The sequence below is a fragment of the Coffea eugenioides genome, chromosome 9, assembly GCF_003713205.1.
Source record: "Coffea eugenioides isolate CCC68of chromosome 9, Ceug_1.0, whole genome shotgun sequence".
Taxonomy (NCBI): domain Eukaryota; kingdom Viridiplantae; phylum Streptophyta; class Magnoliopsida; order Gentianales; family Rubiaceae; genus Coffea; species Coffea eugenioides.
Window position 1 is genome coordinate 19710792 of NC_040043.1, and position 72089 is coordinate 19782880.

General features: G+C 38.8%; 1 protein-coding gene across 1 annotated transcript; it reads left to right on the forward strand.

Moving 5' to 3' along the window:
* The first annotated feature begins 1224 nt into the window (after window positions 1-1224).
* LOC113782885 (nucleolin-like) lies at window positions 1225-5977 on the forward strand. The gene is made up of 11 exons (XM_027328830.1): window positions 1225-1593; window positions 1962-2938; window positions 3065-3154; window positions 3230-3694; window positions 4035-4149; window positions 4222-4386; window positions 4530-4759; window positions 4856-4949; window positions 5040-5092; window positions 5179-5263; window positions 5347-5977. The coding sequence occupies exons 1-10, from the start codon at window positions 1341-1343 to the stop codon at window positions 5245-5247; spliced, it is 2511 nt and encodes an 836-aa protein (XP_027184631.1). The 5' UTR covers window positions 1225-1340; the 3' UTR covers window positions 5248-5263; window positions 5347-5977.
* Window positions 5978-72089: the final 66112 nt, after the last annotated feature.

Genomic DNA, 72089 nt, shown 5'->3' on the forward strand with positions numbered 1-72089 from the left:
ACATACCTCCCCTAGAACATAGGTTTGGGTTTCACCTTGATGATGTAAAATTAAAAAAGTATATAAATGCCCAAAATTGCCCTCATTTAAAGTTCCTTAGTATGAATAATCATAAAAAAATTTTAAAAGGCAAAACATCAACAAAAGTGCAAGTTTGGGATAATAATTTTAGTACAATCTATCAAATTATACTTTCCTGTAATCCAATAACTTTTTTATATTCAATAATATGAACAATTGGGTTGTTGACAGTGATGATTGCTTCCATCATGATCAAATAGCAATAGCGTATTTGAGTGATAGAAGGAAGGAGACAACTACCTTGATTAGCATATTTAAGTGATAGAATGTTACAATTTAATGATTATAACTGAAATTGTTTGGTCACAATATATGGGCCGGTCAAGAAGAATGGTTTTTCCATTTTTCTGTTATCTTTTCCCTTTTTTATCAATGACTTGTCTTTTGAAAAATTATAAAGGTTATTATAGTTATTGTCTATCATCAAGGGAGGTAAATTATCCCTAATTATTTTGAATGGAAGATAGATTTGGATTGGATGATAAAACAAGAGAAAATATAAATAAGAGGTTTTGAGTTCACAACCCCACTAGTAAAAAAAGTTATTTACTATTATCGTTTTTGCCAAATATATATATATATAAATATATATATGTGTGTGTGTGTGTGTGAAGCAACTTCATTTTGGAAAGCCAATTCAATATTTTAACCTATTTTGTTTTTACAATCTTCTTTAGGAAAAAAAATTTGGAAAAAAGGAAATAAGAAGAATTGAAATTCATAATGTAATTTTGGGATATTTGTGACTAGGATATGGGTTACTATAATGGATTACAAAAAAGAAAATAAATTTATTGTTGGATGAATAAAACTACCCTCGCAATAATATGCATTTCGGTTAATTATAGTGTGCATCTTAATAAATAAAAATGTGAACTTTTTAATTTCATAAATTTATTTGCAAGATGAATACTTTTATTATTTATGAATAATAACCCATATCCCCTCCGGCCTCCACAGATTTACCAAAAATTACACCTTAATTATGCATTTCAGTTGTTACCACTTTACCATTTCCTTTCTGAAAATTTTCCCAAAAAAGGAAATAAAAAAAATGAAAACCTTTACGGTGTTTATGGAATACGTCGTATCGTGTCCGACTTCAGCTTCTGTCGGTTACCAGTATAAATGACCAAAGCGATACGATTAGATTATCGAAGCTGCCTTCCCCGCTCTCCAAGTCTCTCTTAACTGTATAGGGTTTTTGACAATCCTCCCCCGGTATAAACCGATTGTAACTGTTACAATTCAATCAAATTATGAGAACTCGAAATACAGGCGCAACACCGAAGAAGACGCCGCCGGCGAAGAAAACATCCTTAAAATCACAATCCACGCCCAGCTCCGCCGAGTCCGCAGCATTGGCTGAAGCTCCGGCGACGTCGACCTTACCACCCAAGTCCTCCGAAGCGAGACCTAGCCCCGCCCTCAAAGGACAGCAAACTAAGCCCGTCGAGACCATAAGCGCTCCCGTAACCACCGCCCTGCCTACGCAGGAACCAGCATCAGCAGGTGATATTTGGATTATTCTGATTCTGATACAGTTTCATCCATATTGATAATAAGTTTAACTTATTTCTTAATAAAATTTAGGTTTATCTACTTAGATGAATTGTAAGTTTTGAGGTTGTCTGCTTCAAGTAGGTATATAGGCTCTTGTGATTGTCAAGAAAAGCAATTTTGCATTGCGCATAAAGATTTCCTTGACATCTAGTTGTTTCTCTGATTATTTTGAGTTACAAATTTCGGGAATTAGGGACTTTTTGTTGCCAGTAAATTCATTTTAGCTTCTAATATTCGGACATATATATATATATATATTTGTTTGCACATTCACTGCAATTAAGTGTGAGTTTCTAACTTATTTATTTATTGTGCAGTTGAAGGAGCAAAAGCAACGAATGATGGTGCTGTTCAGGTGACAGGGGAAAGTAAACCTGCTTCGGGGACGAAAACTACTAAAAGAGTTGTAAAGAGGATCATAAGAAGAACTGTTGCTAGACCAGCTTCTCGACTGAAGAAAAGGTCTGGGGAAGCTGAAAATGCAATAGCTGATGAATCCAAGAAGGAGAATGATGTCTTAGATGCTGCAAATAGAGGACCAGTGGCAAAGGGTGCTGAGACTGCTAAAAATGATGGAATTAGCCTTGGAAATATTGACAGACCAGTAATAAGCGAAGGACCAAACGTTGACAAAGTTGAGGGAGTTGATGAGGAGAAAATTTTTTTGCATGTTGAAGAGTCATTGAAGAACAAGGCAGAAGAATCAGTCACGGAAAGTGCACCATTTGATCAGAAAGAACAGGGATCGACTTCTGTAGATTCTGAACATTTTGAGGACGATGTACCTACTAAACCAAATGAGAAAGAGAATATGATAGACCAACAAGAGGAGCAGGAGAAACTTATTGAGGATAAAGTGGAGAACATGACTGAGGAAGATAAAATGGAGGAAGACCCCAAAGAAGAGATGACTGACTTTGATGGTCTTTTAGCAGAAGCAGATGATGACAGATCAGAGGCTGATCAAGAGATTCATGATGAACTTGGCCAAGAAGAGTTTGCTGAAGATGACATGATAGGGCAAGGTGAAGAAGCTTTGGAAGAGGAGCGTGCGGAACTAAATGCTGCTGCAAAGGAGCGTAAGTTGAGGAAAGAGCTTGAGATTTTTGTTGGTGGGTTGGATCGTGATGTTACCGAAGAAGATCTTAAGAGGGTGTTTAAATATGCTGGAGAGGTGGTTGATGTCCGCCTACACAAGGATCCCTCCACCAACAAGAATAAGGGTTATGCATTTGTCAGGTTTTCAACTAAGGAAGAAGCAAACCGGGCTTTGTCGGAAATGAAAAACCCTGTTGTAAGATGCATCTTTAGATGGTGTGCTTTGACTCACACACTGAAAAATTCATTCTCTGTTGCAGACTTATGCACTTTCATATACCTGAAAATTGTATAAATACTCAATTATTGGTTTGTAATGCAGATACGTGGGAAGCGATGTGGGACTGCTCCAAGTGAGGACAATGATACGTTGTTTGTTGGCAATATTTGCAATACATGGACAAAAGAAGCTGTAAGATTAATATTTATCTTTGGATGGTGCACTTTTAGAAATTTTTTTTTCTAATTCTATCATAACCGATGGCAGATAAAAGACAAGCTGAAGGAGTATGGCATAGAAAGTGTTGAAAGCATCACTCTTGTGGCAGATCCCAAACACGAAGGGCTGAGTCGCGGTTTTGCATTTCTTGAGTTTTCTTGTCATGCAGAAGCTATGCTGGCATACAAGAGACTTCAAAAGCCTGATGCTATTTTTGGCCATGCTGAGAGAACTGCTAAGGTGGCTTTTGCTGAACCTCTGCGTGAGCCAGACCCAGCAGTGATGGCCCAGGTTAAATCAGTATTTGTTGATGGGCTTCCTCCTTATTGGGATGAAGATCGAGTTAGAGAGACATTTAGACGTTTTGGGGAGATTGCACGTGTAATGCTAGCTCGTAATATGTCTACAGCCAAGAGGAAGGATTTCGGGTTTGTTGATTTCACTACACATGAAGCTGCTGTTTCATGCGTTGAGGAAGTAAACAACATGGAACTGGGTGATGGAAACTCAAAGGTATGCTTCAATTTTTTGCGATCTTAAAGGGCATCTGCAGCTAGTGAGTCTTGCAATTAACAGTGATGGTTTTGTTTGATTGTATGTGAGTAGTTCTACCAGCATATATTAACATAGTACTGCACAACCCCATAAATATGTCCATTTCTAATCTCCATCCATCCAAATCGCATCTTAGAACTATTTCAGTGACCTATGTTAATATCATGCTTTCAGAACTTTGACACGCATTTCTTGAGATGACCCAGAGGATGAGTCATGATAATTTTGTCCTGTTTCTTACGTAATTTCTACTAGATGCAACCTCTTCAGCTTATGACATTTTCTTCTCTGTAATTAGGCAAAAGTAAGAGCAAGACTTTCAAATCCGTTGCCTAAAACTCAGGCAGTAAAAGGCAGTATGTCTGGAGGTTTTAGAATAGCTCGAAGCAGTGGCGGGACTTTCCCCAGATTTGGTATGGAAATTTTGTCGACTTCTTTTATATTCAAATACTCAATTGCAGTATGACGTGGTCTTGTGCTTTCAGGAAGGGGTTTTGGTCGAGGTGGTCATGCCTTCGATCGACCAAGCTTCCAGCATGGCAGGGGTTTTTATCCACGTGGACCTGGACGTGGTGGTAGAATTGGTTCTCTAAATGATCGTGAACTTGATAATGAATATCCCTTGCATGGAAGGCAAAGCTTTGCGCATGGTTAGATATACAATTTCACACCCTTTGCATGGAGGAGGAGAATTTTTATGATAGTTGTTAGCTTATTTATACAAGATCAAGAACCAATTTTTTCCTATTTCCCTGCTGGAGCAAGTTTATGATGGACTCTGTTGCATAAACAGGAGGAAGGTGGGGTTTCAGGCCTCAACAAGGATATAGTGGAGGTCCGCTGCCACGTCGGCCTGACATGGATAGAAGTAGACATGGTGGCCATGGTGTTCATGATCCACTGAGGAGGCAGCCTTTCCCTCCAGAGGAAGGATTCAATGAGCCATATTTTCGAAGACACTTTGATGACCCCTATTATTATGATGACCCTGCCCATGGAATTAAACGACCGTATTTTATGACAGTAAGCTAGAACAGAAACCTTGGGATAAGATATGTGAGGAAATCAGATTCTTCAATTTTTTTTTTCCAAGTTAACAATGTTTCTTTTTGTTCCTAGGATCAGGATCCAGATTATGTGGAGCCAAGCACTCGTCGCCCTCGGTTTGAGTATCCTGACGCTTCAGCTTCTTTTCATGGAAGTCGTTACCGAGGTTCAGAAATTCCTATTATGTTCTTAAATTTTGCTTCTTGATTTGTAATCACTTCTCATAACACTATGCTTGTTTCCTATTTGATGTTAGGTGGGTTTGAAGCTGATCGTGGGCCTTATCGACAAGATTACTATGGCTCTGATGTGCGTATGATGGTCATATTCCTTCCACAATGCATTCTACGTCTTAACAGCTTTATGATTTGGACTCTTCTCTTGCTATTTTGCAGCATGGTGCAGGAGCATATCCATCATTTTATGGAGGTGATCGTCCATATGGACGTGGATATTACTATTAGACATGATGAACTTTAGGTAATACACTTGCACAACTGCGTATAGGTGTTCTTGTTGGGTTGTTCACACTTAAGTTTTATGGTTTTTGCATTTTTCTTCAGGTCTAGTTCGTACGGCTGCTGCTGGGATGTGATTCTGTTTTCTACTTTTTCCTCTCTCTCTCTCTCTCTCTCTCTCTCTCTCCCTCCCCGTTTTTGCTGTATGATCTGGTCTCTTGTCTCTCTACCTCTTACCAATCCTGGTTGTCATATAATATTTGGTCTTAGATTGTCAGCCATTTCTCTTGGATGGACGTTTGTAGATACTGGTACTCAGTTTCTAAGTTGGAGACTTAAATAGGTATGAGCTCCTTTTTTTCTAGGTGGAAGCAGTTTGGGGAGTTAGCAGTCCAGATGAGGAAGACACTTGCTTTCCTTGTTAGTAATAACCCTTTTATGGACAAAAAGTACATGTTTTGATTCTGTTTCAAGGGAAATAAGTTGGGCATGCTATTGTCCTTTGAGGTGATAAAGATTCAGCTCAAGTTATTTTGTTTATGGTTGTTGCATAATGCTGCAATGATGATGTTAAGTTGACAACTTGGTGGAGATCACCTTGATGGCATATTTTAGTTCAACTTGTAGGTTTTGATTTTATGTTTCTGTAACTCAAGTATAGATCTTTTCTAAGCTGTAATTTGAGCTTAAACACTTTATTACTATATTATGGAGAAGGAATATATTTTCTCTGGCATTTTGTGGTTTTTTTGGGCAAATGTGAGGTGCTGCTGAGTTTGATTATGAACGTCTATATTCAGGTAAACTATGCCTTTGACAGGAGTTGTTTTCTATTGGTGATAAAACTTATACCGCAATGACGGATTTATCATGTATAGACGTTCTTAAAAGTGTCAGTGGATTGAAGCAACAATTATGTAGGCATTGACACTCTCTTAGTCGATCATTGTGGAGTTTTCTACCTCTTTGGAGATACATGATATGTGATGATTTTATATTACCTTACCAATTGTATCAGAGGTTAAAAGATTACATAAGTCAAGCCTATTTATAAGAGCATGATTTATGACTCTGAATAACCATGCAGTATTCTTTTAATCAGATCCAGTTTATTCTGTAGCTTTGAAAAGGATATGAGTTGGACTTTGTGATTTGCTGGTTACGATATGCTATGGTTATATATGTAATAGAATTTTGCTAGGCTTGAGTGCACTACATTTTCTTGGTTAAAAGGCATGAAGGTCTAAACTTAAGATGCGGTTACTGCCTCTTTGTAGCTAAAGCTTTATTAGTGATTATCATATCAAATTCCTGCTACTAAGTAGTTTTGATGCTTACGTAAACTAGTAAGTTTAGCAGGTATCAGTGCCCAGTATCCCACATTCAACTCATTTTGAGGTTAAGTAATCATATGATAAATGATTGAGGTTTTTTGGCTTTTAAGTTTCCCCCTGATGGATGGGCATTTGGTGCTACCGTTAGTGTACAAAGGGAATGCTTTGATGTAGGGTTTAATATGAGATTGGGAAAACTATTAGACTCTGAAGTTTGATAGCAAAACAAACATGAATTGTAGGAGTCAGATACTGGATGGATGTATGATTAGTCATTCATGAATGCACAAAGTCTCATAGAGACAGAAATAGTTACTTCGATGTAAAAACCTATCATCCAAGAGTTTTATAGAAGATTGAAATGCGTAGTCTCACATGCAACTCATATTGAGGTTAAATGGTTATATTGTAAATGATTGAGGATGCTCTTTGCTTTTCTTTTTTTTTTCCTTTTTTTTCCCTGTTCTACGTGGATGAGCATTTGGTGCTGTCTGAAGGGAATGCTTTGTTATCTTGCGAACATAGGTTTTTTTTTATTTTTTTATCAGATTGTGGTAATTGTTAAATTATGAAGTTCAATGTCAAAACAAACATGAGTGGTTGGAAATAGATACTTGATTGATGTTGCATAAGTCGACAATGTCCTGTAGTCGACATTAATAGCTACTTTGAAGAAGAAAAATTTGTTATCCAGACGGATTACCTGTAGGAACCGTAGTTTTTATCGAAGATTAAAACTGGAGAAAGATCCTGTTTCTAGTTTTCTGGGCCTTTTGATGTTTCATTGTGGTTTTTTAGACATTCATTTCATCTTTCATTTTTATTTTCCTAGTTTATTTTATCTTTTTGCAAAATACTCCTGAAGGAAGGAAGGTGGTACTGCTGGTGTCTGAGGACAAATTTGGCCAAATGAAGTATTGTTGAGTTTTGCATGGTAAATGATATATAGGAATTGTGGTTGCATGGTAAATGATATATAGGAATTGGAACCACAAGAGGCTTGCTTGGAGTTGTATTAGTCTGCATTGGCTCGGTTAAATAATCTTCCAAAAACTTAACCTAGTTGGCCGAATTTTTCTGAACTTTTCGCACTAGTGGGTCCCACGTCCGGTATACGCTCTTAAATTCTCAAAATCCATTCGATACTAGAAAATCATCTAAAAATGATATCTGCTCCTTAAATTATCTAGAAATTTTTCTAATCACGAAAATGCAGAAAACAAGCCATGAAAAATCCTAAAACCTAGAAAATAACAAATTACGGGTTCTCACACTTAAGACCCGGTAAATTAATTTCAGTATCTAAAACTTAACCTAGTTGGCAGAATTTTTCCGAACTTTTCGCCCTAGTGGGTCCCACGTCCGGTATACGCTCTTAATTTCTCAAAACCTATTCAATACTAGAAAAAACATCTAAAAACAATATCTGCTCCTTAAAAATATCTAGAATTTTTCCTAATCACGAAAATGCAGAAAACAAGCCATTAAAGATAAGAAAACCTAGAAAGTTAAGAAAACCTAGAAAATAGAAAAGTTACGGGTTCTCACACTCTCTCCCCCTTAAAGAAATTTCGCCCTCGAAATTTTCTTATCAACGAAATCTATCAAAATCTAAGGTACCCAACGGGCCATACCTTCTACGTCCTCAGACGAGTCAGGATCCTGATGGTGTTCTAAAGAGTACACCTGAGCCGGTACCTTGGATCCAGTCCCTTCCTTTTCCGACTGTCCAGGGTTAGTCTTAATGGGTTGCGGGGGTCCCTTTCCTCTTTCACAATCGACTGGGCAGTCACAATCTATTGATCGCACTTCCGCAGCGCAACATTTTCCTCTTTCTCCAACCAATTTTGGCCTCCGTATATTGGCCTCGCAATATCCGCAGGACCACGAGTGCAGCAGACCGGTCCCCCCTGAGATACATCATGCGACCACCCCTGTTATCGTAACTCCCCGTTTCCCTTCCAATCTTAGGGTGTACTTGTAACCTTCTTGTTCAGAGTACTCCCGGAAAGCCCCTTTTTGGCTTGGAGTTTTTCACCTGCAGCCTCGCGTTCTCTACTCGTTGCGCCTTCTCCACTGCCAGCGCTGGAAGCGTTAATTTGGGCTACCAGCGAGTCCTTCTGGATTTCTACGTTTAGGCCCTGGACAAATCGCCGTATTCTCTCGTGCTCGTCATGATGAGTTCGGGCGCAAATTTGGATAGCGGGTGAAATTGGCTCTCGATCCGCTACAGATTTGGGTCCCTGACGAAGCCGAAATAAATTCATCTTCCTTCCGCTCCTGAACTAGAGGAGGCGAAGAATTTGCATTGATTCCCGCATAAATTCACCCAGGTCCTGGCGTTTGTTCCCGTTCCCATTTTGCCGAATAACATTTCCACCAGAACGGGCCGTCCCTTCTAGTTGGAAGACGGCAAAAGTCACCTGCCTTTCTTCGGTGTAATGCAGGGCCGCAAAGATATCCACCATCTTCTCGAGCCACCTTTCGGCGACATCCGGGTCGGCCCCCCAAAAACTTGGGTGGAGCAAACTTTTGAAATCTTTCGAGAGCTCTGTCCTCGCTCTCGGTATGGTTGCCAGGGTTTCCAGGATTAGGGTTCGGATTTTGGCCCTGTTGCTGCACCACTTGTGCCAGCAAGTTGGTCATTTGCTGTATAGCGGCAGCTATTTGCACATTGGGGTCAACCCTCGGTTCAGGATTAGGTCCAGATGAGGTTTCCCCAGCACCCCGGTCCGGCGTGGGTTGCCTACGCCCGCGCCCACGTCCCCGGCCACTACGTGTGCCCTCCATTAATCTAAGTCAATCTAGGGGTGCAAAGATAATATTAAAGATAATTATAAGCATGAGGTACACACAGATCAAAAGCATATATCACACAACTGGACCGAACCGGTCACACAGTATGTGACGCCCCGAAAAAAAAATGAGTTTGAGAACCCGGAAATTTTCTAATTTTCTAGGGTTTATTTTATTTAATCGCCCGTTTTTTTTCTACATTTTCTTTATTAGAAAAAATTCCCAGATAAAGTTTATGAGCAAAAATAGTTTTAAAATGATTTTCTAGTATCGGTTAGTTTTTGAGAAATTAAGGATATATATATCGGACGTGGGACCCACGAGTGCGAAAGTTTGGAAAAATTCGGCCAATAAGGTTAAGTTTTGGTTACGGGTTGAAATTTATCGGATGTTAAGAGATAAGTAGAGGAGGTGAAGTGATTGATGTGAGAGGAAAAGAAAGGGATAGGAATGCATTGAATGGAGTGACAAGTGTCACTCTTCCATTGGTTGAAGCCTAAGACAACTATTCACCTTTTTGACCTTTCTTTACCATTTGATTAAATATCACAAAATTACCACAAAAATCACCATTTCTTTCTCTATGTTGGCCGGCCACCTTGAGCTCAAGAAGGAAGAAACCTCTTCAAACTTTGAGCTAGCATCTAGTGCAAATCATCCAAACCAATTGCTGAAATTTGTTTCAACTCCATAAAATCCTTCCATTTGGTGCTAGTAAATGATTTTGTGGAAGTGTTCAAGGAAGTTAAGGTGTCCATTAACTCCTCTTCTCTTGTTTACTAGGTAAGTGGTGATTGACCTTCCTCCTACACTTAATGAAGCGTAAGATGTGCTTAGTGGTAGCTAAAGTGCTGAAATTTGTGGCTTATTTCTTGGTTTGAGATGAATTGGTGAAGTTTTCAATTTATTGATGAATTTTCTGGTTTAATGTGATCATGATGTTGTGGTTATTTATGATGGTTGGTAATGAGGGGTAATGACTCTAGTAGGTGTAAATGATTGGTAATTGCAACCAATTTTGGGTTTGGAAGGAATTTGAGAAAGTTAGGGTTTTATATCACCAATTCTAGCCGGTTTTATATCTCATGGTTAGAGGCCGAATTGGCCTTTAATTAAAACATGAAAGTTGTAGGTATTTATGTTTTAAGGGTGCCTGTAAAATTTCAGGTCAATTGAAGTAGTGTAGAATGAGATAAGCCGAAATTACTATTGCTGTTCTGGGTTCATCAGGATGTTAGAACTGTGTCTGAAATGGGTTGTTTTGACCGGAATTGTTTTGGATTTGGGTGTTGAGGTCTTCTGATGAAATGTATCTTGATGTCCTAGCTATCATATGCCTTTGGAATTTCTGCATTCGGACCTGTATAGACTGAGTTGGACTAATTACAGCATAGTGTAATTTGTAAACCTGCAATTAAGGTTCTGGTTTTTGTATTTTGCATTTTTGACCTAGTTGTGCTAGGATTTGGACTGATTGGCCTTCTACATTGTTGTATCCCTGTCTTTTAGCTTTGAAACGGTGGGTCTTGCACCTTAATCCGACAATCGTAGCGCCTTTGATACCATTACCGCAAAATGACGTCAAAACTGTTTTTCTGGTTTGAGCTAAACTTTCATTTCCGGACTTTTCCCTAGCTTGACTTGTCTTCGTACTTCTTGGAGCTTGCTGAATGGCTATTGGATGAACTTGTTGTTGTGTGTGTACCTTTGGGTTCGAATGAGGAATAATGAAGCCGTGACGGCTGGAAAAGTAAGCAAATTCAGGGGAAGTGCTGTCCGAACTTTTGAAGGAATTTATTTGCATTGAGTTTGTGATTTAAGACTTGGATTTGAGCAAGACAATGATACATGATGGATGGTTTCGGAGCCGTGGAGGTGAGTGACCTCAAACTATTTCTAAAATTATTTATGAACCGTTTCTTGCATTATTTACTTTTGAACTGTTTCCCAATTTAATGTTGGAACTGTTTTCTTACATATCATGCGTGCTTGCATATCAGTGTCTTGTTATTATTGATTTTGCTTTCAATGATTGTTAAAACGAGTTTTCTAGGCGAGTGTGTACTTTATCGCACTCGACCTAAATAAATATGAAATTTTCAATGATTAATGATTAAATGCTACTTGCGCATGCATGTAAGCCTTTTGGGCTGAACTGGCCATTGCCCCTTGTTACCGGTCGTCTCGAGCCAGAAGCGGACTCGGTCGGGCGACTAGGAACTTGGGTGAACGTTTGGTATACTCGAGTATTACCTTTGTAGGTTGGTGGAGGTTGGTGGAAAATAATGAAATTTCAAATGAAGGACAGGAGAACGAATGTATCCTTTGCACGAATGTTACTATCGCTTTCCATTGTACATGTTTCTTGAATTATTGATACTCCATATTTAATGTTTTGTAAATGTTGAAATTGTTTCTGGACTTATCATTTGATTTGAATTGAACATCATTGAAATGAACTATGGTTAAACCGATTTGATTACTGATTTTACTGGTTACTCGCTGAGCTTCTAGCTCACCCCAAAAATGTTTTATTCCCCTCCACCGGGCTCAAGGCGAAGGAAGGGCTTGTAGTGCTTATTCATGGATTATATCATGTATGGATTGAATTTGGATTTCCTTTTGTGTAATCGTTCATATTGGGATTGTATTGAACGTTTAGAATTGATTGGATGTGTAATAGTCTAGTTTTGGACTTCCTCCTGTATACTAATTGTGATCAAGGATTAGAGTGGCGCAGTGGAAGCGTGGACGCTTCGCTTTGATATGTAAATGTTGAAATATTTGATTTCTATTTGAGATTTATCTTGTAATCTGTTTGAGGAATGTAGTGAACGACTGAGTCCCGGCGAGAGCTGGGCAGGCGGCCCGCCGAACCCTCTGGTTCGCCCTAGGGGGAGGTGGGGCTGTCACACAGTAGCAGTCAATCAGATACAAATATGAGAGATCCATGAAAGTTGCGGGATCATCCGAAATTACTATAGACAGACTAGGTCACGAGTACAAAAATAACTCACGAAGAGCTTTTCCCCTCTCGAGCTCCATCCATAATCCACGACAACAACACCATCTATATCTTAATCAAAGTTGATCACGCTTAACCACACCCGAACAGACCATATGAAGTTCCATAGAATCACCTTTCTAGTTCGCCTAAGTCCTTTCTAACCTAGGCTCTCATTGAGTTAGTAGCCGGGCACGAGAATCAAATAAGATAATTCACAACTCGAGCCGGCCGGTCCCAAGAGTAAATCATCCATATTAAAGATTCCTACCCGACATACATACCTAGCTTCCTCAAGTCCCATGATAATGATCCTTACACATATAACATGCACAGTTCATAGCTTACGCTCAAAAAGCACTTATACCTTTCGACGCATTCACGAAAGCAGGACTATAACATCACTTGGCCCCAAGCTCACTTCGCGCAGAGACCACGCGAAGTGGCTCTGATACCACCTGTGACAGCCCCATCTCACCCTAAGGCGAACCAAAGGGTTCGGCGGACCGCCTGCCCAGCTCTCGCCGGGACTCAGTTGTTCCGTTTAGAACGATCTAATACGTTCCGGAATATACAAACGCGCGTAAACAAGTCAAAATCACAAAATAAAAAAAAATGAAAACAGAGTCGGTTATGAATAGTAACCGACACGTCAAAATCCAACTAAACGTCAAGCAAATACTTACATCTCGCAATTTAGCATATACAACCCAAAGGGGCATACCAAAGTGACTCAAAAGTGGATACATGTACGGTTTGCCAAATCCAAAAGAGAAACGGACCCAAAAGTACATTTAGGGTTTCAATCAATGAGCTATACAAAAGATATGTCCAACTAGCTCAATTCGGCAACCAATTGTCAAATCCAGTCCAAAAGTATTTATTTTCCTGTAAGGAAAAACAAAAGGGAACAGAAAGGGAGTGAGCTTGCGCTCAATGAGGTACCAGACATATAGCAGCAAACTCATGGCATTTCACAGTTAACAAATCAGGTACACATGCCAGATGTAAAGTAAAGGAACCAATGATTCAAATCGGAAGGATACAGGTGGCTCTCAAGAGCCAAATTCCCTTTTGCGTCACTGAAGCTTGATCGAAATAATAGTTGACACTCCGTCAACGCAAAAAAAGTAACCAATACCGTAGACTCCACTTTCTTCGATTCGTTCCACCTCACATACCCTTACCGGGCCCGAAATCCAATCAGATCAGAAATGGTAATACTCGAATATACCGGAATCAAGGGTCTCAATACCCAAAGATCCCAAAACAGACTACCGTGGTTCGTTATCTAATCGACCAGGCCCTTGCCGGCCCGACTCGAGTAACTGGCCACAGGTGTTGAGCTCAGAGGTCACAGAAAGGTCGTTGGATACAAGCTTCCAAACGACGTCAGAACAGATACAGATCCAGATACAGATAACAGATACAGATACAGATAGCAGATTCAGATACGCCCTCAAAATTGGCATATGAACAGACAAGAGAACGAGTGTGATAAAGTACACCCTCGCCTCCCTTTTATCAAAACAGTATTTGGCTCCCACAGTCATAAATCAAGTATTTCAGATATTTCACATAACGGGTAGCAGGTAGTGGAACACTCACCTGGGTCAGTACAGATACCTCCCAAAAGAGAGTTTTAATCACCAAGAAACCCTAAAATAATCCAAGGAAAACAATTGAAGGTTCCACTTTCAAAAATCGAGTATACAGAATGCACATGTGAGGCTCGACTACCAGTCGTATGCCTCGCCAAATAATTACTAATGCAAGGGTGCAAAACATGATTTTTGGAAACGAAAAGGTAACATGAAGACCTAGGCTCAAACAACCCAAAATATGATGACCGGAAAGGAAAGTCAAGCCCTAAAATATTCCAATAAGCAAAATAAGACTTGATTACAAGTCATAAACCAATGCCAAATACTACCAAAATAGGGTTCCATAAGCATACATAAGCATTAGAGGAAACCAGAAAAATCCGGAAATGTAGTTAAGCGTTAACCCAAAAAAAAACAGTTTTTGACGTCATTATACGGTTTTGGTACCAATGGCACTACGATTATCGGATGAAGGTACAAGACCCACCGTTTCGAAGCTAAGAGATAGGGTTACAATATTTCAGAAGGTTACTCAGCCCAGTTTCGAGTGTAACTAGGTCACAAATGCAAGATACTACACCAGAACCGCGAAAACAGGTTCACAGAATGCATTCTGGTACAAACATCATATATCAGGCTACCTAACTCCAAATCCAGAAATTCCAAAGCCATCTGAAAACTAAGAAACAGGGATACATTTCATCAGAAGACCTCAACAACCAATTCGGAAGCATTCCTAACCAAAATAACCCATTACAGAAGCAATTCTCAAATTCGAGTAGAAACAGGGCAGCAAGGGTAATGCCGTCTTTTCACAAGTTACGCTGCTCCGATTGACCTGAAATTTTGAAGGCACCTCTAAAATATCATTCTATAAAACTTTAATGTTTTAACCCAAGGCCAATTCGGCCTCTAACTATGAGCTACAAAACCGGGCAGAATGTAGGAACATGAACCCTAGTTTTCCAATTTTCCTTCCAAAACAGAAATTTCCAGCAATTAACCACTTTTTCCACCTTCTAGCTTCATTCTAGATCATTTCCAATCATCATACATAGCCACACCCTAACAATCATATGAAATCAGAAAAATTCATGATCAAAAGAAAAATCCATCAATCTCACCCATAGGTCATGAAATCATCCATAAAATGACATGCTCTACCACTAGAAATCCTTAATTGATCATTATTAGCATGAGAGGGAAGATATTTAATACCTCACCTTTGCAACTCCTAGAAACAAGACAACTAGAGCTTGTTCTTCACAAATGGCTCCACTCAACACCTTAAACTAGCTTAGCAACTCACTTTTGTGGAGAAATTTGGAATTTAACCGGTAGGTTTGCAAGATTCAAGCTAGAAATGAAGGAAAATTGAAGAAACTCTCTCTCTCTTTCTCTCCTCCATGGCCGGCCAAGAGCAAGGGAAAATGAAGTAATTTTTGGTAAGTTTTTAGTTTATTTAGTCAATAGTAAAACATGGAATAGTAGTCATAAAAGTAAGTCCAATAGCTAAGTGACACTTGTCACTTTATTTAATGCATTCCTATCTTTTTGTTTCCTCTCACACCAATCCAAATAGCACCCTCTAATTATCTCTTAACACCCGATAAATTAATTCCAGTATCTAAAACTTAACCTAGTTGGCCGAATTTTTTCGAACTTTTCGCCCTAGTGGGTCCCACGTCCGGTATACGCTCTTAATTTCTCAAAACCTATTCAATACTAGAAAAATCATCTAAAAATAATATCTGCTCCTTAAAAATATCTAGAATTTTTCCTAATCACGAAAATGCAGAAAACAAGCCATTAAAGATAAGAAAACCTAGAAAATGGAAAAGTTACGGGTTCTCACAGTGTGAATTTTGAGGACAAATTTCATTGTAAGGAGGGGAGGATGTGAGAACCTCGAAATATATATATACCTCAGTGCATATTTCATTTGCATTTCTTATTCTTTAATAAATTCTAGCATTATTTTTTTATTATTTATTTGTTTTTAAATAAGTGCGAAAAAATAATTTATGTGAAAAATAATATAATTGTGCAAAACTATTAAATTAATTGGTTTTGTTATACTAAATTAATAAATCTTGAGTTAAATTAATTTTATTCCTTAAAAATAAATTCTTTAAATTCCAATAGCTAGTTTAATCGTTAATAATGTAAAGGGTTATGAGGAACCTTAGTATTAAGATGCAATCGATAAATTTTAGACAAAATCGATACAAGTATACTAAGTATACTTAGGACGTGAAAATTCCCAATGATTAAATTTTTGCAAGGTTAGTATAGAATTAGGCGTTTAAATCACAATTGGGATAATTTTTGGAATTAAGTTAGAATTGAGGACTTGAGTAGAAATTAGGAGGAGATGTGAAAAGACCGAAATACCCTCCACTATTTCGGAAAATTACCATGCAACCACACCAACACCCTCTCGGCCAACCTTATAACATAGCCATTTCCATTCGGCCGAACACACTTCACTTTCACCTCTCCAACACTCAACCTCTCTTCACTGCGAATCACCTCTCTCAAACACTCCACTTTATCTCAGCCTCGCACAACCACTCCACCTTACCTCGTGAGTATCGACCGTGAGAAGAGAGCTGCCTGCTGTATCCGAAAGTAAGAAAAAGAAAACCCCGAGCTGTAGTTATTCTGTTCTGTCCGGGAGCTAGAGGGAAGAAAGGAGAGAAACACTGCCTGAGTTCCTTCTGCATTTTCTTAACCTCAACCAGCTGCTGATCGTTACCATCTTCATCAGTTCCAACCGCAACTCCACAACTGCAACCATCGAGTGCGTAAGCTGTCCAAGAGAGGAGGAAACTTGACAGCTTTTGTGCCATGCGTATAAGCTTCAGTTCGAGGTAAATCTTGGACTTAGACTGACTAACTACAAGTAGGTGAAGATGTTAAGGAGCTTGCATGTAATGTTTAAGCGTTCGGATGAGTAATTGAGGAAAGGAAAATTCTGATGTGCGCAAAAAGTGGGTTTGCCGAGACTTTAAGGGGATAATGCTGAGATTAATTCGTTTATCTCTTGACAATCTGAGCATGCAATTGTAATTAACTAAGTAAAAAAAAATAAGATGATTAAGACATGCATGTATTGTTTGTGCGTTCGGATGATGAGATTGATAGCTTAAGAAATCTGATTCGGAAGGAAATAGAAATTGCCGAGAGTTGATTAGGAAATGCAGACTTAATCTTGCTTAATTAAAGTAATCTGAGCTTGTAACTTCGATTAACCAACTAAACACTAGGTGATTAAGTCTTGCATGAGGATAGTTAGCTAGGTTAGGCAAGAAAAATAAAAATAAAATGAAACCAGCTTACATGCATATTCATCCAAGGCTAGCTGGACAAATTTCTGGATTTTTGGGATGTTTGTAGTTGTTATTCGAATCTGATTTTGAACTAGAAATGTTAATTAGCTAGCTAAGTGTTTGCATGTCGAACTTGAGTACTTAAAACACTGATTTAGCCAAGGAAAAGTTGGATTGATGGTCAATTAAGCTGCTGGAAAATTTGCTAGTAGCCGAGAGACTGGAGTTGGAAATTTTAACTTGTTTCTGGAATTTTTCCTTGGAAGAAAATGGTTTAGAAATGCATGAAAAATGTGTATTTAAGCCGTGTAAGTGGTTTAGCTATGAAACATTTGATATGTTGGAAGATTGGACCAAAAATGTTGAAGTGTAGATGCCGGAAAATTTCCAGTTTGGCTATTTGAGTAATTTTTACAAACATTAAAGTTTTGATGAAATTAACTGCTGGAATTACTTGTTATTATTTATACTTGGTTGACAAAACCCTTGCGGTTTAGTCGATGGAACTGCTTGGAAGCCTTGCATTTATTTTGTTCAATTGTGATCTGATATGAGCCTGTTGGATACCAAGAGCTAATGATTGACGAAGCCTTGGTCATTTGTTTAAATTTTGATCAGAAATGAATCTGTTGAAACCTAGGGCTAATGATTGACGAAGCCCTAGTGAGATTTCTATTTGAAATGTGAGTTTGCTATATTGACAAATCTGAAATATTATGTGCTTGTGAATCGGAATCGTAAGAAATCCGTGTTGGTCCTGTGAACTTGAGAAAGTTTTAAGCAAGCTATTTAAATATATCTTCGCCCTAGTATCGAACGATAAAACTTGGTATTGTACGTTAACGTTAGAAAGTCTTGTGTAGAAATTTTCTAAACTTTGCCGACTCGATATTTCTTCCTTTAGCTTAAACTAACCTTATTACTTCTAGAAAACGACTTCACTAGTTTCTAAAACCCTAAGTCTTGTTTTACCTCCTTTTCTTTCCTTAAAATTTGTCCCTGGCTAGATGTCTAGAGGAAAATTGACAAAATACGAGATTTTAATAATTTTAACTAAAAAGCGTAGAAAACCTGTTCGGCAAGAAAACTTACTTTAAATAAAAAAAAAAGTACTAGTGGCACTTTGAGAAAGAAAAGTATTATAAAGAAAGCCATATGAAACAATTTACTACTTTTACTAAGTTTAATCCTAAGTGGATTGTCGAATTATTTCGAGGAAATAAACTAGTAATATACCAGATAACCTTTTATATTTATATACCTAGAATTTGAATAGAAAACTTATAGTTCTTAAAACTTGGTTTTCTAGGATTTAGCGAGGACGCGGATTTCGATTCCCAACTTGACATCTGAGCTTCACTCTTGGTGAGTGTCCCTGCTTGTTTTATGACTATTTAGTTACAGTGCTTTCTTGACTCGATATATGATAATTGCAAAGTGGTTTTTGGTCTATCGAAGTGAGCAGTGTGTACTTTATCACACTAGCCGTTCGAGTGGTGACTTGTGTGAAATGTTTTCGTGAATATCTCAAGTGTTGTGACGTCGTTGGGTAAATCCCTCGACTAGTTTGTGACGTCGTTGGGTAAATCCCTCGACTAGTCTGTGACGTCGTTGGGTGAATCCCTCAACTAGTTTATAAAAGGGTGTACTCGAGTATTACCACTATCATTTTTTGGTGTGCGGGCCCGGGACAGGGATATGAATGGAGGTAGGAACTGGTGTGAAGTGGCATTCTACATGGACCGTAGGTAGTGAAAGTTGACGGAGGGTCAACTACGGAAAATTTTGATCAAGTTCGTGGAGAATGGCTCTTGAGAGCCCCTGTATCCTACCATGTGCTGTTATACGCTTTCCTAATCGTTTACTTTAGTTGAAATCAATATTTGCTACTTGCCTTATGTAATTGCATGTTTTGGGGCACCACTGAGCTTTAGCTCACCCCACGTTATTTTGTTTTTCTTGACAGGTTCTGGCATATGAGAAAGGCCTGAAATCTACTTTACTTGTTATTAATGTATTTCAGATTAAACAATGTAGTTTTGTTTCGGGTTGCCACTTGAAGCTGGAAAAGTGTAAACCCTAGATTGGTTATGTGGCTTGTGTAAATTTGTTACTTAGCTTGTAAGAATGTATTTGGCTTGTATGAATTTGTTAAATGGGATTGTTTGACTTTATTCCGTGGTTTCTAACGCGTAAGGTATTTAAGAATCGACGAGTCGCTATCTTAAAGTGCTGTTATCTCTGAAGTTAATGTGGTCTTAGTTATTGGTCTATTTTGGAGGATCAATACTGTGACGCCCCGAAAAGAATGAGTGTGAGAACCCGAAAATTTTCTAATTTTCTAGGGTTTATTTTATTTAATCGCCCGCCTTTTCTACATTTTCTTTATTAGAAAAATTCCCCAGATAAAGTTTATGAGCAAAGATAGTTTGAAAATGATTTTTCTAGTATCGGTTAGTTTTTGAGAAATTAAAAGCGTATTTTGGACGTGGGACCCGCTAGCGCGGTAAATGCATTATATTTTTGACAACTTGTTGGAATTTTGTATTAAGTGATATTATTTTACAAAGTGTTAAGATAATTGTATTGGAGAGACAAAAAGATAAGTTTTAAACCAAAAAGGTGACAAGTGTCACCTTGTGATTTAATCTTGGACTTTGACCATTTGACTTTACCTTTACCTTTACCAAATAAATACAAAAAAATTGATCAAAATAAGCTTCATTTTGCAAGCTTCTTGGCCGAATGTTCTTGCTCAAGAAAGAAAGAAAAGCTCTCAATTTCTTCCTTCTATTTCTTGCTCAATCTTCAAATCCAACCAATAAAACTCCAAATCATTCCATAAAATCTCTTTGCTAAGTGGTCTTGAGGTGTTTTGTGGAGTTGTTTGGAAAGCTAAGGTGATTTGTTGCTCTATCTCTTGTATGGCTAAGGTGAGTTATGAAGAACCACTCTCCTCCCTCTAGTGATGCTTAATTGATGATTAGTGGTGGTATAAGGTGCAACTTTATGGATTATTTCTTGGTTTTGGTTGAATTAGTGAAGTTTTATAATTTTTGGGGATTTTTCTGTTTTCATATGGATATGATTGTGTGGTTGTATGATGATTGGAAATGATGCTTAAGGACTCTATGAGGTGGAAAAAGTGAGTAATTGCAACCAATTTCTGTTTGGAAGAAAAATTGACAAGTTAGGGTTCATGATGATTACATTCTGCCCGAATTTATATCTCATAGATAGAGGCCGAATTGACCTTGTCTTAAAACATGAAAGTTTTAGGGAATGACATTTTAGAGGTGCCTACAAAATTTCAGGTCAATCGGAGTAGTGTAGAATGAGAAAAGTCGAAATTACTATTGCTGTTCTGGTTTTACCCGAATGTAAGAATTGCGCCTGTAATTGGTTGTTTTGGCTGGAATTGATTCCCAATTGGTTGTTGAGGTCTTCTGATGAAATTTATCCCTGTTTCTTAGCTTTCATATGGTTTTGGAATTTCTGGATTTGGACTTGGATAGCCTGCTTTATGATGTATCCGCTAGAACGCGTTCTGTGAATCTGTTTTTGTGATTCTGGTATGGTATCTTGCATTTTTGACTTGGTTACACTCGAAACTGGGTTGAGTGACCTTCTGCAATATTGTAACCCTATCTCTTAGCTTCGAAACGGTGAGTCTTGCACCTTCATCCGACAATCGTAGTACCTTTGGTGCCATTACCGCAAAATGACGTCAAAACTGTTTTTTCTGGTTTTGAGCTTAACTTTCATTTCCGGACTTTTCCCTAGTTTGACTTGTACTAGTACTACTTGGAGCTTGCTGAATGGCTATTGGATGAACTTGTTGTTGTGTGTACCTTTGGGACTGGATGAGGAAATAATGAAGCCATGATGGCTGGAAAAGTTAGCAAATTTAGGGGAAGTGCTGTCCGAACTTTGAAGGGATTTGTTTGCATTGAGTTTGTGATCTAAGACTTGGATTTGAGCAAGCCAATGTTATATGCTGGATGATTTCTGAGCCGTGGAGGTGAGTGACTTCAAACTATTTCCAAAGTTAATTATGAACCGTTTTCTTGTCTTATTTACTTTTGACCTGTTTCCAAAGTTACTTTTGAACCGTTTTCTTGCATATCATGCGTGCTTGTATGTGAGTGATCAGGATTTCTGTGTAACTCAATACAAAAATGAGTTTACTATGAATGGGCACTTAGGCGAGGGTGTACTTTATCGCACTCGATCTAAACCCCATTAGTTGCTATTAATACCTGTGAAATATGATTTTTATGATTTGTTATAGAGCATTCATGGCTTGTGAATATTTGCAGAGCATTTATTGCTTGAGAGCATTTATTGCTTGAACCAGAGCATTTATTGCTTGAGAGCATTTATTGCTTGAACCAGAGCATTTATTGCTTGAACCAGAGCATTTATTGCTTGAGAGCATTTATTGCTTGAAAAATATTTTATAGCATTTATTGCTCGTGACTTGGGCAAGAGAAGTGAGCTGTGTAGCTCAGGATCTTAAGGGTCAACCAGTGATCAAACTCGACAAAAGAATTGGCTTGGGAGCCACCCGTATCCTTTTAATGAATGTTACTATCGCTTTCCATTGTAAATGTTTCTTGAATTCTTGATACTCCATATTTAATGTTTTGTAAATGTCGTAATTGTTTCTGGACTTATCATTTCATTTATGACATCATTGAAATGAACTATTGTTAAACCGATTTGATTACTGATTTTACTGGTTACTCGCTGAGCTTCTAGCTCACCCCAAAAATATTTTATTCCCCTCCACAGGGCTCAAGGCGAAGGAAGGACTTGTAGTGCTTGTGCACGTGACTGGATGGCCTATGTTTTGTACAATTTGGATTTGGAAATTATTTGATGTATAGTTGGGAATTAGTTTCCGCTGCATTTGTGACATGTAATTTTTGGAGACTCGGGATTTATATTGTAATCTGTTTGAGGAATGTAGTGAGCGACTGAGTCCCGGCGAGAGCCGGGCAGGCGGTCCGCTGAACCCTGGGGTTCGCCCTAGGGGGAGGTGGGGCTGTCACAAATACTGTAATAATTTAGGCTATACTTCGGAAGGATTTGGGTTAGATGTAACGACCCCACCTCCCCCTAAGGCGTACCAGAGGGTTCGGAGGGCCGCCTGCCCAGCTCTCGCAGGGACTCAGTCGTTCGCTACAGTCCTCAATTAAAAATTGAAATAAATCACAAGGTTTATCTACACTTAATGTGAAATATTTGGGTAGTGGCCTTTGATAAATACTAATTTTCAAATAAAAGGTTATTTTTGAGGAAAAATACAAGGAATTTGCGAGTCCTCACATTAGATCTCTTGCGTGAGTCCTGGCGAGAGCTAGGCAGACGGCCCGCCAACCCTCTGGTTCGCCTTAGGGGGAAGTGGGGTCGCCACAGCTTTACCTTCTAAAGGTTGGTTCACAAGGTTGCACTTCAAGAACCAAGTTCCTTAGCTTTCTTTTGCTCTAACTCCCAAGCTTGTTGGATGAGTTGCCCACAACCAGAATTTTTCTTGTTCTTCCTCTTATTTTCTCTCGGTTTTTCTTCCATCTTTTCTCCCAAAAGCTGCCCAAAATTTTCCTTGTTTGTTTGGCTTTTGTCTTGCTAAGTTAGATTAATACTAAGTCACTTGGTCAAAGTCCAACTACCTTTTTGATTAGCCAATCAAAATTGAGCTTAGGAATCTCATGGAACCTTTAGGAAGTCTAGCAACTTGTGATTAACCAAAAGTCACACTATGGCCCAATTAAATTCACAATCCTACCAATTTACTCCACAATTTACATACTTGATATATTCCAAAAACCTAATTACACCTCAATTACTCCACTAATCACCCAATCACTATAATTACCTATAATAAAATATACATTATCATACATAAACTCAAATACATAATAACCTTTTAGTCACAAGTAAAACTAGGGTTTTGATTTAAATTTAAAGTGTCCAAAAAAAATAATGTTTTTAAAACAAAACAAAAGAAATAAATCAAAATTTTAAAAGAACGAGGGAAAACATTGTCCTAAAATTCGGGGTATGACAATCATCAAACAAACAGATGTCGTTTCTAGTCTATATTACTTTTCTATATGGAAAGTTAAAAAATCATCATATAATAATCCAGAAAATTTCAATAGAAAAGAAATAAGGGAGGTTTGTGATGATTTTTCAATCATTTCTACTAGGTAATCTGGTATCCTTATGCATGAAGATAATCAATTCGATCATTGTGGTCGGACTCTATTATGGATTTCTGCCCACATTCTCCATAGGGCCCTCTTATCTCTTCCTTCTCCAAGCTTGGGTTGTGGAAGAAGGGATCGAGAAGAAGGTATCAGCAACAACTAGTTTTATTACAGGACAACTCATGATGTTCATATCAATCTATTATGCACCTCTACATCTAGCATTGGGTAGACCTCATACAATAACTGTCCTAGCTCTACCATATCTTTTGTTTCATTTCTTCTGGAACAATCACAAACACTTTTTTGATTATGGATCTACTACCTGAAATTTAATGCATAATCTCATCATTCAATATGTATTCCTGAATAATCTCATTTTTCAATTATTCAACTATTTCATTTTACCAAGTTCAATGTTAGCCAGATTAGTCAACATTTATATATTTCGATGCAACAACAAGATGTCATTTGTAACAAGTAGTTTTGTTGTTGGTTAATTGGTCACATTTTATTCATGAAATGGCTTGGATTGGTATTAGTTTGGATACGGCAAAATCATTCTATCAGATCGAATAAGTACATTCGATCTAATAAGTACTTTGTGTTAGAATTGAGAATTTTTATGGCTTGAATCTTTAATATTCTCTTATTTATTACCTGTATCTACTATTTAGGCAGAATACCATCCCCCATTCTTACTAAGAAACTGAAAGAAACCTCAAAAATGGAAGAGGGGGTGGAAAGTGAGAAAGAAGGGGATCTAGAAATGGAAACAACTTCCGAAATGAAGGGGACTAAACAACAACAAGAGGGATCCACTGAAGAAGATCCTTCTTCTTCCCTTTTTTCGGAAGAAAAAGAGGATTCGAACAAAATCAATGAAACGGAAGAAATCCGAGTGAATGGAAAGGAAAAAACAAAGGATGAATTCCCCTTTCACTTTACAGAACCAGGCTATAACAATATCTCATTTTATGATTATGAGAATTCTTATCTGAATATGAATAGGAATAAAAAAATTTGAAATTAAGAGATAAAAAAGCTGCTAAAAGAAAGGAACTCTTTTGCTTTGTAAAAACTCTTGTAACTACTCTTTTTGGGTAGAGAGCATTTTATGTTTCCAAAAATTTCAACCGAGTCATTTGTTGGTCAAATTTCATTTGCAATTTGTCCACCCACACTTTGTCACATTGAGTCAAATTTTCCAGTTTTATTCGAGTTTCAATGGTCCAAAAATAGTCCAAATCAGTTTAGGTTTACAATGAGTCAAGTAGCTTCCTCGTAGGTTTCCTAATTCGAGTCTTCTTGGCTGAATTACACACCAAATCAAACTAGGTTTTTGGTGTCTATTTTCAGCAAGAATTTAAGTGTTTTTTGTGAGTTAAAATCTGGTCCAAAGTTCACACAATCACACCAAAACAGTTTAGAATTTTGACCTTGTTGTTTAGGATTTCTTTGTGTCACGTAGTGTTCATTCTTTCGCTATTAAATTTGTAACTTTTAGCCCTGTTTCATTATTAAATCTTCACTATTGATGATATTACATCATCAAAATGGGAAGAAAAATTTCAAGATTTTCGTGCTTGGATGATTATTCAAAATCTTACAAAAGAATCTCACTTTGAAATCTTATATGATTTTACTGCTCATTTTTCAGGAATTCTTAAAGACTGGTTGACAAGCTTAGGAGAACAAGACAAGATGTTCTTCTTAACCCGACAAGACTTCTCTGAAAATACTCATATTCTGCATTAGTTCATTGGTGATGTTAAAGAAAGCAAGGAAACAAAAAGAAAAGAATTCTTTTGAATGAAATGTTTTTCTTATAATCGTAAAGATCTTAATAAACATTTTAAAAAAATGACACAATTATTTTTTGCACTTGGTGATGATATAAATCTCAAGCAGGCCTTTATAAGTTCACTCCCCAAATCCCTTGCTGATGGAGCTGAAATGTTTATCCATAACAAATATGGATCAATATTAAATTTGTGTACGGGACAAATAAAGCAGGCAGTACTTCTATCCCTAGATGATCTTTGCAATAAAAGAAAGGTCATTACAGTACAAGTAACATCACAAAAATAAGCAATTTAAACAAGCAAGCTAAGTTAAGCACCTATTGTGACGCCCCCACTTCTCCCTAAGGCGAACTAAAGGGTATCCGCGGGACGCCTGCCCAACTCTTGCGTAACGATACATAACGATTAATACAAGCCAAATAAAGAAAAGTCGCTTCCATAATCGAGTATTTAAATCTTACACCACGAGTTCAAAATATGTCAGCTATCCAATTCTTACATCAGGTATCCAAAAGATACATCAATCCCCTAAATATACAACAGCCAAAAATGTCTAGGCATTTACATTTGAAACCCTAATACAAAAGTACATCCAAAGGGGTTTCTCCAAATTTCACTTCATGTCCATTCCTGTTAAGGAAAACGAATCTACGAGGTGAGCAATTGCTCGTGAGGCCAAGAAAACACACATGCAAGCACGTTGTTCAAGTAACAATCCCAATTGACGAGTAAAACAATAATATTCAAGTAAATAACAATTCGAGCTAGAAAAGTAAACAGAAACAATACAAAGATGTAGGAGTTCTCAGGAGCTATTTTCCACTTGTACGATCAAGAACCTCCACGAATTGACACTCCGTCAATCGGGTAAGCTATAGTCCGTAGAACTTCACTTATCATGTCCCCGTTCACCGTTACATACCTCTGTACCGGGCCCGCCTGTCACTTGTTTGAGATGATACTGCTCGAGTATGCCAACCAAGACCTCTCAATAGGTCAAGCTTATATTTTCTCATGATTCACCAAGGAGCCCGACCAAACCCATGCCGGCTCGAGTCCAAACTTGGCCAGTGAAAATTGGGCGTCCCCCACGAGTATCACTAGGGGTCGAGGAGATTCACTCCAATTAACTTATGCAGCTATAGCATAATTAATCATTAAAACACTTCACTTAATTCACTTAACAAACCAATTCAAGCAATTCACTTCAAGTAATTCAAGTATACTTAACGTAAATATTCACTTCAAGTATTTCATGTCAAGTACTTCAAGTACACTTCACTTAAATGAGAACGAGTGCGATAAAGTACACACTCGACTCAACATTTTCAAAATACTCAATTACCAATAACAATTAAACATGTAACACGTTTTCACACACTTGACACTCACCAATCACAAAAAAAACAAGTGAGCAATGTCCACTTGAGGGTTCAGGCGTCTACCATGGGATCCTCTTGAATGCCTAAGCAATTAATAATAAACTATTACACATTATCACTTAAAACCCCTAATTACCAAAGAAGATTGCACTCATGTACAATCTAAGAAGATATCACGAAAAGGAGCCTAAATTACTTGTAAATCGAGGCTTAAAAAAGGGTTTTAGTAATACAAGAAAATCTGATTTTCATCTTTGAAATCAAGTGTAAAATGGTCAAGTGGTATCGAAGGAAAATGGTGAGTTCTAAAAACTCAATTTCCTTTAAGTTCGGAAATTTCAGTTTTGACAAGTAATCTTTGAAAAATCGTATCTCACTCTCTGTAAGCCCAAAATTGGAAAACTTAGTACCATTGGATACTACTTCCAAAGTACTAAAAGTTCCTAGAAGGTACTTTTCCATGATTCCAAATGGAAGACATTCAAATTTCGGTTTCAAGTTGCTGTTTTGGAATACCAAGACAGTTTCGAGGTTGGTTTTTTGGCCAACTTTGAAAATTGGGCAAAATTCACAGAATGTGAAATAGCCTCTGAAATTTGAAAATCAATTATAGTTACAATCAAAGTTTAAAACACAACAAGCGGAACAAGAATCGGAGTTTTGAGCACCAAGATATAGCAGCTCAAAGTTGCTGAAATTTCCTCACTGAACAAGGGTTTTCCAGATTTAAAACATGAACTTTAAGACTTTGGTTGAGCATTGAAATGGACTTGGAATGGCACCAAATTTGGTAGTATTACCCTACCATATAAGGGGTATTCCTCTGTCAAATTTGATGGAAAAATTCGCACGGGAAGTCAGTTAACAAAGCCACTAAAATTCCCAGAATTTCCAAGGCAAATCTGCCTTGTACTTCAGTTTTCCTTTTTCAAACATTTGGCCAATGAAATCTTCTCAAACATGGTTCATTTATGAAGACAAGGTATAATAAACATCCAAGATGTGTTTGATAGGTGATTAATACCAAGAGTTTCAAAATAACAAGTTCCAATGAAGATTAGCCATTGATCAGCCCAAATTTGGGGTTTTCAAGCAACGAGGCAGGTCTGTAATTTGGCCACAACTCACTCAATTCAACCTGAAATTGAGCGTGGTTGATGCCTTTGGAAATTACACTCATAAGGCTACAATTTATCATAAGGAATCATTTCGAAATTCTTTCCATAACTAGCTCAAATTCAAGCAACAATTTGCAGCACTTAACAGGCTGTCTAACACAGCCGAGAAACAGGGCAGGTGATTTTGAAAGGCTGGTACGGTTTACTCAAGTGGAATCAGGGGATACATCTTATACCGTTAGAAAACTGGAAGTGTATAGTTTCTAATGCCACAAACGGAACTCAATTTTGACATCAGAGGAAAGAGTTATGGTCATTTCAAAATCGCTGCCAGAACAACTCTGGACACGTTTTCCAGTTGTAAAGAAATTTCGAAATCTCAACTTTTGGCCAACCAAATCAAGTGATTTTTGGTGGAAACTTTCCACACAATCTATACAACATATCTACATCAAAATAAAGTCAATTGGACCACAAAAATTTACACCAACAGGTGCGGCAAAACAGGGGCAGAACCGGCACTTTTCTTCCTTTTGTTTCCTTTGAGTTTTCTTTCCACTTTTCAACTTATAATCACTAGTTTAACCACTAATTCGACATAAACAACACCAATATCATCACATCAGTTCATCAAGTCCATTGTGGGATTTCATAGAGCCCACTCACAAGATCTACAACAATCCAAGACTACCCACATGAAGCTACAAGCTTCTAAGTGCAATATAACTTACAAAAACTAAGATTCAAGGGTTTGATCGTCATTACCTCCTAGATGTTGCTAGAGCAGAAATTTTCGGTCCTTTGAAGCTCAAGAAAACCGTGAGGTTGAAGCTCCTTTCCTAGCTTAAGTTGATCTCCAAGTTATTTGCAAGTTGTGGTAAAATTTTGAGATGATTTGGTGTAAGTTTGAGTGAGATGAGATAAAGAAATTTTTGGGACTTCTTCCTCCTTGTTGTTTGGCTGCTTGAGGGTGTGAGAGGGAGTGAAATCTGATGTAGTTAGCTTCTAAAGGAAGTTTAAGAATTTGTGGCCGAAAATTACTCAAAAGGTCAACTAAGACTAATACGCGTGCGCGCGCGTTTCCTTGCGGTTTTGTTTCACTTGTGCACTAAACCTTTAATGCACTTGCATTCACACTATTATTATTCACTCTTAATAGTCTAAAAATAAAGGTCTAATATCCCTCAAATAATTGCACGTGCGAAAACGCGTACTTCCGATTTGTGCGCGATAGCGTGAAATTTCTAAAGAATTCTTATAACGATAGTATAACTAACTAATACTTGAGTACTTAAACATAAAAATACCTATTTTAAGACAAATGTGTAAGTCTTCAATTTCCAAGCTCATTGTACCCTTGAATCGATTATTATCTCCAAATGCGTATTCACTATTCTCACTAAATGAGCTTTCAAAAGTTAAATTTTGTAACAAGTCATTTTAAAAATACATGTATGCCATAGTTCCATGTAATTGGGTCTAAAAAGGTTGGACTAAAATATTCGGAGCAAACGGGCAATTAAATATTTAAATAAACTAGTAATAGGAATTTAAAATAAGTAAATTTGCGAGTCCTCACACGACTTTAGTATTAATTTCTCAAGTCTCCAATTTGTCGTGCGGTACGACTTTCGAAAAATTATCGACGTACTCGTAATAAAAACTTTATTTAACTTAATCACATCTAATCTCTCAATTAACTCTTCTTAGTCCACTATTGCTCATCCTTAATTCTCCAAGGTAATTACACTCTCGAATCGAAGTTTACCTCAAAAAATGTATACTCGTTATTGCTTACTAAACGAGCTTTCGAAAAATAAATTTTTTCTAACGAAATGTTTTAAAACACAAGGAAGACATTGTTCCATACAAATGGACTTAAAATGGTTGAAATAAATTATTAGGGGTAAACGGGTGAATAAATAATTAATTAAGCCGGTAAAATAACATTAAAATAAGTAAAATTTCGGGTCCTCACATCCTCCCCTCCTTAAAAGAATTTCGTCCTCGAAATTCACACCTAAGGCAATATCATTCCCTTAATGGTTAAGTCTATCAGATCAGTCACTAACACATTTTTTCCAACCATACTTCACAATTTCTATTCATTCAACTAGCAATCAAGCCTTGATTTTTCCCCAATAGGCATTTTAACTTCCAAGTCATATAGCAACTTAATCGGTTTCATGTCTACTTCATATAGGTAATGTCCTTACTTCTTTTAATGCAACTATTATACCACTAACTCCAAATCATGAGTTGACTACTTTCTCTCGTGATATTTAACTTTCTAGAGGCATATATAATCACCTCATCATGTATTACTAATATATATTCTAAACCATCCTTTGAAGCATCTGCATAAATCACAAAACTACTTCCTCCGCTCAGTAAGGCTAACACAGGTGCATCGGTTAAACATTTTTCACTTTCAAAATTCTTCCTCACATTTAGAATCGCAAATAACTTGCCAAGTCTTGCATTCTTAGAAAATTCCTTGATAAACCAAAGGTAATATTCGGCTAACTCTAAGAACTCCAAATTTTGGTAGGATTTTCTGGTCGTTTTCTCTTAAACAGCTTCCACTTTAGCCGAGTTAATAACAATTCCTTCCTTAGATATTGTATAACCTAGAAAGGCTACTTCTTTCGATCGAATTCACATTTATTGAACTTAACGAAAGCTGGCGCTCTCTCGAGGTTTGTAAAACTATCATCAGGTGTTTTTCATGATCTTTTCAAACCTTAGAGTATACCGATATATCATCAATAAATGCCACCACAGATTAATCCAAATATGATTTAAAACCCCGATACATTAAGGCCATAATTGCTGCTGGTGCATTAGTCAAACCAAAGGGCGTAACTGAAAGTTCAAAGTGTCCCCATCCTAAATTGGGAGTGGTCTTAAACACATCAGTTTCTATGATCCTCAATCGGTGATAGCTCTACTTTAAATTCAACTTGAATAATACCACGGCCCCTTGCCATTAATCAAAATTCTCATTTATGTGAGGTGACGGAACATTTGTTCTTACTAGTCATATCGTTCAAGTCTCGATAGTCTATGTACAGTCTCAAACTTCCATTCCAAATATCATATCCTATCCCTTCATTGTTAGGCTCATCAAATCTATCAAAATTTTTTTTCTACTAACCAGAACTCACAAGATTTCCTTGTCACCTCTAAGACCTTGGGGTTACATAGGCTCTCAAGTACGATCTCGACTACATCTACTACTATTCATGTCTTAGTATAAATCTAAAAGTGTGGGGCAAAGTTTTAATATACTTGTAAGTCAAAAAATCAATTTTCATATGTCATAAAGATCATAATAATTACATCCAGTTGGAAGAGGTTTATCAAATCATTTCAAAAGGAAAAGGGGGAACAACAAGATTATAACAAAACGTGCCAAGTTGCCAAGATACAAAATAACAAAAGATTTTCCCTTATACAAAAGATTAAATCTCCAAAAGTGCCAGTCTAGTATAGGGTAAAACTACAACCGCTATCTCTCGAGTGGAGTTAACCATCCCTACTCATAAAACTTCTAGCGCTTAGACCCCCTTCTGGCTCTCGATTGCTTGGTGACGGATCTAGCTGGCCGCTGAGTATTCCTCTTTTTAGAGGTACCAGGGCAATTCGAAAGCTTATGCTCGGCACTACCGCACCTCAAACACTTTCCTTGCTTTATCCAGCACTTGGCCTCAGTGTGGTTAATCTTGCCACAGTATCCACAATTTGCGTGAGAAGTGACAGCTTGACCAGTTTGAGGTTTTCCTTTGTATTTCTTCTCCAGTTCTACGTTCTTACGTAGCAACTCAGTTTTCTCGGCATATTCTTGTTTCCACCATCCTTCCCAGTAGTCAGCCAGTTTCCTTTGAAATTCTACCTCATTTCGAAGAATGTCCATTTCCTTATGTATTTCTTCCAAAGTTGTCATCTTACCGGTTGGCTTAAGTCAAATGCTAGCCTGCCAGGTAAATCAAAGGATCGAAATGAGTAGCCATTCATAATGGAAGCTCAAGCCCTATTACTCTTGCATTCTTTTGCTTATAGGTTGCTCCGGAATATAAATCTTAACTATTCTCTGCTTAATACGGGCGAACTCTTGAGTCTCCACGAGATTACTATCATTACTTTCAAACACAACAAAATACGGGAACCTTATTCCTTAATATAAAAATTCCATGTCTTAGTTCACTCTCAAATACTTATCTACAAAGTTGTTCAAGAAGAAACCATAATATCTTGCTTTCATTAGCACCTTATTTTATCCCCTCAAATCAATTCTACTATTTTGAGGTTAGATCTTCCATGAAACCCAGATGGGCGAACTTCAAGAATTGCTCAATTCCTCACACCTTTCTTGGTCCCCAAGTTGGTTGGTTTAGAGCTTTAGTGCCCAGCTAATCGTGCTCGGACATCAATCATCTGGTCAATAGCAATAGCTACGCGATTGTTTTCCTTCATTTCTAGGGTTTTGGGTCGGTCCAACAGTCATTCCCTAATCATCCCCTTAAGCTTGGGTTGCTCAACCCCTCGCCCTCGGTCCCTTTTCACTTCTTTGGCCGCTCATAAATTTAACATTTATAAAGACATGACATAAAATGAGTGCACATAAACGAAGTTTGAAAAGTGTCACCTTGATCATGCCAAACAAATACAAGAATAAAAGGGAAGACACCGAAATAATCGCAAATGTGTACAACCCAATTATAGATTTGAAGTCATAAAGCAATAAAGTCAAGCATCTCATGAGTAACATTTAATTGCTTCAAAAAGGTAGGAAACATAGTGAAACAAAATACAAAATGCAATGGTCTTTCAGCGAGCACCACCCCGTCTATCTTTGGCAAAACTATTAAAGTAGTTTAAATCACTAGCTTAATGATTGGTGGAGCCAAAAGTCTCTACTACCTCCGTAGGATCATTTTCATTTCCAGCACTAGGAGTTTTAATATCATGTCCCTTATCGAGTATCTTGTCATTCTCCTCTTGTTCAACCAAGGTAACACACCCAACCATCGACTTATCCGTCCGGTCTCTAATTCCGTATACTACCCTTGCAAGTCGGTTCTCAGCTTTTTTTTTTAAGTTGCTCACTTGGAGCCTTTGTCTCTTTCTCGCTCCTTAAGTACTTCAGTCTTCACTTCAGAAATTCTAATAGTCTGGGCATCGACAATTGCCCTCGGTCCTCGATTATCCTCTTGAATTACCCTAGTTTCCTCGAATAGCCACTTCCGATGATCGGCCACTATTAACACCCCATTATTTGGGCACGAGTAAGTCCTTTGGAAATCACATAAAGTCCTAGTTCGGCGAGTTGGGTTATACCTCCAACAAGCTCCCCTAGGCCCTTCATGACCATGGTCACCGTAATGCATCCCCGAGACTGTTCAATACCACCGTTACCTTCCGTAACTTACAATAAAATTAAAAGCAAATATACTAAATAAACTGGATTTGATCATCTCATACTATCCCACATATCTCTTACAAGATCTAGACTCCCAATTGTCCATTAATTCAAACCTAGGTTCTAATTTTCATCCCCACAAGCAGTTACTTAACTTCCCAACCAGTTCCACAGTCCGGCATCCTAAACTTTTAAGCCTAGAATGTGACGGCCCCACCTCCCCCTAGGCGTACCCCAGGGTTTAGCGGACTGCCTGCCCAGCTCTCGCCAGGACTCACTCACTCGTATCTCTAGAAAATAACTTACATCCATGGAAAATAAGTAACACCACAAGTTCAAATTTAATATATACATTGATGCTCAGATCCAGCTACAAGGCTTATACACACCCAAATACATTAACGTGTTTACAGTCCGAGTCCAATCAACCCTAGTCGAGTGCTAGCGTGAGTACCATTCAAAGTTCAAAACTAGACTACTTTGTACAAGTCTCACGCCTCGTTCGCACCCCCTGCTAAGGAAAACAAATGGAATGGGGTAAGCTATATGTTTAGTGAATAATCAGGGGGAAAAATGTAAAATCACATCCAATAAACAAGTAAATCAGGATATTTCACATCAATAACAGAAAGATAAAATCACAATGGTAGGATACGGGTGGCTCCAAAGCCAATTCAATTCCCCGAGCTTGAACGCCTGTTGACACTCTGTGACAGCCCCACCTTCCCCTAAGGCGAACCAAAGGGGTTAGCGGACTGCCTGCCCAGCTCTCGCCAGGACTAACGGTGCAGTTTAGAGCGATCTATTGCGTTCCGGAACTTACAAACGCGCGTAAACAAGTCAAAATGTCAAAATAACAAAAATAAAAAAATATCAAGCAAACATTCACATCTTGAAACTTAGCATTTACAAGCCAAAGTGGCATACAAAAGTATTCAAAAGTGGATACATGTCTGGTTTGCCAAATCAAAAGAGAAACGATCCCAAAAGTACATTTAGGGTTTCAATAAATGAGCTATACAAAAGATATGTCCAACTAGCTCATTTCGGCAACCAATTATCAATTGCAGTCCAAAAGTATTAATTTTCCTGTAAGGAAAACAAAAGGAATAGAGTGAGCTAATTGCCCAGTGAGATAATACTACTCAAGCAACCAAGTTCATATAAGCATCAAGCTTTTCATTTCAATACATCAAAAGTAAACAAAGGCACACATTAATGGTAGTGATAAAAGGATACGGGTGACTCTCAAGAGCCCTTTTCCTCGTTTGCATTCTTGATCGAAGTTCATTGACCCTCCGTCAATGTTTAAAAGTAACCAACCGTAGACTCCACTTTACTTCCATTCCTTCCACCTAACATCCCCCTACCGGGCCCGAACTCCAAACACTTGCACTGTGGTAGTACTCGAGTATACCGGAATCGAGAGTCTCTCATACTACAAGATTCCATATAACATTTCCCCAAGGATCATTAATTGGCACAACCAAGCCCTCGCCGGCTCGATTCAATCAACTACCAATGGGGTTGAGCTCAATGATAACAATTATAGTCGTTGGATACTCGTCCAATCGACACCAAGTCAAGTACTTTCATTTCATGTAACATTTCATATAACATTCCAATAACATGATAAACAATAAGTGAGAGTGATAAAGTACGCTCTCACTTCAATCAATTAACATTCAACTCATCAAGTTCAAGTATCAAAGCTATATAGTAACACACAAGTGAGTAGTACACTCACCAAGCTTGCAAATGGTGTTTCATGCACTTCCGTCAAAAGAACGTCGTGAACCACCGTCACGCCCTAGAACATGCAAACAGGTACAATGAGACTCGATAATGAGTCACAAACCAATGCCAAATACGACCCCAATAGGGTTCCATAAGCATATACAAGCATTAGGGGAAACCAGAAAATCCGGAAATGGAATTAGCTTTAGCCCTGAAAAAAAATAGTTTTTGACCTCATTTTGCGGTAATGGCACCAAAGGCACTACGATTATCGGATGAAGGTCCAAGACCCACTGTTTCGAAGCTAAGAGATAGGGTTACAATATTACAGAAGGTCACTCAACCCAGTTTCAAGTGTAACCAGGTCAAAAATGCAATCTACTATACCCGAACCGCAAAAACAGATTCACAGAACGTATTCTAGTGTAAACATCATAAAACAGCCTACATAAGTCCAAATCCAGAAATTCCAAAGCCATCTGAAAGCTAAGAAACAGGGATACATTTCATCAGAAGACCTCAACAACCAATTCGGAAGCATTCCTAGCCAAAATAACCAATTACAGAAGCAATTCCCAAATTCGGGTAAAACCAGGACAGCAAGGGTAATTTCAACTTTTCTCAAGCTACGCTACTCCGATTGACCCGAAATTTTGTAGGCACCTCTAAAATATCATTCCCTACAACTTTAATTTTTTAACCAAAGGCCAATTAGGCCCCTAGATATGATCTACAGTACCAGGCATAATGAAGAACATCAAACCCTAATTTTTTCAATTTTCTTCCAAAACAAAAATTGCTTGCAATTATCCACTTTTTCCACCTCCTATATCCCTTACATACCATTTCCAATCATCATACATAGCCACACAATCATATTCATATTAAAACAGAAAAATCCCCAATAATTACAAAACTTCATCAATTCAACCAAAAATCACAATATAATCCATAAAATTGCATCTTATTCCACCACTAAGCATAAATTAAGCATCATTAGAGGGAGGAGAGGGGTTCTTCACAACTCACCTTAGAAACAAGAGAGAGAGAGAGAGCAACTAGTCCTCTTATCTTTCCAAATAACTCCACACAACACCTCACTATCACTCCCTTAATGTTTTCTATGGAGCAAAAACAAGATTGGATGGTTGAGTGAGTTGATTGAAGCCAAAAACTTGAAGAGTTTTCTTTCTTTTGTTGCTTGAAGAGCTCGGGCAAGAGGAAGAGAAAAATGGTGAATTTTTGGTATTTTTTTGATTTATTTGGTCAATGGTAAGAACATGAATAGTAGTCATAAAGCAACCTCCACTCATAAGGTGACACTTGTCACTTTCATTAATGCTTGCCTAACTTTTGTCTCTCTTATACCAATCCACTTAGCATCCTCTACTTATCTCTTAACACCCGGTAAATTAATTCCAGTATCCAAAACTTAACCTAGTTGGCCGAATTTTTTCGTACTTTTTGCACTAGTGGGTCCCACGTCCGGTATACGCTCTTAATTTCTCAAAACCTATTCGATACTAGAAAAATCATCTAAAAACTATATCTGCTCCTTAAAAGTATCTAGAATTTTTCCTAATCACGTAAATGCAGAAAACAAGCCATGAAAGATAATAAAACCTAGAAAATGGGAAAAATTACGGGTTCTCACACACTCGGTCAACCAAAGTACTCATAGATCGTAGACTCCACTTAACTTTCCCCGTTCAACTTATCAACCCCCGTTGGCCAGTCAACAGCACACAACAGCTCGAGCGAAACAAAATAACTTAGCTTTCATCAAAGCTTTAACAAAGAACTAAATCCCAAGCTTAGCATGGAACTATCTTCGACCAAACCCCGGTTGGCTCGAATAGTTCGTCTACCCTTGGAACCGGGCTGGAACCAAGCCCTGAGATTTCCAACTCTCAATAGATGATATCTCTCAACAAAGCACACAACAAAGTACTTACCCCAATAGCACACAGCAAAAAAGGGTTTATTTCAAGTCATGTAATCACCCCCATCAGCACACAATAAAAGGGTGATACTCAAGTCATGTAATCAGCCTCATCAGCACACAGTGAAATGGTGATACTCAACATAAGGCATGTATTCTCACATATGAAATCAAAACAAAGGATGGGCTTAGGTCGAGTGAGATAAAGTACACCCTCGCCTAAGTACCCATTTAACATATACAAAGCACTTTAACAATTTCACATCAATAACAACCCAATTACTCACTTGAAAAAGCAAGGCACGAAAAATGATACAATTCACTAGTGTGGTGTACGAGGGAGGTGAGGTATGATAGGAGAACGGAAATTGTAGATGGACTTTATTGAGTTAGCGCTCAAGGGTGCACGGGGGCGTTTAGTGATGTAATGAATGCTCCAGTGGCTCAGTTGAAGGTAGAAAACGTACCAGTGGTATGTGAAGTTTAGATGGAGACGTATTCCCCTCTGTTCGCAGACAAAGGTATTAATTTCGAGGACGAAATTGTTCTAAGAGGGGGAGGTTGTGAGACCCCGGATAGTCCTTAATTTCGTAATTATGTGATATTAATAGCATTTTGTTCTATTTTGTACTAAATTGTTAGAAAACCCTAAATTGGATTATTTATAAAATCCTAGTTTTTGTATTAATCACAAATTTGAGTTGTAATTCATGTTTGGTAGACTAGAGTGTGTTTTGGTACAAGTAAGTATAGGATTCGATTTATTTTATATCGGTTAAGTAAGTGTAAAAGTTAGAAAACCTCAGACTAGTAAACCCTCTAGTGTTCCAATAGATTAGAAAGCTTAAGTTGGGTTTAAAACCCTAATTTTGCCAATGTTATAAGGGTTGTAGTTTAATTGTTTTTATTATGCAGAAAGTATGATTAAGTGTAGATGAGTAAGTTAGTGGGGTGATTAGTAGAGAAATTAAGTAAGATTAGTTAGTTTGGACTAGATTAAGTTTAAGTCCTATGGAGTAAATTGAAAGAGTTCCAAATGCTTGTGGGCAAAAGTGTAAGAAAGAGAAAGTGTTGTTGCAAGGGTTAGGAAGTAAAATCCCACCTCTTATGTGATTGGTTGTTTGGGAAATTTCTCGTAGGGTTGATGACTAAGCTTAAATCTAGAATATTCAAGAGAGAACCAAGCTTATAAACAACAAAACACCAAAGGAAAAACCAAAGGAAAAGAAAGAGAGAGAGGGCCGAGTTTAAGAGAGAAGGAAAAGAGGAAATTTCTTCCAAGTTTTCAAGTTTAGCCACTCATCTTGGTTTTGGAGGTTGAAGTAACAACCTTAGCACTTGATTGTGGTAGTTTGATCACTTACAAAGCCTACTTGAAGGTAAGTCATCTCTCTTGGAAGTTAAAGTTTGGTGCTTAAGTCTTGAATCCATGAAAGGTGATGCTTTTGTTGTTTTTATGATCTTATATGATATAGATGGTGATTATATGGAGTTTAATGGTTCATCTTGGTGATATTTTGCTGCTTAAATTTCGGTCAAGCCAAGAGAAATTAGGGCTTCTTGTTATAGGTTTTCTTAGTTGATTTGGTTGGTGATTAGACTTGATAATGGAACTTTTGGTGTGATTATCTCATTTGAATGGTGGGTTCTTAACAAAAGCAGGTTTGGTTATGAAACCCTAATATCAATAGAAGTTAGTTTAGCTTGGCTAGGGTTTAGGTGGTTAGGGTTTTGAAGTGAGTGCAAAACTAGTGAGATTGGATTCTAGACTGTGGTTGGTGTTTGGTAATTTTTGTGGTAATTTGGGGAAAAATTTTGAACCATTAGTAGGTCTTTTAGGGTCTGGTATATGTAGTATTATTTGGTATAAAATTAGATAGAAACCTTGGATAAGAATCGTAGCAATGGACCATGTGTTTGCAAAGTTCAAAAACAGGCAAAAACTGGAAACAGGGCAGTCCACAAATCCGAACTTGAGTTCTATTTTTCTTTATGTTGCGTGCTGATTCAGAAGTTTCTCAAAACATGAAAGTTGTAGCCTATTAAGTCCTTAATGTTTCTGCAAAATTTCAGATTAAACGGATCAGTGTAGCCCAAGTTATAGCCAAAACAATCTCTCCTGTTTGGAACACTGGATTGTGTTACGTTTTCAAATTTGGCCTCTGGCCATGCTCGGTTCGCCTGGATAACGTGCGAACTGGGTGTTGATCCCTTCATAATAAATGTATATATTGGTCTTAGCTTCGAAATGGTATAAAGTGCATCCAAATCCGAGTTCGGTAGCTCCAGTTATGACCAAAGCAAGAACAGTTGTCAGAACTGCCTTTGAATTTGGACAGTTCTGACAGGAACTTTGGACCCATTTTCCACCCTGCCCGGTATTGATTCAGGTTTTGGCCAAAACATACAAGTTTTAGTATTATGACATAGCTGTCTAACGCCTTTGGAATTTCTTGATTTGGACTTGTGAGCTGTGAGTTATGGTCCAGAAAACAGACCCTGTCCGTCACCCTAAAATGCAAACTTCTGGTACTGTTTTCCATAATTTTGACCTACTTCCATTCAGATCTAGATTAAGGTGTCTTCATGAAAATTGTAGCCCTTCCTATTATCTTCGCAACAGTACCTCATGTACTTTGATCCGACACTCGTAGCTTCGATTGTGTTCAAAACAGTTTTTGACACCAAAACGGTTATGCTGCCATTTCCGTTTCCGTATGCCGTTTCCGCGCATGCATGTGCTGATTTTGCTGTTTTACTTGAGTTATGCATGTTAGTAGCCATTTGTGATATATTTTGATGCAATCTTCTATTTCAGACGGTGGTGAGCTAGACGGAGCCGGTGGGTCCTACTAGATAATATACGTGACGTGATTTTCGCTCTTTTGCTAAACTTGCTTTTGTGTAAGTATTCAGGCCGTTTTTGTGTATAACTTGCTTATGTGCTTTGGTGTAGATGAGAGGGTACTTAGGCGAGGGTGTACTTGATCACACTCGACCTAAATCCTAATTTGTACTTGTGCTTCTTTATGAGCTGTGTATATATGAATTATTTTGGTGCTGAACCCCTTGAGCTTGTAGCTCGGGGTGACTTTTGTGAAATATGATGAAGTTGTGGGCCCGATCTCAAGACGTAGATGAACTATTCGAGCCGGTCAGGGCTTGGTCGAAGTCAGTCCGACCTAGTCTGAGATCACCAAGTTTGTGAATCCGGTTCACCGAGTATGTGAACCAAGTTTGTAAACCGAGCTTGTGAACGAAACTCAATTTCGTTTGCTCGAGCCACTTTTGAGGTGACTAGCCAGTGTGGGTGATAAGGTGTACGGTGGGAGTAAGTGGAGTTCTAGGGACCCTTATTTGTGGTCGACGGAGTGTCGACAGGAGGTCACACATAGCACATGACGTGGCTTTTGAGCCAACCTGTATCCTTAACTTGTGTTGTTACTTTTATATTTTCGATTTGACATCTTTGTGACGTAATTGTTCGTATTACTGTGAAATTTACGTTTTTACCCCTGTTTACTTACCAAGCATCTAGCTTACCCCTTTCCCTTTGTTTTCCTTAACAGGGGCCGACGCGGGGAACTTTTGGCACTATCACTAGTATAGTTAGGCTTGGTTTGTAATAGCCGGAGAACTAAGATGTTTCTTCTTGTTTTGGTGATTTGTATAGGAACCTCAATCGGGTCTACTTTATACTCTTGGTGATTAGCATATGGTGATGTAGTGATCGGGATATCTACTTTTGAGGATGTAAATAGTACTCTTTTGGGGATTGTATATTGTGAATAGTGCTCTTTTGGCTTCTTTAGTTTTTATTATTTTGTATTTTCGAGTCCTGGCACGAGCTAGGCAGGCGTCCCGCCGATACCCTCGGGTTCGCCCTTGGGAGAAGTGGGGGCGTCACAGGTGGTATCAGAGCGCCTAGGTTAGAGGACTTGGGCAAGTGGGATATACGTGATAGGCATTATATATTTTTATTTAAGATGAATGGTATAATTTAAGCTGAAATGCCGGTGAACTGACGACTTAATGTTTTGTAGGTATGGATCCGGGTAATTCTAGTGGTGCGGGACCCAGCGGCGTAGGATCGGAACCGGGACCGAGACCTCCGAGTGCGGGGGGCCCGGTGAACTGGATGTTGTGTAGGCGGGAGATCCGATATCAGAGGAGGCCTGGGGAGCCCTACACTTTGTATTCCCTCTTTGGTCGGATGCCGCACCGACCCTGTGAGTGTCGCCATACGTATGGCTACCCCGACGAGGTCGTCCTGGCGATGGATGACGAGCGACGTCGCCTAGGCAGGCACCTTGAGAAGGCTAGAGAGATTGGCCGCGGGCAGGCTAGGCGCATTAGGGATTTGGAGCAGGGCCTCCGAGTCTAGGTGGAGAGGACGGACGCTTTTCGTCGTCAGCTCCATGACACACACCAGCACCTCTTCGCTATGAAGAGGCAGCTGAGGAAGAGGGCTCGGGGAATTATGTTGGACTGTGAGGTCCTATTGGATGTGGCCGTAGAGGCACCGCCACGAGCTATCGGTCCAGAGCCGATGGATGAGGTTGACACCTTGGGCTCAGTTGGGGATTGGGCCTCTAGGGGAGGCGTTTAGGGTCGCCTTTGTACTTTCTTTTGACTATCTGGTGGATTACTTTTGTTAGAACTGGCATGGCTAGTTTCTTTTGTTATTTGCTTGACTGACTAAATTTTTGGAGCCGGAATGCTCATGTGTATACTGGGTTTGTACCGACTGGAGGTCGGGTGATTTGTATCTCTTTTGGTGTGACTTTGTAAATATATATGTGACTTTTGTGTACACTTTCTGTATAAAACCTTTTGTGTACATATATGTATATAGTTGAAAACAATTTTCTGGGTTCATCTTTTGTGTGACTCTTGTATATGTGCATTTTCATTTGGTATTCTCTACCTTGTTCACATTTTGAATGAATAATAAGTGTACATTTTATTGGGATTTATAGAATTTGAATCTAAATGGACTCCGGTGGTCGGGGTAGAGGTAGAGGGCGAGGACGAAGCCCTGAAGGGGAAAACGAACATGAGCCAGATCAAGTAGCTATTGCCATCCAGCGGATGGCTGACCTGTTAGAACGTATATTTGACCAACAGGGTCAGGGCCACGGGAATACTACAGGAAACCCTGGAAATAATCCAGGCAATCATGAGGGGGTGGACCCTGCCTTAGAACGGTTCCAAAAATTTGCACCTCCAAAATTTATAGGTGGACCTAATCCTGACCTAGCAGAGGGTTGGATGGACCGTATGATGGATATATTTGCCGTACTTGGGTATTTGGAGGAACAACAGATATCTTTTGTTGTTTTTCAGTTTGAAGGGGCTGCTCGAGCTTGGCGGAATGTGATTAAAGCCAAGTGGGAGCGAGAACAGACCCCCTGGACATGGGTTAATTTTACACGGGAATTTAATGAAAAATATCTGCCGCCCATTGTGCAAGAGGAACGAGAAGATGATTTTATCCGCCTGCGTCAAGAGGCATCTAGTGTGGCGGAGTATGAAACCCAGTTTACAAAACTCTCCCGCTTTGCTCCGGAGTTGGTGCTAACGGAGCAAAAGCGAATCCGCCGTTTCGTTCAAGGCTTAAATGTGGAGATTCAAGAGGCACTAGCAGCCGCTCAGTTAAACACATTTAGCCAAGCACTAGAAAAGGCTCAGAGAATTGAGACTGCTAAGGGACAAGTAAAAGCCTTCCATGACCGAAAAAGAAAGCAACCTAGCTCAAGCAAAGTTGCGACCGGACAAAACTCGAGAAGCAAGCCACCCTCTAAGATAGGCCGAGGAACGGGTGGTCCACGAGATAATGTGGAAAAAGGTCAGGTAGGGCAAAGGTTCCAGAGGAGTGCCCAGCATAGGGGTCAATAATAGGAACTAAGCCGACATGTGGTTTCTGTGGGGGCAATCACACTGATGAGAATTGCTGGAAAAACAGTTCGGTACGAAAATGCTTTAAATGTGGTAGTACGGAACATCTGATTGCTCAATGCCCTAAGTGTGACGCCCCGAGGCAGAAGAAAAGGAAAAAATTTCTGGTGAATAGTGTTTTGTGGAGAATCCAGCCAGAAGCCGTGCAAATTCCTTATATTTTTCTTAAAAATTCCCTTTTCTTTGACAAATACCACTTTATAATGGCCTGTTATTCTTGGTTTTGATGATCACAATGTACTTTGAAATGTTTATCTAACTCTCTTCAAATATAAGTATTTTTGCCTATCAAAGAATCAGGTACGAATATGTCAAGAAATAAATATCAACCAAAAGAAGAAGCAAAAACAGGACACTCATATCGGACGTCCGAAGGAATCTGTCGGATGTCCGAAAGGATGAAGAACATCAAGAAGGAAATACTGTCGGACGCTCGTAAGGAAGCATCGGACGTCCTGAAGGATCGGACGCATGCTTCGGACGCACATCAATCTCATCGGACGTCCTTAAAATTCTACAAAGCTTTGATAACTCTCTGGACGACGTTCGAACACAGAAGCTCGGACGATAAAATTCCATCGGACGTCCGAACAACAACTTGACTGATTTTCGGACGATGGGATCGGACGATGACTAAGCTGTAGGACGTCCGACATCCCCACCGGCTAGCTGACTCTTCATCTGCCTTCTATCCGTTGGAAGCATTAATGAAGCCCATTTTAGGTCCCCTTCAAATACAAACGATTCTGAACAAGACAAGGACTTTTGCACACTTTGTTTACAAGATCTCAAGAGATATTTTAGCTTGAAAATAGTCTCCAAAGTTAGATTTGTTCTCCAAGTGGTGTGAATTTCTTGTGAGCATTTCTTTTGTGATTGAAAGTTTCTTTAGTGTAGCTTTGTTGAGGGTTATCTGAGTGATTGTAAAACTTCTTAGCTTGACTAAGTGAGGCTTAGGGCAAGGAGGAAGTGCTCCCTCCATTGTACATCTAGTTGATCATCTTTCATCAAAGAGAAGTTGCTCAACCTAGTGATTGGTCTTCAAGTTTGAGGAAAGCTTGGTAGACAATCGGTTTGATATTCTATCTTATTTTTTTTTGTTTAATAAAATTCCCATTGCTTATCTATACTTGTTTTTCGAATCAATATTGCTCTCTTCTTCTAATCTACTTGATTGATCATTACTAGAAAAGAAGGTAAATTTTTATTAAGAAAAAAATTGCATAAATTTGATTAAGATTTTAATCAACCTAATTCACCCCCCTCTTAGGTTGTCTTTGGGCCTTACAATTGGTATCAGAGCTTGGTCTCCTAGAGATTAAGCTCAAACGGCTTGGAGTAAAGATGACAACCAGTCATGCTATGTTTGTTGAGGGGCAATCTGTTACTAGGCCTCCCATGTTCAGTGGCTCCAATTATGTTAGCTGGAAAGAAAGGATGATTATCTTTTCACAATCTATTGATATTGAGCTATGGTTTATTGTGAGTGAAGGACCGCATGAAACTAACTTTCTTGATGCAGATACAGGGTTGCTTCGGCCAAAAACGAGAGCTGAAATGAATGCTCAAGATAGGACTAACCTCACATTGAATGCCAAGGCCATGAATGTTCTTTATAGTGCCTTAGATTCAAATGAATCAATTAGAGTAAAAGGCTGTAAATCGGCCAAAGAAATGTGGGATAAGCTAAGAGAAATCCATGAGGGTGGTGACAACGTGAGAGAACAGAAAAAGGCTATCTTGGTCACAAAATATGAATCATTTAAAATTGAACCTCTTGAGGATATTGACAAAATGTATTGCAGGTTCAATGACTTGATCAAAGATCTCGAGGTGTTGGGCAAAGAGTACACCTTGGGAGAGAAGAACAGGAAAATTCTCAATGCATTGGGCAAAGAATGGGAAAATAAAGTGACTGCAATAGAGGAGACTAAGGATTTAAATTCTGTGCCTATTGAATCTCTCATTAACTCACTAACCTCTTATGAGTTGAAACTGAAATCTAAAGTGCAGGAGGAAGAGGATGCTAGAGCAAAGAGAAATATTGCTCTAAAGACTACTCAAAGTGAAGATGATCCAGCTCACTTGGATGATGAAGACTCGGATGGTGATGATAATGATCTTGCTCTCATCACAAGAGGCTTCAAGAGAATCTTGAATAAAAGGAAGTTTAGAAAGGGAGGACCTAGCAATCAATTTCAAAATTATTCATCAAATGCAAGAAACAAAGGAAAACAAGAATTCAACAAGAAGCTAGTGGACAAATGCTATGAATGTGGACAGCCTGGACACTATGCAAACGAATGCCCCATGAAGAAAATAAAAGATGGGAAAGCTGATCGAAAGCCAAGATTCAACAACTTCCAGATTACTTGGAATGAATGCAACTCTGAAGGGGAAGTTGAAGAAGAGGAAGAATCAGCTCAAATGGCCTTCATGGCTATTGGAGATAATGAGGTAATTTCCATACACTCTCAATCTGAAAGTGATGATGAAGAAGATGATGATCTTGAATCCTTTGTTGAAAAACTGCATAATGCCTTGAAGGAATCTTATGATAAAAACAAGCAGCTAAAACAGAAAATTGCTTTTCTCATTCATGAAAATACAAGTCTTCTTCAACAAAATAAACAACTAAAAACTGACAATGATTGTCTTGTAAGAGCCGGATTTAATGTTCAAAATGAGCTTGATAGAAAGACAAATATTTGTAAAATGCTGAAGGAAAGACATGGTGATTTGAAGAAAAGAATGGACAACTTGGATGAGACTTTGAAAGCAAGAAAACAAGATTTTCTCAAAAAGAACATGTCATCTACCTTTCTTACTGCTCATCAAAGAACATTAGCACGCAACAAAAATACACATGGTTTCACAACATATAGAAGAAGTGGATTGAGATATGTCAAACCAGTACATGTTAAGGACTCTTCCATTATGTGTGATTTTTGTTGTCAAAAAGGGCATTTGAAAGGAGATTGCTATGTGAAAAGAAATCTGAACAAAGGGATGAAATGCATGTGGTTAGTGAGATACAATGCTAACTATTGTGGACCCAAAAATTAAAAAGGGTACCAAACATTTTCTCTTTTCAGGAAAAAGGCTCAAACAAGTCCAAATGGTTTATTGATAGCGGCTGCTCAAGGCATATGACCGGTGATCCCTCTTTGTTCATAAAGCTAAAATCAAAATCAAGTGGAAAGGTGACATTCGGTGATGATGTGAAAGTTAAGACAATTGGAATAGGTGATGTTGGTAAGGATGGTGAAACTTTTGTTCATAATGTGCTCTTAGTTGATAACTTAGGTTATAACTTGCTTAGTGTTAGTCAATTGTGTGATAAAGACTTGAATGTGTTGTTTAAAAAGCATGAATGCATTGTGCTTGATTCCAAATATAATGTTGTGTTCAAAGGTAAGAGGTTTAACGACATATATATTATGGTTTTTGATAAAATTGATTCATCTAGCTTCATATGTCTTAAAGCTTCAAATGATGATCCTTGGTTGTGGCATAGGAGACTTTGTCATTTTAACATGAATTTACTAAAGGAAATTTCGAAAAAGGAACTGGTTAGAGGCTTGCCAAAAATTAGTTTTGAAAAGGATAAAATTTGTGATGCATGTCAATTTGGAAAGCAAACAAAAGTTTCTTTTAAACCAAAGAAGTGTGTATCAACTTCTAAACCTTTAGAACTCTTGCATCTTGACTTATTTGGTCCTACTCAAATCACTAGCTTGGGAGGTAAGAAATACTGCTTTGTGATTGTGGATGATTATTCTAGATATACTTGGGTGATATTTCTTACTCATAAGGATGATGCCTTCAAGAATTTCACTTCATTGTTTGCTAAAGTGCAAAATCTGCTTGGCTTTAAAATTGTTAGGATTAGAAGTGATAATGGAACGGAATTCAAGTATTGTGGTTTTCCAGAATTTTGTGATCATAATGGCATAACCCATGAGTTTTCTATTGCAAGAACTCCACAACAAAATGGTGTTGTAGAAAGGAAAAATAGGACACTACAAGAGGCTGCTAGAACCATGTTAAGTGAATGTAGTTTGCCAAAATACCTTTGGGCTGAAGCTGTAAACACTGCATGTTATGTGATGAATAGAATCCTTTTGAGACCCATTTTGAATAAAACATCTTATGAACTGATTTTTGATAAGAAACCTACGGTCGGATATTTCAAAGTCTTTGGTTGTAAATGTTTTATTTTAAATCTAAAGGAACATCTTGGTAAATTTGAGAAAAAATCTGATGAAGGAATATTTTTGGGTTATTGTGAGAACAAAAGAGGGTATAGAGTCTTTAATAGAAGGACTCTTGTGATAGAAGAAGCCATTCACATAACATTTGATGAAACTAATGATGATAATTCCAAAAGGTCGTGTGAGGATGATGATGTAGGTGTTCGTGAAGGAATGGAAAAGCTGAAAATTGGTGATGAAGGAATTTCTAAACCAGCAGCAATGGAAATGATGGATGAAGCTCATAATGATCAAGAAAAGGGTGATGAATATGAGAATGATGATTCAGTCAAAGACCTTCCCAATGCTTGGAAATTTAGCCAAAATCATCCAAGAGAGCTTATAATTGGTGATCCATCCGAAAAGGTAAAGACTCGTTCTTCATCTAGAAAATTGATAGACAATTTTGCTTTAGTTTCTCTTTTTGAACCCAAAAATATCAATGATGCTTTAAAGGATGATAACTGGATTTTGGCTATGCAAGAGGAACTTAATCAATTTGAGAGAAATAAGGTTTGGACACTTGTTGATAAACCTCAAAATCAACCTATCATTGGCACAAAGTGGATATTTAGAAATAAATTGGATGATAAAGGTGTTGTTGTAAGAAATAAAGCCAGATTAGTTGCTAAATGATATGCATAAGAAGAAGGAATTGATTTTGATGAAACATTTGCTCCCGTAGCGAGATTAGAATCTATTAGAATGCTTCTTGCTTTTGCTTGTTTCAAAGGTTTCAAATTGTTTCAAATGGATGTTAAAAGTGCCTTTTTAAATGGTTTTATTGATCAAGAAGTATATGTGGATCAACCCCCCGGTTTTGAAAATACAAAATTTCCAAGTCATGTGTTTAAACTATCTAAAGCATTATATGGTTTAAAACAGGCTCCAAGAGCTTGGTATGAAAGATTAAGTGGTTTCTTGATTGAAAATGGTTTCAAAAGAGGTATTGTGGACACCACACTTTTTACTAAGCAAGTGTTAAATGACCTTCTTATTGTGCAAATATATGTTGATGATATTATTTTTGGTGCTACTAATGAGTATCTATGCAAGGATTTTTCCACCACTATGCAAAGTGAATTTGAAATGAGTATGATGGGAGAATTAAATTTCTTCCTTGGACTTCAAATACATCAAGCCCTTGAGGGAATTTTTATAAATCAAGCAAAATATACCAAGGAGCTGAAAAAGTTTGGCATGGAGGACTCAAAGCAAGTTGGAACTCCAATGTGCACTTCTACAAAACTTGACAAAGATGAAGAAGGTAATCATGTGGATGAAAAGCACTATAGAGGTATGATCGGAATCTTACTCTATTTAACCGCAAGTAGACCTGATATTATGTTTGCTGTTTGCTTGTGTGCTAGATTTCAATCTTGTCCAAAAGAATCACATTTAAATGCTGTTAAAAGAATTTTTAGGTATTTGAAAGGTACATTAGACTATGGTCTTTGGTATGCTAGATCTTGTGAATTTGCTTTATATGGATATTCGGATGCGGATTTTGGTGGTTGTCGTGTGGACATAAAAAATACTAGTGGAACTTGTCACTTTCTTGGTAATTGCTTAGTTTCTTGGTTTAGCAAAAAGTAAAATGCAATATCTCTGTCTACAATCGAAGCGGAATATATTGCCGCTAGTGCATGTTGTGCTCAACTTTTATGAATGAAGCATACCTTGAATGATTTTGGATTGTTATATGACTGCATGCCCATATTCTGTGATAATACTAGTGCTATTAATTTGACCAAAAATCCAATTCAACATTCTAGGACAAAGCATATAGATATAAAGCACCACTTTATTCGTGATCTTGTTCAAAAAGGTGAAATTTGTGTAAATTATGTTTGTTCTAAAGATCAATTTGCTGATATTTTTACCAAAGCTTTGCCATTAGATCAATTTATTCATCTAAGATCAAAATTAGGGTTAATCGAAAAATCATCTTAAATTTTTCAAAGCCTTCGAACGTCCGAAAGAGGATGAACGGACGTCCGATGATGTTCTTCAGCTATTTTCCCAGAATGCACCTGTTCGGACGAAACTGTCGGACGCACGACTTCGTTCGGCCGTCCGACAGTACAACGGCTCATTTTTTAAAAGTAACTTTCTTAGTCATTTTGTGAGAACCCGTATTTCCCTAATAATTTTCCTAGGGTTTTTCCCCTTTAATTGCATGTTTTCTGCATTTTCTGGCTTAGGAAAAATTTCTTGGTGGATTTTATGAGTAATTATAGTTTTTAGATGATTTTTCTAGCATTGGGTAGTTTTTGAAAAATTACGGATAGATTCTGGACGTGGACCCCACTAGTGCGATAAGTTCGGAAAAATTCGTCCGTTTAGGTTGAGTTTCGGATACTGGTTGAAATTTATCGGGTGTTAATAGATAAGTAGAGGAGGTGAAGTGATTGATGTGAGAGGTGACCAAAGGATAGAAATGCATTTAAAGAGGTGCCAAGTGTCACAATATCATTGGGTGGACTTTATGGAACACTATTCATGTTTTTGACTTTTGACCCATTGGTTAAATATCTCACAAATTAACCAAAAATTCATTCTTTTCTTACCTCCTTGTGGCCGACTCTCTCCCTAGCAAAGAAGGAAGAAAAACCTCTTCAAAGTTTGGCAATTCTCTAGCTCAAATCAACCAAACCACTTGCCTAAACTAGTTTCTACTCCATAAAAGCTTTCCATTAGGTGCTAGTGAGTTGTTTGGTGAAGTTTTTGGAGAAGCTAAGGTGTTCTACAACTTCCTCTCTCTTGTTTACTTGGTAAGTAGTGATTGACTATCCTCTTACACCTAATGATGTTTCATTTATGCCTAATGGTGGCTATAGTGTTGGAAATTGTGGTTTATTTCTTGGTTTGGAATGAATTGGTGAAGTTTTTATTTTTTTGAGGAATTTTCTGGTTTAATGTGATCATGGTGTTGTGGTTATTTATGATGGTTGGTAATAAGGGGTTATGCCTCTAGTGGATGTATATGATAGGAAATTGCAATCAATTTTGGGTTTGGATTGAAATGTGAAAAGTTAGGGTTTCATAACCCCCTTTTCTGTCCGGTTTTGGATCATATGGTTAGAGGCCGAATTGGCCTTTTCTTAAAACATGAAAGTTGTAGGTATTGATGTGTTTGAGATGCCTGTAACATTTCAGGTCATTTGGAGTAGTGTAGAGTGAGATATGTCATTTTTACTGTTGCTGTTCTGGGTGATCAGAATGTGCGAACTGCTCTTGTAATCGTCTGTTTTGACTGGAATTGCTTTGGATTTGGATGTTGGTGTCTTCTGATGAAATGTAGCTTGATGTCTTAGCTATAATATGCCTTTGGAATCAATGCATTTGGACCTGTATTGACTGAGTTGGACTAATTACAGCATAGTGTGATTTGGAAACCTGCAATTACGGTTCTGGTTTGGTATTCTGCCCTTTTGACCTAGTTGTGCTAGGATTTGGACTGAGTGGCCTTCTACATTGTTGTAGCCCTGTCTTTTAGCTTCGAGATGGTGGGCCTTACACCCTCATCCGATAAGCGTAGAGCATTTTGTGCCATTACCGCAAAAGGAGGACGAAAACTGTTTTTTTTTGTGAGGTCAAGTGAGTGCATTGCTGAAATTTCTGGTTTGCTATAATGCTTATATATGCATATGAAACCTTATTGGGATTGTGATTGGAATTGCGTTATGACTCGTTATCGAGTCTCATTGCACTTGTTTGCATGTTCTAGGAAGTGACGGTGGTGCACGACGTTCGTTTAACGACGGTGCTTGAAACATCACCTACTTGAGTGTGAGTATACTACTCACTTGAATGTTACAATGTGGCTTTGCTATATGTGATTTTGATGCCTTGACGGTTTATTTGGCTATTGGAATTGATTGAGGTGAGGGTGTACTTGACCGCCCTCACCCCTTGTGATACCGTTAATGTAACGACCCCATTTTCCCCAAAGGCGAACCAGAATCTTACCTTCCACGTCTTCATACGGGTCCGAGACTTGATGCTGCTCTAGGGCATACACCTGAGCCGACACCTTTGGTCCATTCTTTTTCCCCTTTGACTGGTCAAGGTTGGTCGTGGGTGGCTGTTGACTCCTATTTCCTTCTCGAGAGCGGCCTGGGCAATTTGCAATTTGATGATCTGCGCTCCCACAACGCAGACATTTTCTTCCTTTCTTCCAGCAAACATCCTCCGTGTGATGCGGTTTCCCACAGTACCCACAAGGACCGCGGGAAGCAGAAACTGAGCCTTTCTGTGAGGCGCCACTCGACACCTCTGGCAGTTGTACTCCCCCGTTGCCCCTTCCAATCTTAGGAGGCGTGCTTTTATCTCCATGCTCCGAACTGCTTCCTGGAAACCCCCTTTTCTTGGCTTGAAAATTCTTAACTTGTAACCTCGCGCCTTCAACTCGTTGAGCTTTCTCCACTGCATCACTAAAAGTATTAAGTTGGGCCACGGCCAAGTCTTTCTGAATCTCAACGTTTAGCCCTTGGACAAAACGCCTTATCCGCCTCTGCTCAGTGACGATTAGTTCGGGAGCGAACTTAGACAATCTGGTGAACTGGCTTTCATATTCGGCAACAGTTTGAGTTCCCTGACGGAGCCTAATGAACTCATCTTCCTTCTTTTCCTGAATCAGAGGTGGAAAATACTTCATGTTGAACTCTCTCATGAAATTCACCCACGTCCTTGGGGTTTGTTCTCTTTCCCATTTCACCCTTATGATATTCCACCAAGAACGGGCTGCCCCCTCCAGTTGAAAGACAGCAAATGTGACCTGCCGCTCCTCGGTATAATGTAATGCAGCAAATATATCAATCATTTTCTCTAACCATCTCTCGGCCACGTCGGGGTCCGGTCCTCCAAGAAATTGCGGTGGGGAGAACTTCTGAAATCGTTCGAGGGCTTTATCCTCACCCTCTATATGATTACCAGGGTTGCCCGGCTGATTAACAGGATTTTGACCCTGATGTCCCACTACATGGGCCAATAAGTCAGTCATACGCTGGATGGCGGCAGCTACTTGAACATTAGGATCTATTCTAGGTTCAGGGTTAGGTTCAGGCATTGGCTCTCGAGTTTCCCCTCCAATCGAGGGTTGCTTACGGCCGCGCCCCTGGCCTCGTCCTCTACGCGTACTTTCCATTGGTTTAACCACTCTAGAGTCGAACCGTAAATACAAGATTAAAACAGATGCAGGTAGGTACAAGTAACAACAGTAGATGCAACAAAAAGGGCATAGATATAGAACACAACTTGATCTAGCAAATCACGCAGTATCAAGCACATGGAAGCAAAAGTAAGTCCAGGCAAGTAACAAGGTCAAATCCAAAATGCACAAAACAAACGAGACCCAAAAGTATACAACAGCAAGCCAAAAGCTTCCATCCATAACTTACAGGAATACATAGTCTACACCTTAATCAGGACCAATCACACTTCATGAAATCTTAATATCACCCAAAGTTCCGCAAATCAAATTCCCAATTGGCCTAAGCGATCTCTAACCTAGGCTCTCATCTATATAGTAGCCGGGTACAAGAATCCCAAAATAAGATAAGTTCACCACTCGGGCTGGCCAGGCCCAAGAGTAATTCATCTACAATCGAGATTCCCACCTGACCTACAGATCTACTATCTTCAAGCACCATAATTAAAAGTTTAATACTTATAACACTTCACGATCCATGACTTATGCTCAAAGAGCACTTAGACATTCATAAATATTCACAAAATCAGGACCATAACGCCACTTGGCCCAAGCTCACTCCGCGCAGAGACCACGCGAACCTGGCTCTGATACCAACTGTAACGACCCCATTTTCCCCAAAGGCGAACCAGAATCTTACCTTCCACGTCTTCATACGGGTCCGAGACTTGATGCTGCTCTAGGGCATACACCTGAGCCGACACCTTTGGTCCATTCTTTTTCCCCTCCATAGGGCTCAAGGTGAAGGAAGGGCTTGTAGTGTTTATTCATGGATTATCTCAATTGATGGATTGAATTTGTATTTCCTTTTGTGTAATCATTCCTATTGGGTTTGTATCGAACGTTTAGAATTGATTGGATGTGTAATGGTAAAGATTTGGATTTCCTCCTGTATTATAATTGTGATCAAGGATCAGAGTGGCGCAGTGGAAGCGTGGACGCTTCGCTTTTGATATGTAAATATTAGAATATTTGATATATATTTGAGATTTTATCCTGTATTTGTTTGAGGACTGTAGTGATCGACTGAGTCCCGGCGAGAGCTGGGCAGACGGCCCGTTGACCCCTCTGGTTCGCCTTTGGGGAAAATGGGGTCGTTACAGTTGGTATCAGAGCTTAGGCTTCAGATCTCTGTAGTGTATCCTAGGCTTAAAGTTTAGGATGCCGGACTGTGGGTATGGTTGGACACATAAGTGATTGCTTGTAGGATTGAAACTTAGACGAGTACGTGTTGTTTGAATCTTAGTGCTTGTTTGGGTGCTTGAGTGACTTCTCTTGACTTGATTAGTGCAAGTGGAATGTCGAGGACGACATTCGTTTAAGGAGGGGAGATTGTGACGCCCCGTATGACGGAGGGTTTTTATTTGATACATAGCGTTGTTGTTCGAGCGGAGTAGCAAAGGTTTTCAACTCGGAAAGGAAAAAGAAAATTTTCGGAAAAATGCAGGGGTCAAATCCGGCCGAGAATCCGGCCAGTTTCTGGCCGGATAGCTGGCCGGATTGCCTTGCAGTTTTGAAAAAATTTTGAACAGCCTCGGCCTTGAATCCGGCCAAGAATCCGGCCGGAAATCCGGCCAGATTCCGGCCGGATTGTGACGTGTCACAGCCGGTCAGAAGGTTTGACCGGCTGTTTCCTTCATAAATATCTGGTTTTTGTTGTCTTTTCTTCCATTTTTTGTTCCTGCTCAACCGAGGCCTTGAGAGAAAGAAAAACTCTTCAGAGTGGCGCAGTGGAAGCGTGGACGCTTCGCGTTTGATATGTAAATATTAGAATATTGGATATATATTTGAGATTTTATCCTGTATTTGTTTGAGGACTGTAGTGATCGACTGAGTCCCGGCGAGAGCTGGGCAGACGGCCCGTTGACCCCTCTGGTTCGCCTTTGGGGAAAATGGGGTCGTTACAGTTGGTATCAGAGCTTAGGCTTCAGATCTCTGTAGTGTATCCTAGGCTTAAAGTTTAGGATGCCGGACTGTGGGTATGGTTGGACACATAAGTGATTGCTTGTAGGATTGAAACTTAGACGAGTACGTGTTGTTTGAATCTTAGTGCTTGTTTGGGTGCTTGAGTGACTTCTCTTGACTTGATTAGTGCAAGTGGAATGTCGAGGACGACATTCGTTTAAGGAGGGGAGATTGTGACGCCCCGTATGACGGAGGGTTTTTATTTGATACATAGCGTTGTTGTTCGAGCGGAGTAGCAAAGGTTTTCAACTCGGAAAGGAAAAAGAAAATTTTCGGAAAAATGCAGGGGTCAAATCCGGCCGAGAATCCGGCCAGTTTCTGGCCGGATAGCTGGCCGGATTGCCTTGCAGTTTTGAAAAAATTTTGATCAGCCTCGGCCTTGAATCCGGCCAAGAATCCGGCCGGAAATCCGGCCAGATTCCGGCCGGATTGTGACGTGTCACAGCCGGTCAGAAGGTTTGACCGGCTGTTTCCTTCATAAATATCTGGTTTTTGTTGTCTTTTCTTCCATTTTTTGTTCCTGCTCAACCGAGGCCTTGAGAGAAAGAAAAAACTCTTCAATTTTCTAGCTTTGATTTCTTACTCAATCTTGAGTTTTAACCAATGGTTTTGGACAATATTTCACACAAGGGTTTGCTATGGTGGATTAAAGCTTTTGATGGATTGGTTTTGAAGGGGAAGCTTTGGTTTGATTACTCTCTTGAATTTGAGGTAAGTTGGATATACAAGTTCCTTTTGTTCTAGTATTGGTGAATTAATGATTTGTGGTGGCCATGTGTGTTATATTGTGGAGTATTTTATGGGTTTAAGGAAATATTGATGAATTTCTGATTTATTGGGTATTTTTCTGAGTTTAAATGATTATGCTTAGTTGGCTTGAAATGATGGCTTGAAATGGTGTTAAATGAAGTGATTGTGCGTTAATTGTGATTGGTTGTGGGAAATTTACGCTTATGGTATAAATTTCTGGTTTTAGGGTTTCAATTGGGGAATTTTTCCAAGGTTGGTTTATGAGCTTCTAATTGGCTCAATTGAGGGGAATTGAGGCCCTAATTGGTTATGTTTTATCGTTTTCGAATTGTATGAGCAAATGTGGTTAATTGCATGTGATTGGGTTTGTTTGTAGGTTGGAAAAATAAAGGAATTAAGGGGAAATGCTGTCCGATTTTGAATAGCGTTGGTGACTTTGAGTTTAAGTTAAAAGGCTTGGACTTGAATGATGAAATTGTTTATATTGGACAAGGATTGTGAGCCGTGGAGGTGAGTGACCTTAAACTCTTTCCAACGGTACTTTAAAATGTTTCTTGCATCGTTTCTTTGATTGCATATCCTGTGTGCCGGCATATAAGTTCTTGACATGTTTTGGCTCAAATGAGTACTTGGAATTCGTGTGCTGGACCCCGACGTCTCCTCCACCGTTTAATGTTCCTGTAGAGCACCAATGGGCTCATTCTCACTGTTTAATGTTAAATGTTCAATGATCAATGATTGTGTGGAGCGTTGGCCGTCTAAGTACCATGATTTCACTGGCTCACGAGAGAAATGAAAGTGCATTGATTATTGAAGCATGGCATTATTGAAATGAATGATTGTGAACCTGATTTGATAACTGATTTTATTGGTTACTCGCTGAGCTTCTAGCTCACCCCAAAATGTTTTATTCCCCTCCACAGGGCTCAAGGCGAAGGAAGGGCTTGTAGTGTTTATTCATGGATTATCTCAATTGATGGATTGAATTTGTATTTCCTTTTGTGTAATCATTCCTATTGGGTTTGTATCGAACGTTTAGAATTGATTGGATGTGTAATGGTAAAGATTTGGATTTCCTCCTGTATTATAATTGTGATCAAGGATCAGAGTGGCGCAGTGGAAGCGTGGACGCTTCGCTTTTGATATGTAAATATTAGAATATTTGATATATATTTGAGATTTTATCCTGTATTTGTTTGAGGACTGTAGTGATCGACTGAGTCCCGGCGAGAGCTGGGCAGACGGCCCGTTGACCCCTCTGGTTCGCCTTTGGGGAAAATGGGGTCGTTACAGTTAATGACTGATTACCGTTTTACTGAAATACTGCACTTGCTATATGAGATATTGAATTCCATTCATGGAAAACTGATTTGGTGTCGTTTGGACGACTATCCAACGGCCTTACTGTATTACTGAGCTCAACCCCGTAGGTAGTCAACTGAATCGAGCCGGCGAGGGCTTGGTCGTGAAAATTGACATGCCACGGGGACTGTACTGGAGAATCTTGTAGTAATGAGACTCTTGGTTCCGGTATACTCGAGTATTACCAAAAGCTACTGATTGGAGTGCGGGCCCGGTTGGGGTATGTTTGGTGGAAGGAGTGGGAGTGAAGTGGGTTCTACGGTTGGTACTCATAAACGTTGACGGAGAGTCAATGAGATTGGATCAAGAATATAAGCGTGGAAATGGGCTCTTGAGAGCCGTCCGTATCCTTTTACTGATTTGTTTTATTCCTTAATTGTGTACTTGAAATGAAAGGTTATGCTTAAGTGATCTTTGTTGCTTATGTGGTAGTAACTCACTGGGTTTAAGCTCATTCCGTTCCATTTGTTTTCCTTACAGGAAAATGATCACTTTTGGAAAGATCATACTTGTTGGTTGCCAAGTTGAGCTCATGTAAATGCATATTTTGAATAGCTCCTTGAGGGTGAAAACCCTAAGTGTTTTGTTTCAACCAATGGTTGGTTGTAATTGGCTAATTGCACATGTATGAACTTGTTGGATATTTTGGTATCCCGCTTTGGCTTGTAAATGTTGAATTTCACTGTATTTATGTTTGGTTGATGTTTGGATGGATTTCGGATCAATTCGTATTTCAAACGGCGAAAGAAAAAATTTCTGGCGGAAATGAACAGGGCCAAATCCGGCCAGGAATCCGGCCAGAAACTGGCCGGATTGTCGGCCGGATTGCCTTGGGATTTTTTGAAAATCCGGCCTTGCTCACTGGACAGTATCCGGCCAAGAACCCGGCCGGTAATCCGGCCAGATTTGGCGGATTCTGCTGTGCCAGGCCACTATTCATCGTTTTCGTTTTTCAATTTTTTTTTCTTTTGATATTTGTGGCTTGTCCGAGCGCACTTTTACTTTCCCGAAACGTTCTAGATCGCGTGTAACTGATCGTTAGTCCTGGCGAGAGTTGGGCAGGCAGTCCGCTAACCCCTTTGGTTCGCCTTAGGGGAAGGTGGGGCTGTTACACATTTGCTTCAAACTCTTCTTCTTCTATTTCCTCTCGGACGAAAACCCTTTCATCTCTCGCCCTCAAATTCATACCATTCTGAAGCTCTCATTCCCAAATTGACTCAAACAAAACTTTTCCTGATTGATTGCGATTCATTTCTCCTGATCATTTCACCGAATCGCATAACATTTCATAAATTCCCAAATTTCCCTCAAAACCCTACTTTCTCATAACCGCTCTGTCAAATCTTGTTCAAGGCCTTTTTGTCCCAAAAATTCTGTGTGATTCACTTCCATACTACTGTGTGCATCATTTGCATCCTTCATTCCACACATTTCGCACAATGGTGAATCTAAGAGGAGGAAAGGTCACTGCCGGACGCAAACACCCACTCAGGGATGAGGATGATGATCTTCCTACGGTCTAACGATCATCCAAACGCTTCAAGAGAGGAGCTGTAAAGGGTCGAATGTCACAGCCTACACCACAACCCTTCCCTCAGCCTGAATTTGGACAGGGAACCTCATCTCAACCGCCTCCAAAATCAACCACACTCCCTACATTCTTTGATGATGCTACAAAAGACAAACACTCCTGGATATCCCAAAAAGGTGTCATTCCTCAACGCACTATAAATTCTTCTGAATTTCGCCAAATAGGTTTAGAATCCATTCTGAGTCTGTTTGCTTTCCAGAAATGGTCACATCTCATTTCTATGCCCAATGTTTATTACCCTGAAATGCTGTATCAATTCTTTGCTAATCTTAGGAAAGACACTGACCAAACTGAGATTATGTCCAGGGTTAATGGGGTAGACTTAGTCTTTGATTCTGAAATTGTGAATGATATTTTAAAAACTACTATTGAACCTGGATGCAAGAGTAAAATTGCAAATTTCTTTTCCTATGAAGAGCATCCTACTGCTGATAATCATTTTGATGGGGCTAAGATGTTGACTTATTTTAAACGAAGTTTTTCTGCCCCTGCTGATGCTAAACTGAATGATCTTGCCCCTGTGAATCTAATTATTTTTTCAATCATTTCAAACCTGCTTGTGCCTACTGATGGCCATAGAACAGATGCAAACAAAATGGAGTTGTATCTCTTTTACTGTTTTCGAGAAAAGATTCGTATTGATTTTGGTTTTGTCATGTGCAAGTTTTTACTTCGCTATGCCACTGATTCTCGCAAAAAATTATCTTATGGAAAATTTCTTCAAAAGATCTTTGAGTTTTACAAAGTACCAATTCTTGGTGTTTGTCCTAAAGAAGCATCTTCTTATGCCTTTACCAAAGGATATTTTGAAAGGAAAAATCTTTTCTTTAAGGATAATCTATGGGCTTATAAGGGGGCATCATCCAGTGAACCTAGGTCTAAGGCTGCACATGATCCACTACACAATCCTTCATCTATTGCACTCACTCCCATTCATCCAAGGAAGTCTGCCACTAAGGCATCTTCCTCCTCCAATGATGAAGTGATTGAGCTCCTTCGTGAACTCAAACAGCATGTTCTTCTTCTAGAACATGGTCTAATGCTCACCATGTCCTCTGAACATCAAACAGCCTACGTAGACAAAAAGAACCTTCTTTTTCCCCCACCTGTGGTTGAGGAAGTTTCACATGGCAAAGAGCCACGCCCCACTGATCCAAGTTCATCAATTCCAGACCCGAACTCATCAACTCCTGTGACTCCTCATGGCCCTTCCACATCAGATAAAGGCAAGGCACCAGTTGAAGAAGCTGCTGAAGATGATGAAGAAACTGAAGAGGAGGACCTCTCCCAATATCAGCTTTCTCGAAGGACACCTGGATCCACCTAGTTCACCATAGGGTCATTTGCATTTTGTTTGACTATTTCATGTGTTTTTAGTGTTTGTGGTGTTCAACAATGGATATGTAGATATAATGCTTATGTTTATGTTATGTTCGTTTAGTACTTTTTCATGGATGATTATGGCTGTAATGGTTATGGATATGTGGATGGATTTTAAGTATGTTGAATGATGAATGTGTGGATGTGATGAATGTTTTTTGGTTCTCCGTGATATATGTGATTGATTGGCCTTTTGTGATGACAAAAAGGGGGAGAGGACTGGATTGGATTGATTGATGATTTCATTGAAATTGAATTGGCTTGATGGATTGAATTGGTAAAATGTTGGATGTTGGCTGCTTAATGGTTATGTTTTTGGATAATTGATTAATTCGGTAGGGTAGCCAAGTGAGGGGGAGTTTTTCAAATTTTTGCTCTATGATTCACTAAGTAAGGGGGAGTTTTTGTCAATTGAGAAAGGGGGAGCTTATTTTGCAATCATCAAATCGCATTTCAAACCATTGTTTTGTCATCATAAAAAAGGGGGAGAATGTTATTCTTGGTTTTGATGATCACAATGTACTTTGAAATGTTTATCTAACTCTCTTCAAATATAAGTGTTTTTGCCTATCAAAGAATCAGGTACGAATATGTCAAGAAATGAATATCAACCAAAAGAAGAAGCAAAAACAGGACACTCATATCGGACGTCCGAAGGAATCTGTCGGACGTCCGAAAGGATGAAGAACATCAAGAAGGAAATACTGTCGGACGCTCGTAAGGAAGCATCGGACGTCCTGAAGGATCGGACGCATGCTTCGGACGCACATCAATCTCATCGGACGTCCTAAAAATTCCACAAAGCTTTGATAACTCTCTGGACGACGTTCGGACACAGAAGCTCTGACGATAAAATCCCATCGGACGTCCGAACAACAACTTGACTGATTTTCGGACGATGGGATCGGACGATGACTAAGCTGTAGGACGTCCGACATCCCCACCGGCTAGCTGACTCTTCATCTGCCTTCTATCCGTTGGAAGCATTAATGAAGCCCATTTTAGGTCCCCTTCAAATACAAACGATTCTGAACAAGACAAGGACTTTTGCACACTTTGTTTACAAGATCTCAAGAGATATTTTAGCTTGAAAATAGTCTCCAAAGTTAGATTTGTTCTCCAAGTGGTGTGAATTTCTTGTGAGCATTTCTTTTGTGATTGAAAGTTTCTTTAGTGTAGCTTTGTTGAGGGTTATCTGAGTGATTGTAAAACTTCTTAGCTTGACTAAGTGAGGCTTAGGGCAAGGAGGAAGTGCTCCCTCCATTGTACATCTAGTTGATCATCTTTCATCAAAGAGAAGTTGCTCAACCTAGTGATTGGTCTTCAAGTTTGAGGAAAGCTTGGTAGACAATCGGTTTGATATTCTATCTTATTTTTTTTTGTTTAATAAAATTCTCATTGCTTATCTATACTTGTTTTTCGAATCAATATTGCTCTCTTCTTCTAATCTACTTGATTGATCATTACAAGAAAAGAAGGTAAATTTTTATTAAGAAAAAAATTGCATAAATTTGATTAAGATTTTAATCAACCTAATTCACCCCCCCCTCTTAGGTTGTCTTTGGGCCTTACATGGCCCTACTACTCAATCACCCCACAATAAGTGCCAATGAACCTAGAAAGTAGGGTTTCACTTTTGGTTTTAAGATTGGAGCAAAATTAGGGTTTTCGCGATTTTCGCCGGATGAATTTTCGGTACGGAGCAAGGATCAAATTTGGTGATTAAAAGTGACTTTTAAGTGAAAAATAATATGTGATTAGGAGCAATGATATAAGGTTAGTGAATAGGAAGTAAAAACCCTAGTACGTGTGTTTTTAAGAAAAACGGCGCGAACCGACGGGTACCGCGCACTACCGATTGAACGCACCACTTGACCACAACTTTTTTTTTACCATACAAGCTTTTTGATATTTGAGCAAAATATCTTCTCAATTTCCAGCTAGCTTGACCGAAATTGGAGGCTAGAAATGCAAGAAAGAAAGAGAAAAAAAATGAAAGGTGGTGGTGGCGACAAGTGTCGCCACCTAAGGGTTTCTTGACCAAGAGAGATGGTCTTCCTTTTTAGCCCAATTTTTGCTCATTTCCCTTCATTATTTCAGCAGGTTGGCCGAACAAAGAGAGGAGAGAAAGAGAGCAAGAAAACAATTTCCTTCTTCTTGAGTTGAATCATCCAAGTAAGAAATTGAAATTCCAAACCGATTAAAGAGTGGGTTGTGAGTTGGGAAGCTTGTGGAACCAAAAGATTTCTAAAGGAGATGAAGTATCACTCTTTCAAGCTTTGTTTTTGAGGTATAAAATCTGATTTATGGCTTTGATTCTTTTATTTTGGTTTAAGATGCTATTTAGTTCATGCTTTGGCTTGATTACAAGATATGCAAGTTGTTGTGATGAATTTTGGATGATTTAAGCAAGTTAGGGTTTGATTAATTTCTGCCTAAACTTGTTGTATGGTTGATAGATGTTGTATATAAGATTATATAAGGGGCTTTGGTAGTAATTGGAACAAGGAATTTAAGAAAGTTTCATTGAAGATAAAAAATTCCAGATTTCTGGAAATTTCCTAATTCAGTTCTGTCCGGTTTTGGAACTCATAGTTAGAGGCCGAATTAGGCTTGGCCTAAAACATGAAAGTTGTATATAATGGTATTTTATAGGTTCCTACAAAATTTCATCTCAATCGGAGCTATGTAACTTGTGAAAAGTCGAAAATACCCTCGCTGTTCTAGGTTACATTCCGGAGTTTCGCGTGGACAGTTTAGTCTATTTGGTTGTATTTATTCACTATAATCCGTTGGGATTTAGCCTTTTGACAAAACATGAAAGTTTTAGTATTCTGTCTTAGTTTTTTAAACGCCACCAAGAACACCTTAATCGGACCTTGGTAACCTGAGATATAGTCATTTAAACGTAGTGCGGTTAATTAGCCGACTAGTTGGATTTTGGTTCTGTAAATTGGGAATTTGACTAGGTTGCATTGGAAACTGGACTAAGTGATCTTCATAAAAATTGTATCCCTGTGTCTTAGCTTCGAAACGGTATAAGTTATGCCGCAATCTGATAAGCGTAGCCTCGGATGTGTTCTTTCCGTAACCACACGTCAAATCTGTCTTTTGCTAGGTTACATTTCCGCACTTGTTATCACTTTGATTTTTGTTCTTATGTTGTTATGAGCCTATGGAACGGCTATTTACTTGAATCTATGATATGTATGACTTTGGGATTGGTTGAGGAAAAATAATGAGGCCATAAATGGCTGGAAAATTAGGTAAACACAAGGGGCATGCTGCCAAATTTTCACGAGAAAGATAAACTAGCCTTTGGAGTTCTAGTTCTATATTTGGCAAATTTGACTTGGATACACTGAAAACTAGGTTGAGGTGTCTTCATGAAAGTTGTAACTCTTTGTCTAAGCTTCGAGACCCTACCTAGTACATTTTGATCTGATAACCACAGCTCCAGTTATGGGCAAAATCGTGTAACCCGTTTTGTACCATTTTCATTTCTGCGCACGCCCGATGCATTCCTTTACTGTTTTTCCGCTTTGATCGTTTTAGTCCTTATTTCCATTTGTGATCTAGGGCTTGGACTTGAGCAAGACAATAATAAATGATGGATGAGGTTCGTGAGTCGTGGTTGGTGAGTGATCCCTCAACTATTTCCAAAGTTACTTTTGAACTAATTCTTGCATTTATTACTTCATTGCATATCATTTGGGTTTGGGTGTGTGCCATGACATAATTTGGCTCCAATGAGTTCCTGGAAAGTCTTGTGCTTAGAACCAATGTCTCCACTATTGATTACACATTCTTTGGAGCACGATGGCTCCTTACTTCTGTTTCACGGTTACCTGATCCAAACGAGCGTTGGATATTTGAGTACAAGAACTTCACTGGCTCACATGAGCAATAAATGAACATTTGATTACTGCATCATGACATCATATCAATGCTTTATTATGAAATATACTTGGCTGTTGGTTTTACTGGTCACTCACTGAGCTTCTAGCTCACCCCCTATTATCTTCTTCTCCCCACAGGGATCGAAGTAAAGGAAGAACTTGTATTTGGATCTCTGTGTGGCTGGATGGCGTACATCTTAGATAGTGGTTAGATTTGGTTTTGGTTTACGTACTTTTGGGCCTGTATAAATATTTGGAATTGAATCGGATGTATATCTACATTCTACGCTTAGAACTAGTTTCCGCTTTGCTTATGATATGTAATTTTTGGAGAATTGGATGTATTATTTGAGTTGTACCTTGTAATTTACTTGAGGAATGTAGTAAGTGAGTGAGTCCCGGCGAGAGCTGGGCAGGCAGTCCGCTAAACCCTTTGGTTCGCCTTAGGGGGAGGTGGGGCCGTCACACTAAGCCATCGACAGAAGGGACCACAGCTAAACCGACCAATGTAGCGAGGAATCGACCCAAAGCACCAGCCAGAGTATATTCAATGGGTCATCAAGAAGAGACTGACCCTGCAGCAGTCATCGACGGTACGCTTTCTAGAAGTATGATCTAGAAATACCAAACCCAATTACCAATAAGAGTGTAATTGCTAGTGTGGTGTACGAGGGAGGTGAGGTATGATAGGTGAACGGGAATTGTAGATGGACTTTATTGAGTTAGCGCTCAAGGGTGCACGGGGGCGTTTAGTGATGTAATGAATGCTCCAGTGGCTCAGTTGAAGGTAGAAAACGTACCAGTGGTATGTGAAGTTTAGATGGAGACGTATTCCCCTCTGTTCGCACACAAAGGTATTAATTTCGAGGACGAAATTGTTCTAAGAGGGGGAGGTTGTGAGACCCCGGATAGTCCTTAATTTCACAATTATGTGATATTAACAGCATTTTGTTTTATTTTGTACTAAATTATTAGAAAACCCTAAATTGGATTATTTATAAAATCCTAGTTTTTGTATTAATCACAAATTTGAGTTGTAATTCATGTTTGGTAGACTAGAGTGTGTTTTGGTACAAGTAAGTATAGGATTCGATTTATTTTATATCAGTTAAGTAAATGTAAAAGTTAGAAAACCTCAGACTAGTAAACCCTCTAGTGTTCCAATAGATTAGAAAGCTTAAGTTGGGTTTAAAACCCTAATTTTGCCAATGTTATAAGGGTTGTTGTTTAATTATTTTTATTATGGAGAAAGTATGATTAAGTGTAGATGATTAAGTTAGTGGGGTGATTAGTAGAGAAATTAAGTAAGATTAGTTAGTTTGGACTGTCGCGCCCACTTTTTGATGTGTTGTGGTGAAAGTGTGTAGTGGAATGTGAACGTGTGTAAATGAAAAGTAAAAGGCCATGGGACTTGAGAATGCGACGATTTGGCCAAACAAAGTTCAAAAGGGGGTTTTTAATGAAAAATGGAGTCGCCACTTGGTATAGAGTTAGGGTGTACCAAGTCACCCAAAAAGAAATTTTCTAAAGGAAAGATAGAAAGAAACCCCTTTTAAACGACTCCTAGTCCACGTAAACCAGCGAAAAAGGTTCGGGAGTCACATTTGACGAAGGGGAAGGCAAGGATAAAAATCCAAGGCACCCCTTCGACCTAGCCAAGGCTAGTTGCGTGATTTAGCCCTACTCTTCCTAACTTTTCTACCAAAAATATGTATTGCATGTTTTGGATTTGACTAGATGAATGCAAAAAGAAAGAAAAAATGCAAACCTAAATTCTAAAATGTCTCTTGTAAGGTTTTTGGTCCCAACCACATGAGTTGTGGCGGCCAATAAAGGAAAAACCTTATAGAGGTCGATTAATGCAAATGATGGCTAAAGTGCAAGTGTGCAAGTGTATAAAAAGGTGCACGTGTGAAATTGTATGAAAAATCCAAGTGCTTGTGTGCAAGTGTATGAAAAGGTGCATGTGTGAAATTGTATGAAAAATCCAAGTGTTTGTGTGCAAGTGAAGGTGCAAGTGACAGTGTAATGAGGATGTAAAATGATGGGATGGATTTAAAGTGCATGAGCCTAGGGAATGCATGCATATTGGGCACGGAGAGACCTAAATCGTGACTCAATTTACCCTTTGATAGAGGGAATACAAGCGTGCTAAGGCTTAGAAAAAGCCACACTCGTCTATATTCCATATTTAAGGGGACTCTTCAGGCAAATGTACACTATACCTAGTATGAGGTGCAAAAATCCTAAAATGGGGGGAAAAGGGCTCGAGGAGCATGCCAGATGATAAAACTAAGGAAAAATGCATGATATGTAGTGAACAGGCAAATAATGCATTAATGAAAAACAAAGGAAAAATCCTATTGGGTCTAGCGTTGGACTAGCCCTTTCTATGAATTACTACTAGCATTAGACTAGTGGAAACGATAAAAGAAGCCACAACTAGCGTTGGACTAGTGTGGTGACGTACATTCATCCATTCCATTCATCCACACTATAAAAAGCGAGTAGACATGCGAATCACTTATAAACACGTAGCACATAACACTTAGCATGCTCGACTAGATGCAAGAGCCTAATAAAGCGGTTAAACATATAGCACATAGACATGCAAAACAAATTAAGGCCCTAATCATTACACTTGCTAACTAAAACAAAAGGGGAAAGGGAAAATGGACAAAAATGCTCTCCGAGCCCTATCTATTACAAGCCAAGAGGTGTACACATACCCCATAAAGAATAACTTAAATAAAAAGCAAAAGTAAAATGAAATAAATGAAAGGAATTAAAGTAAGGCAAGGAAAGCGAAATAGACATGCATATTCACATAACACGTAGGAGCACGTAGGAAAAATAAAATCAAGGAAATAGAGGTTACCTCCCTTGAGTTGTGAAATGAAGAGAATATTAGCTTCAAAACAATAAAAGGGTCAAGGCACCACTTTAATCAAAAAAAAAATAATCACAAGAGACAAAAGTAAACATGAAATTGAATCAATTAAATCATGTAGACAACCCACATTCAAGAAGTCAAAAGAAGAAAGGAATTGATTGCAAAGATTGACAAAATTTTGGGGCCAAAATTAAAGAAAAATAAAGTTCAAGGACTCATTTGCAATTAAATTGAGGACCGAATTGAAAGAAGTTGAAAATGTCCAGGGCCACAGTACAGTTAAGGAGAAACTCAGGGACTGATTTGCAAAATCGTTTTCTGGTTTCTTAATGGATCAAGCCATTGGGCCATTTCCTTTATTTGTTTGGGCCAAAGCTTACCAGCCCAACGGAAATTCAGAACAAAAAGGGTGTGGGCTATTTTATTTGTTCGTTTGGGCCAAACCCTTCCTAGCCCAACCGAAAACCCAAGCAAGAACAGATGGGCTAGCTTAACTATTTTGGCCCAAAATTAGCCAACCAAACAGATGGGTCATGATCCTCTGGCCCAAACCAAAGCCCAAAAAAATAATAAACTAAATCCAAATTAAAACAGATAAACTCACCATCAAAACCCAATCAAAAAGTGTTAGATGTCAATCTTCTAAGCCCAAATCAAAACCCAGGAAACAAGTCAACAACCCATTTTTTAAAACCCAAACAAAATAACCTCTTAATCCACAACACTTATTTCACTAAACCCAACAGGATGAACAAATCACTTAAAGTTATTAAGCCACAATTATGACCCATAAACAAGAACTAATCAAGCCCAAAAGGCTATTAAAAAAATGAGATGATGATTAAAATTCAAAAGGATGAAGTAAGTTCAACTTTTCTAATCTTTGGGTCATATCAGAATGAGGGGAGAACTTGAGGGGTTCATATGCAACGAAACAGGGATCTAATTGAAGAAGTTACAACAGTTTCGGGGGGCAAATTATGAAGTTCTAACAACTTTGGGGTTATATCACAGCGGAAGCAGAAATGGAAGGGCTGAGAATGCAATTTTAGACAATTGATTGTCTTCTCCAACGAGCTTGATATCAATTAGCATTTCAGCAACCAGAAATCTGGTTTCAATTTCTAACCATTTCAACGAACAATGAGACTCTCAATACTCCCTCTCATAACATCAATTTGAATTCAAGCATAGAGATATGAGACTAAAACAGAAAAATTACAACGAATCAACACAGCTTTCTTTCATGAAAAAAATTGTTTAGTATGTTCGGACAAGCAAAAAACAACATCCGAATGTTCCATTTTCTTCATACGTAAAGCAAGCGAAATCATCTTCAAGTAGAAGGGCATGAAAAAACTCAACAGATTTCTGCTTAAATTACATTACAACCGGCCCCAAAATTATCAGAAAAGCAAGGAATTCAGTCCAACACACACAGAAAACATATGCGAACAAAAATTACTGACCCTCAACAGAAAAAATCATGATGACAGACTCACGGCAGCCATGCTTCTGAAATCCATTCTTGAAGAAAAAAAAAACTGAAATGTAAAAGGAAAAGAATAGCTTACATCGTTTCTCACGGTGAAGATTCACGAGCGGCAGCGGTGAATTCCGATGATGCGGTGGCGAGCAATGGTGATTCCAGTGAACGGCAGCAGCTACAAGCTTTTCGAATTTGCCCTTCATTTTTGCCGAAGCTTTCTTCCTCTGCTTCCGTTCGCGGCCGGGGACTTTTCCTCTATTCTTCATGTTGCTCTGTTCTTTTTGGCCGAAACCTCCCCTATTTTTCCCTTTTTCTGTTTTTCGTTGATTGTTTCTTCCATTTATGCTCAGCCCGCCGCCCGGTTCCTCTTTTTTCTGCTTTTCCTTTCTTTTGCTCTCAGACGAAAATTTTCTGTTTTTGTTCTTTTGCTCCTGCTCGGCAATTCCGCCGCCCCTGCCCTCTCAGCTCTCAAACCTTTTTTTTGCTTTTTTGCTCTCCCTTTTAGCCGCCACCCTCCTCGGCCTTTTCTCTGTGTTTTTCCCTTTTTTTCCCTCAGATCCTTAGCCCCCAGCTTCCCCTTGTTTTTGTCTAGCCTCCGTTTTTTTTCCTTGCTCGCTGCTTGGCCCCTCTGTTTTCCTTTGTGCTCTTCTCCCGGCTCTCTTAGACCCCAATTCCTCCTCTGTCGGCTGCCTTAAACCCCCCTAAAGAAAAACTAAACCTAAGATGAAAGGCCAAGATCTCATCCACCAAAAATGGGCTTATGTGCAAAAACAAAAATAAAATAGATAAAGTAGAACCCTAACATCGAAACAAATTAAATTGAAAATTAAATGATTAAAGTTTAATTAAATGATAAAATGACCTAGAAAATAAAAATAAAAATAAAAATGAAATTAATCAAAAATAGAAATAATAGTAAACAAAATTCCTTAAAAATTTGGTGTCTACATGGACTAGATTAAATTTAAGTCCTATGGAGTAAATTGAAAGAGTTCCAAATGTTTGTGGGCAAGAGTGTAAGAAAGAGAAAGTGTTGTTGCAAGGGCTAGGAAGTAAAATCCCACCTCTTAAGTGATTGGTTGTTTGGGAAATATCTCCTAGGGTTGATGACTAAGCTATTAGGGTTGATGACTAAGCTTAAATCTAGAATATTCAAGAGAGAACCAAGCTTATAAACAACAAAAACACCAAAGGAAAAGAAAGAGAGAGAGGGCCGAGTTTGAGAGAGAAGGAAAAGAGGAAATTTCTTCCAAGTTTTCAAGTTTAGCCACTCATCTTGGTTTTGGAGCTTGAAGTAACAACCTTAGCACTTGATTGTGGTAGTTTGATCACTTACAAAGCCTACTTGAAGGTAAGTCATCTCTCTTGGAAGTTAAAGTTTGGTGCTTAAGTCTTGAATCCATGAAAGGTGATGCTTTTGTTGTTTTTATGATCTTATATGATATAGATGGTGATTATATGGAGTTTAATGGTTCATCTTGGTGATATTTTGCTGCTTAAATTTCCGTCAAGCCAAGAGAAATTAGGGCTTCTTGTTATAGGTTTTCTTAGTTGATTTGGTTGGTGATTAGACTTGATAATGGAACTTTTGGTGTGATTATCTCATTTGAATGGTGGGTTCTTAACAAAAGCAGGTTTGGTTACGAAACCCTAATATCAATGGAAGTTAGTTTAGCTTGGCTAGGGTTTAGTTGGTTAGGGTTTTGAAGTGAGTGCAAAACTAGTGAGATTGGATTCTAGATTGTGGTTGGTGTTTGGTAATTTTTGGGGTAATTTGGGGAGAAATTTCGAACCATTAGTAGGTCTTTTAGGATCTGGTATATGTAGTATTATTTGGTATAAGATTAGTTAGAAACCTTGGATAAGAATCGTAGCAATGGACTATGTGTTTGCAAAGTTCAAAAACCGGCAAAAACTGGAAATAGGGCAGTCCACAAATCCAAACTTGAGTTCCATTTTTCTTTATTCTACGTGCTGATTCAGAAGTTTCTCAAAACATGAAAGTTGTAGCTTCTTAAGTCCTTAATGTACCTACAAAATTTCAGGTCAAACGGATCAGTGTAGCCCAAGTTATAGCCAAAACAATCTCTCCTGTTTTGAACACTGGATTGTGTTACGTTTTCAAATTTGGCCTCTGGCCATGCTCGTTTCGCCTGGATAACGTGCGAACTGGGTGTTGATCCCTTCATAATGTATATCTTGGTCTTAGCTTCGAAACGGCATAAGTACATCCAAATCCGAGTTCGTAGCTCCAGTATGCCAAAAAAGGACGGTTGTCAGAACTGCCTTTGAAGACAGTTCTGACAGGAACTTTGGACCTATTTTCCACCCTGCCCGGTATTGATTCAGGTTTCGACCAAAACATAAAAGTTTTAGTATTATGACATAGCTGTCTAACACCTTTGGAATTTCTTGATTTGGACTTGTGACCTGTGAGTTATGGTCCAGCAAACAGACCCTGTCTGTCGCCCTAAAATGCAAACTTCTGGTACTGTTTTCCATAATTTCGACCTGCTTCCATTCAGATCTAGATTAAGGTGCCTTCATGAAAATTTTATCCCTTCCTCTTATCTTCGTAACGGTACCTCATGTACTTTGATCTGACACTCGTAGCTTCAATTCTGTTCAAAACAGTTTTTGACACCAAAACGGTTATGCTGCCATTTCCGTTTCCGTATGCCGTTTCCGCGCATGCATGTGCCGATTTTGCCGTTTTACATGAGTTATGCATGTTAGTAGCCGTTTGTGATATATTGTGATGCAATCTTCTATTTCAGACGGTGGTGAGCTAGACGGAGCCAGTGGGTCCTACTAGCTGCTATATGTGACGTGATCTTTGCTCTTTTGCTAAACTTGCTTTTGTGTAAGTATTCAGGCCGTTTTTGTGTATAACTTGCTTATGTGCTTTGGTGTAGATGAGAGGGTACTTAGGCGAGGGTGTACTTGATCACACTCGACCGAAACCCTAATTTGTATTTGTGCTTCTTTATGAGCTGTGTATATATGAATTATTTTGGTGCTGAACCCCTTGAGCTTGTAGCTCGGGGTGACTTTTATGAAATTTGTGAAATATGATGAAGTTGTGTGCCCGATCTCAAGACCTAGATGGACTATTTGAGTCGGTCAGGGCTTTGTCGAAGTCAGTCCGACCTAGTCTGAGATCACCAAGTTTGTGAATCCGGTTCACCGAGTATGTGAACCAAGTTTGTGAACCGAGCTTGTGAACCAAGCTCAATTTCATTTGCTCGAGCCATTTTTGAGGTGACTAGCCAGTGTGCGTGATAAGGTGTATGGTGGGAGTAAGTGGAGTTCTACGGACCCTTATTTGTGGTTGACGGAGTGTCGACAGGAGGTCACACATGGCACATGACATGGCTTTGGAGCCAACCTGTATCCTTAACTTGTGTTGTTACTTTTATATTTTCGATTTGACGTACTGTAGACACCAAAATTTTAGCCTTTCTTTTTATTTATTCTAAGTGATTTTTGTTTATTTATTTATTTTTATTTTACTATTATTTCTTTGCTTAATTTATCTCATTCTCATTTTTTGTTAAGAAAATTGTTTTTGTTAATTAATCCACTGAAAAACAAAGAAGATCATCAATCAAACAAAAAAATTAGCAATTTTGTTTTATTTTTTAGTATTTGTCTATTTTATTCAATTTTACTTAATTTGTTATTTTTCGTTATTTTTGTTCATTAATTAACTGGTTCATTTGGAAATGAAAAAGGAAAAGAAAAACAACAAAAAATCAAATCAGGCTTGTTTGAAGTGAAAAAAAAAAAAAGAGCCCGGTGCTACTCATTTTATTTCTTGCTCCTCAAATTTCTGGTCACCTCACCATCCCGAATCATCAAAGAATCTTGGTACAAAAAACCATCTAATGGCTTAATAATCACCGAAAAATACAGAAAAACAGGCACCATTGATCCTATGTTCTAGGAATATTCGGCGCCTATAAAAGGATAGCAAAGGGAGAGCCGAAAAGAGGGGAGCTAAGGGTAAGGTACAGCGGCTGGGGTTTTGGGAGTGAGGCTGAGAGTCTTGACGGCTGATGAAAGAAAGGGGGACGGCTAGAGGTGAGCGAAGGCATGAGAGAACCCGAGGGAAGAAATAGCAAGAGAGAGGCGGCGGATAAAAATCTGGGGGGCGGACTGGACAAAAGGAGAAAGGAAAAGAGAGCTGAGCGAGAGGAAGAGACCGAGGGATTGGGGATTGAGAAAAGAAACGGAAAAAGGGAAACAAGGTAGGAAACTGAGAGTGATAGATAGGGAGATTGTGACGGAAGAAAAAACTGAAAGAGTAGTTTTTTCTGGACAAAGAGATCAAATAAGGAGAAGCGGCTGCGGGGAAAGAAGGAGAACAAAGCCTTCATCTTTCGGTCACATCAAAGCTTCGGTTAAA

What these genes read in the sequence shown, in the direction of transcription:
- LOC113782885 (XM_027328830.1), top strand. Translation starts at nt 1,341, where the DNA reads ATGAGAACTCGAAATACAGGCGCAACACCGAAGAAGACGCCGCCGGCG. An exon ending in CGGAAATGAAAAACCCTGTT is followed by an intron (nt 2,939 to 3,064) that starts GTAAGATGCATC and finishes TTTGTAATGCAG; the next exon opens with ATACGTGGGAAGCGATGTGG. An exon ending in AAGATTACTATGGCTCTGAT is followed by an intron (nt 5,093 to 5,178) that starts GTGCGTATGATG and finishes GCTATTTTGCAG; the next exon opens with CATGGTGCAGGAGCATATCC.